Source organism: Ranitomeya variabilis, chromosome 3 (genome assembly GCF_051348905.1).
Source record: "Ranitomeya variabilis isolate aRanVar5 chromosome 3, aRanVar5.hap1, whole genome shotgun sequence".
Classification (NCBI taxonomy): Eukaryota; Metazoa; Chordata; class Amphibia; order Anura; family Dendrobatidae; genus Ranitomeya; species Ranitomeya variabilis.
The window spans coordinates 373,549,707-373,621,795 of NC_135234.1; the positions used below are offsets into that span (position 1 = coordinate 373,549,707).

General features: G+C 47.1%; 1 protein-coding gene across 1 annotated transcript; it reads right to left on the reverse strand.

The window, feature by feature from the left end:
- Positions 1–20,446: 20,446 nt before the first annotated feature.
- On the reverse strand, positions 20,447–36,060 carry AZIN2 (antizyme inhibitor 2). The gene is made up of 11 exons (XM_077295977.1): positions 35,882–36,060; positions 35,702–35,779; positions 34,372–34,534; positions 33,795–33,968; positions 33,530–33,702; positions 33,285–33,419; positions 32,872–33,037; positions 32,620–32,782; positions 30,950–31,062; positions 21,714–21,928; positions 20,447–20,807 (listed from the first exon to the last, which is right to left on the reverse strand). Exons 3-11 carry the CDS (start codon positions 34,468–34,470, stop codon positions 20,669–20,671), a joined length of 1,377 nt encoding a protein of 458 aa, XP_077152092.1. The 5' UTR covers positions 34,471–34,534; positions 35,702–35,779; positions 35,882–36,060; the 3' UTR covers positions 20,447–20,668.
- Positions 36,061–72,089: the final 36,029 nt, after the last annotated feature.

Sequence of the window (72,089 nt, forward strand, 5' to 3'; positions counted from 1 at the left end):
ACAGACCAGTGCTGTCAGGCTACAGACCAATGCTGTGAGGCTACAGACCAGTGCTGTGAGGCTACAGACCAGTGCTGTGAGGCTATAGACCAGTGCTGTCAGGCTACAGACCAGCGCTGTCAGGCTACAGACCAATGCTGTGAGGCTACAGACCAGTGCTGTCAGGCTACAGACCAATGCTGTGAGGCAACAGACCAGTGCTGTCAGGCTAAAGACCAGTGCTGTCAGGCTAAAGACCACTGCTGTCAGGCTACAGACCAGTGCTGTCAGGCTACAGACCAGTGCTGTGAGGCTACAGACCAGTGATGTCAGGCTACAGACCAATGCTGTGAGGCTGCAGACCAGTGCTGTGAGGCTATAGACCAGTGCTGTCAGGCTACAGACCAGTGCTGTCAGGCTACAGACCAGTGCTGTGAGGCTACAGACCAGTGATGTCAGGCTACAGACCAATGCTGTGAGGCTACAGACCATCGCTGTGAGGCTACAGACCAGTGCTGTCAGGCTACAGACCAGTGCTGTCAGGCTACAGGCCAGTGCTGTGAGGCTACAGACCAGTGCTGTGAGGCTACAGACCAGTGATGTCAGGCTACAGGCCAATGCTGTGAGGCTACAGACCAGTGCTGTCAGGCTACAGACCAGTGCTGTCAGGCTACAGACCAGTGCTGTGTGGCTACAGACCAGTGCTGTCAGGCTACAGACCAGTACTGTCAGGCTACAGACCAGCGCTGTGTGGCTACAGACCAGTGTTGTCAGGCTACAGACCAATGCTGTGAGGCTACAGACCAGTGCTGTCAGGCTACAGACCAATGCTGTGAGGCTACAGACCAGTGCTGTGAGGCTACAGACCAGTGCTGTCAGGCTACAGACCAGTGCTGTGAGGCTACAGACCAGTGATGTCAGGCTACAGACCAGTGCTGTCAAGCTACAGACCAGTGCTGTGTGGCTACAGACCAATGCTGTGAGGCTACAGATTAGTGCTGTCAGGCTACAGACCAGTGCTGTCAGGCTACAGACCAGTGTTGTGAGGCTACAGACCAGTGATGTCAGGCTACAGGCCAATGCTGTGAGGCTACAGACCAGTGCTGTCAGGCTACAGACCAGTGCTGTCAGGCTACAGACCAGTGCTGTCAGGCTACAGACCAGTGCTGTGTGGCTACAGACCAGTGCTGTCAGGCTACAGACCAGTGCTGTCAGGCTACAGACCAGCGCTGTGTGGCTACAGACCAGTGTTGTCAGGCTACAGACCAATGCTGTGAGGCTACAGACCAGTGCTGTCAGGCTACAGACCAATGCTGTGAGGCTCCAGACCTGTGCTGTCAGGCTACAGACCAGTACTGTCAGGCTAAACACCAATGCTGTCAGGCTACATACCAGTGCTGTCAGGCTACAGATCAGTGCTGTCAGGCTACAGACCAGTGCTGTCAGGCTACAGACCAGTGCTGTCAAGCTACAGACCAATGCTGTGAGGCTACAGACCATCGCTGTGAGGCTACAGACCAGTGCTGTCAGGCTACAGACCAGTGCTGTCAGGCTACAGACCAGTGCTGTGAGGCTGCAGACCAGTGATATCAGGCTACAGGCCAATGCTGTGAGGCTACAGACCAGTGCTGTCAGGCTGCAGACCAGTGCTGTCAGGCTGCAGACCAGTGCTGTCAGGCTACAGACCAGTGCTGTCAGGCTACATACCAGTGCTGTCAGGCTAAAGACCAATGCTGTCAGGCTACAGACCAGTGCTGTCAGGCTACAGATCAGTGCTGTCAGGCTACAGACCAGTGCTGTCAGGCTACAGACCAGTGCTGTCAAGCTACAGACCAGTGCTGTGTGGCTACAGACCTGTGCTGTCAGGCTAAAGACCAATGCTGTGAGGCTACAGACCAGTGCTGTGAGGCTACAGACCAGTACTGTGAGGCTACAGACCAGTGCTGTCAGACTACAGACCAGTGCTGTCAGGCTAAAGACCAATGCTGTCAGGCTACAGACCAGTGCTGTCAGGCTACAGACCAGTGCTGTGTGGCTACAGACCAATGCTGTGATGCTACAGACCAGTGCTGTCAGGCTACAGACCAATGCTGTGAGGCTACAGACCAGTGCTGTCAGGCTACAGACCAGTGCTGTGAGGCTACAGACCAGTGCTGTGTGGCTACAGACCAGTGCTGTCAGGCTATAGACCAATGCTGTGAGGCTCCAGACCAGTGCTGTCAGGCTACAGACCAGTGCTGTCAGGCTACAGACCAATGCTGTGAGGCTACAGACCAGTGCTGTCAGGCTACAGACCAATGCTGTGATGCTACAGACCAGTGCTGTCAGGCTACAGACCAATGCTGTGAGGCTACAGACCAGTGCTGTCAGGCTACAGACCAGTGCTGTGAGGCTACAGACCAGTGCTGTGTGGCTACAGACCAGTGCTGTCAGGCTACAGACCAGTGCTGTCAGGCTACAGACCAGTGCTGTCAGGCTACAGACCAATGCTGTGAGGCTACAGACCAGTGCTGTGAGGCTACAGACCAGTGCTGTGAGGCTACAGACCAGTGCTGTGAGGCTACAGACCAGTGCTGTCAGGCTACAGACCAGCGCTGTCAGGCTACAGACCAGCCCTGTCAGGCTACAGACCAATGCTGTGAGGCTACAGACCAGTGCTGTCAGGCTACAGACTAATGCTGTGAGGCAACAGACCAGTGCTGTCAGGCTAAAGACCAGTGCTGTCAGGCTAAAGACCACTGCTGTCAGGCTACAGACCAGTGCTGTCAGGCTACAGACCAATGCTGTGAGGCTACAGACCAGTGCTGTCAGGCTACAGACCAGTGCTGTGAGGCTACAGACCAGTGCTGTGTGGCTACAGACCAGTGCTGTCAGGCTACAGACCAGTGCTGTCAGGCTACAGACCAATGCTGTGAGGCTACAGACCAGTGCTGTGAGGCTACAGACCAGTGCTGTGAGGCTACAGACCAGGGCTGTGAGGCTACAGACCAGCGCTGTCAGGCTACAGACCAGCGCTGTCAGGCTACAGACCAATGCTGTGAGGCTACAGACCAGTGCTGTCAGGCTACAGACCAATGCTGTGAGGCAACAGACCAGTGCTGTCAGGCTAAAGACCAGTGCTGTCAGGCTAAAGACCACTGCTGTCAGGCTACAGACCAGTGCTGTCAGGCTACAGACCAGTGCTGTCAGGCTACAGACCAGTGCTGTGAGGCTACAGACCAGTGATGTCAGGCTACAGACCAATGCTGTGAGGCTGCAGACCAGTGCTGTGAGGCTACAGACCAGTGCTGTCAGGCTACAGACCAGTGCTGTCAGGCTACAGACCAGTGCTGTCAGGCTACAGACCAGTGCTGTGAGGCTACAGACCAGTGATGTCAGGCTACAGACCAATGCTGTGAGGCTACATACCATCGCTGTGAGGCTACAGACCAGTGCTGTCAGGCTACAGACCAGTGCTGTCAGGCTACAGACCAGTGCTGTGAGGCTACAGACCAGTGCTGTGAGGCTACAGACCAGTGATGTCAGGCTACAGGCCAATGCTGTGAGGCTACAGACCAGTGCTGTCAGGCTACAGACCAGTGCTGTCAGGCTACAGACCAGTGCTGTGTGGCTACAGACCAGTGCTGTCAGGCTACAGACCAATGCTGTGAGGCTACAGACCAGTGCTGTCAGGCTGCAGACCAGCGCTGTGAGGCTACATACCAGTGCTGTCAGGCTAAAGACCAATGCTGTCAGGCTACAGACCAGTGCTGTCAGGCTACAGATCAGTGCTGTCAGGCTACAGACCAGTGCTGTCAGGCTACAGACCAGTGCTGTCAAGCTACAGACCAGTGCTGTGTGGCTACAGACCAGTGCTGTCAGGCTACAGACCAGTGCTGTCAGGCTACAGACCAATGCTGTGAGGCTGCAGACCAGTGCTGTGAGGCTACAGACCAGTGCTGTCAGGCTACAGACCAGTGCTGTCAGGCTACAGACCAGTGCTGTCAGGCTACAGACCAGTGCTGTGAGGCTACAGACCAGTGATGTCAGGCTACAGACCAATGCTGTGAGGCTACATACCATCGCTGTGAGGCTACAGACCAGTGCTGTCAGGCTACAGACCAGTGCTGTCAGGCTACAGACCAGTGCTGTGAGGCTACAGACCAGTGCTGTGAGGCTACAGACCAGTGATGTCAGGCTACAGGCCAATGCTGTGAGGCTACAGACCAGTGCTGTCAGGCTACAGACCAGTGCTGTCAGGCTACAGACCAGTGCTGTGTGGCTACAGACCAGTGCTGTCAGGCTACAGACCAATGCTGTGAGGCTACAGACCAGTGCTGTCAGGCTGCAGACCAGCGCTGTGAGGCTACATACCAGTGCTGTCAGGCTAAAGACCAATGCTGTCAGGCTACAGACCAGTGCTGTCAGGCTACAGATCAGTGCTGTCAGGCTACAGACCAGTGCTGTCAGGCTACAGACCAGTGCTGTCAAGCTACAGACCAGTGCTGTGTGGCTACAGACCTGTGCTGTCAGGCTAAAGACCAATGCTGTGAGGCTACAGACCAGTGCTGTGAGGCTACAGACCATTACTGTGAGGCTACAGACCAGTGCTGTCAGACTACAGACCAGTGCTGTCAGGCTAAAGACCAATGCTGTCAGGCTACAGACCAGTGCTGTCAGGCTACAGACCAGTGCTGTGTGGCTACAGACCAATGCTGTGATGCTACAGACCAGTGCTGTCAGGCTACAGATCAATGCTGTGAGGCTACAGACCAGTGCTGTCAGGCTACAGACCAGTGCTGTGAGGCTACAGACCAGTTCTGTGTGGCTACAGACCAGTGCTGTCAGGCTACAGACCAGTGCTGTCAGGCTACAGACCAATGCTGTGAGGCTACAGACCAGTGCTGTGAGGCTACAGACCAGTGCTGTGAGGCTACAGACCAGTGCTGTCAGGCTACAGACCAGTGCTGTCAGGCTACAGACCAGCGCTGTCAGGCTACAGACCAGCGCTGTCAGGCTACAGACCAATGCTGTGAGGCTACAGACCAGTACTGTCAGGCTACAGACCAATGCTGTGAGGCAACAGAGCAGTGCTGTCAGGCTACAGACCAATGCTGTGAGACTACAGACCAGTGCTGTCAGGCTACAGACCAGTGCTGTCAGGCTACAGACCAGTGCTTTCAGGCTGCAGACCAGCGCTGTGAGGCTACATACCAGTGCTGTCAGGCTAAAGACCAATGCTGTCAGGCTACAGACCAGTGCTGTCAGGCTACAGATCAGTGCTGTCAGGCTACAGACCAGTGCTGTCAGGCTACAGACCAGTGCTGTCAGGCTACAGACCAGTGCTGTCAAGCTACAGACCAGTGCTGTGTGGCTACAGACCTGTGCTGTCAGGCTATAGACCAATGCTGTGAGGCTACAGACCAGTGCTGTGAGGCTACAGACCAGTGCTGTGAGGCTACAGACCAATGCTGTGAGGCTCCAGACCAGTGCTGTCAGGCTTCAGACCAGTGCTATCAGGCTAAACACCAATGCTGTCAGGCTACAGACCAGTGCTGTCAGGCTACAGACCAGTGCTGTCAAGCTACAGACCAGTGCTGTGTGGCTACAGACCAGTGCTGTCAGGCTACAGACCAGTGCTGTCAGGCTACAGATCAGTGCTGTCAAGCTACAGACCAGTGCTGTGTGGCTACAGACCAGTGCTGTCAGGCTACAGACTAATGCTGTGAGGCTACAGACCAGTGCTGTGAGGCTACAGACCAGTGCTGTGAGGCTACAGACCAGTGCTGTGTGGCTACAGACCAGTGCTGTGAGGCTACAGACCAGTGCTGTGAGGCTACAGACAAGTGCTGTCAGGCTACAGTCCAGTGCTGTCAGGCTACAGACCAATGCTGTGAGGCTACAGACCAGTGCTGTCAGGCTACAGACCAATGCTGTGAGGTTACAGACCAGTGCTGTCAGGCTACAGACCAGCGCTGTCAGGCTACAGACCAGCGCTGTGAGGCTACAGAACATCGCTGTGAGGCTACAGACCAGCGCTGTCAGGCTACAGACCAGCGCTGTCAGGCTACAGAACATCGCTGTCAGGCTACAGACCAGCGCTGTGAGGCTACAGACCAGCGCTGTCAGGCTACAGACCAGTGCTGTCAGGCTACAGACCAGCGCTGTCAAGCTACAGACCAGCGCTGTCAGGCTACAGACCAGCGCTGTCAAGCTACAGACCAGCGCTGTATGCCACATTACTGACAGACCAAGGAAACTGTGCAGGCCTGAAGAATCCTACTGCCCCCTAGTGGAGTGATCGCGGTAATGCAGATCCTACTCATAAGACTTCAAGTCATCATAACTGCAACATGCAGTAAACCAGTCAACCAGCCATAACATTAAAAGCCCTGACAGGAATAACATTGATAATTATCTCATGGTGCCTTCCAAGGAGATAGGATAGATTAGCAGTAAGTGAACTGTAAGGGTATGTGCGCACGTAGAGTGGTCCATTGCGGATTTTTCCGCAGCGGATTTGATAAATCCACAGGGCAAAAACACTGCGTTTTTCCTGCAGATTTATCTCAGATTTACCGCGGTTTTTGTAAGGATTCCACTGCGGTTTTGCACCTGCAGTTTTCTATTATGGAGCAGGTGTAAAACCGCTGCGGATTCCGCAGAAAGAATTGACATGCTGCGGAATGTAAACCGCTGCGTTTCTGCGCATTTTTTTCCGCAGCATGGGCACTGCGTTTTCGGTTTCCCATAGGTTTACATTGTACTGTAAACTCATGGGAAACTGCTGCGGACCTGCAGCTGCGGATCCGCAGCAAAATCCGCATCGTGTGCACAGAGCCTAAGGCTATGTGCCCACAATCCGGAGTTACTGCAGGTTGGACGCTGTGTATTTATGCAGCATCAATCCCGCAGCGGCCAGATGTAACAGCATAATGAATGGGATTTCTAGAAATCCTATGTCCACTATGTGTCCAGAGACACCTGCGGATCACCCGCAGACTGAATGGCGCACTTTCCAGACCGCAGCATGTCTATTTATCTTGCACTAGTCTCCGCAAGAGAAATTATATCTATAGAATGTATTGAATGCATTAAATCCGCACGATTCAGTGAACACATACGGAGTTACCTGCGTTCAATAGAAGGCAGCACTTTGGACACAGTGAACATAACAGTGCGTGCAAAATGCTGCTAGTTCCTGATCGTGTGCGCCCGGCTTTAGGAAAAAGGACCTAACCCTGACCAGGTACATGCAGTTATAAAAACCTGTAAAAAAATGTTCTTGTTTACATATTAACTTCATGCATAGATAGATAGATTCTCTTAAAATTTAATCATTTAACCCCCAAGGGTGGTTTGCACGTTAATGACCAGGCCAATTTTTACAATTCTGACCACTGTCCCTTTATGAAGTTATAACTCTGGAACGCTTCAACGGATCCTGATGATTTTGACATTGTTTTCTCATGACATATTTTACTTCATGATAGTGGTAAAATTTCTTTGATATTACTTGCGTTTATTTGTGAAAAAAACGGAAATTTGGCGAAAATTTAGAAAATTTCGCAAATTTCTAACTTTGAATTTTTATGCCCTTAAATCACAGAGATACAGTACAGACCAAAAGTTTTGACATATCTTCTCATTTAAAGATTTTTCTGTATTTTCATGACTATGAAAATTGTACATTCACATTGAAGGCCAAAAAATTATGAATTAACACATGTGGAATTATATACTTAACAAAAAAGTGTGAAACAACTGAAAATATGTCTTATATTCTAGGTTCTTCAAAGTAGCCACCTTTTGCTTTAATGACTTCTTTGCACACTCTTGGCATTCTTTTGGTGAGCTTCAAGAGGTAGTCACCGGGAATGGTTTTCACTTCACAGGTGTGCCCTGTCAGGTTTAATAAGTGGGATTTCTTGCCTTAGGCCGGCGTCACACTAGCGAGTTTTACGGACGTAAGAGCGCAGAAAATACGTCCGTAAAACTCACCAAACAAACGGCACAATTATTCTCAATGGGTCTGGTCCTATCAGCCGTATATTACGGATCTTTATTATATGGCTTTCCACGGCCGTAAAAAATCGCAGCATGCTGCGTTTGTCAGCGTATTGCGCAAAAAATTCGCCAATGAAAGTCTATGGGGGCGAGAAAAATACGGATTCCACACGAACCAGCAGTGTGACTTGCGAGAAATACGCAGCGGTGTTAGTGAAAAGCCGGTAATTCAATTGCCGGCTTTTCATTTCTCCTTCACAAACCCGACAGGATATGAGACATGGTTTACATACAGTAAACCATCTCATATCCCCTTTTTTTTAGCATATTCCACACTACTAATGTTAGTAGTGTGTATGTGCAAAATTTGGGCGCTGTAGCTGCTAAAATAAAGGGTTAAATGGCGGAAAAAATTGGCGTGGGCTCCCGCGCAATTTTCTCTGCCAGAGTGGTAAAGCCAGTGACTGAGGGCAGATAATAATAGCCAGGAGAGGGTCCATGGTTATTGGCCCCCCCCCTGGCTACAAACATCTGCCCCCAGCCACCCCAGAAAAGGCACATCTGTAAGATGCGCCTATTCTGGCACTTGGCCACTCTCTTCCCACTCCCGTGTAGTGGTGGGATATGGGGTAATGAAGGGTTAATGCCACCTTGCTATTGTAAGGTGACATTAAGCCAGGTTAATAATGGAGAGGCGTCAATTATGTCACCTATCCATTATTAATCCAATTGTATGAAAGGGATAAAAAACACACACACACATTATTAAAAATTATTTTAATGAAATAAACACACCGGTTGTTTTAGTATTTTATTGCTCTCTCAATCCACCTGAAAACCCTCGCTTGGCAAAATAATAAACCCACAATATACATACCATCCGAGGCTCTGTCAGGTCCCACGATGTAAATCCTTCTGAAGGGGTTAAATCAATTTACAAGCAGGAGCTGCGCTAAAGCACTCGCTCATGCCTGTAATCCCCGGGTGCTGAAAGGAAAGCTGGGTGATCTGTACTTACATTGAGTCACGGTGAGGCGCCCTCTGGTGGATGTTCTCATGAACTGCAGCCTTGGAAAAGTTCCCACGCTCGAGTTCATATGAGTTCATCCAGCAGATGGCGCCTCACCGCGACTCAATGTAAGTAGAGATCACCCTGCTTTCCTTTCAGCACCCGGGGATTACAGGCACGAGCGAGTGCTTTAGCGCAGCTCCTGCCTGTAAATTGATTTAACCCCTTCAGAAGGATTTACATCGTGGGACCTGACAGAGCCTCGGATGGTATGTATATTGTGGGTTTATTATTTTGCCAAGCGAGGGTCTTCAGGTGGATTGAGAGAGCAATAAAATACTAAAACAACCGGTGTTTATTTCATTAAAATAATTTTTAATAATGTGTGTGTGTGTGTGTGTGTTTTAACCCTTTCATACAATTGGATTAATAATGGATAGGTGTCATAATTGACGCCTCTCCATTATTAACCTGGCTTAATGTCACCTTACAATAGCAAGGTGGCATTAACCCTTCATTACCCCATATCCCACCGCTACACGGGAGTGGGAAGAGAGTGGCCAAGTGCCAGAATAGGCGCATCTTCCAGATGTGCCTTTTCTGGGGTGGCTGGGGGCAGATGTTTGTAGCCAGGGGGGGCCAATAACCATGGACCCTCTCTAGGCTATTAATATCTGCCCTCAGTCACTGGCTTTACCACTCTGGCGGAGAAAATTGCGCGGGAGCCCACGCCAATTTTTTCCGCCATTTAACCCTTTATTTTAGCAGCTACAGCGCCCAAATTTTGCACATACACACTACTAACATTAGTAGTGTGGAATATGCAAAAAAAGGGGGATATGAGATGGTTTACTGTATGTAAACCATGTCTCATATCCTGTCGGGTTTGGGAAGGAGAAATGAGAAGCCGGCAATTGAATTACCGGCTTATCACATATATCGCGCTGAATTAAATATAAATACAGAATATATATATGTGTCTCAATGACATATATATATATATACTGAATATATTTTTTAACGAACATTTGAGCACATAAATCCATTAGATGTCGGTTTTGCAAGCCTGCGAGAAAATATCGCAGTACGGATGCCATACGGATTACATACGGAGGATGCCATGCGCAAAATACGCTGACACACCCTGCCTACGGATCACTATTTTGGGAACATTTCTCCATATTACGGCCGTAAAAAACGGACCGTATTGTCTTACGCTGAGTGTGATGCCGGCCTTATAAATGGGGTTGGGACCATCAGTTGTGTTGTGTTGAAGTCTGGGGAATACACAGCTGATAGTCCTACTGAATAGACTGTTAGAATTTGTATTACGGGAAAAAAAAATAGCTAAGTAAAGAAAAACGAGTGGCCACCATTACTTTAAGAAATGAAGTTCAGAAAGTCCGAAAAATTGGGAAAACTTTGAAAGTTTCTCCAAGTGCAGTTGGACCCAGCGTGCACGCACAGCCGACGAGAGGGAGAAGCCGGGAGCGAGCGCAGAGGAGAAGACGCCAGATGGGGATCCGCAGCAGTGGAGGCGCGCCGGGACGCCGAGGACACGTGAGTATGACAGGGCGCGGAGAGCGGCGGCGGCAGCAATGAAGTGACACCATTTTGGAAAGTAGACCCCCTAAGGAACTTATCTAGATGTGTGGTGAGCACTTTGACCCACCAAGTGCTTCACAGAAGTTTACAATGCAGAGCCGTAAAAATAAAGAAATCATATTTTTTCACGAAAATGAAATTTTCGCCTCCAATTTTTTATTTTCCCAAGGGTACCAGAAGAAATTGGACCCCAAAAGTTGTTGTGCAATTTGTCCTGAGTACGCTGATACCCCATATGTGGGGGGGAATCACTATTTGGACGCATGGCAGAGCTCAGAAGGGAAGGGGCGCCGTTTTTTTCTCAACAAAAATTATTTTTTAGCCCCCAGGTTTTGTATTTTCCTAAGGGTAACAGGAGAAATTGGACCCCAAAAGTTGTTGCCCAATTTGTACTGAGTACGCTGATACCCCATATGTTGGGGTAAACCCCTGTTTGGCGCACGGGAGAGCTCGGAAGGGAAGAGCACTGTTTTACTTTTTCAACGCAGAATTGGCTGGAATTGAGATCGAACGCCATGTTGTGTTTGGAGAGCCCCTGATGCACCTAAACAGTGGAACCCCCCCGAATTCTAACTGAAACCCTAACCCAAACACACCCCTAACCCTAATCCCAACCATAACCCTAACCATACCCCTAACCCGAACATGCCCATAGCCCTAATTCCAACCACACCCCTAACCACAACACACCCCTAACCCTAATCCCAACCCTAACCACACCCCTAACTCCAACACACCCCTAACCTTAATCCCAACCATGATCCTAACCACACCCCTAATCCCAACCCTAATTCCAACCGTAAATGTAATCCAAACCCTAACTTTAGCCCCAACCCTAACCCTAGCCCCAACCCTAACTTTAGCCCCAACTCTAACTTTAGCCTTACCCTAACTTTAGTCCCAACCCTAACACTAACTGTAGCCCCAACCCTAACTGTAGCCCCAATCCTAACCCTAACTTTAGCCCCAACCCTAACTTTATTCCCAACCTTAACCCTAACTGTAGCCCCAACCCTAACTGTAGCCCTAATCCTAACTTTAGCCCCAACCCTAACCCTAACTTTAGCCCCAACCCTAACCCTAATGGGAAAATGGAAATAAATGCATTTTTTTAAAATTTAAAAAAAAAACAACTAACTAAGGGGGTGATGAAGGGGGTTTGATTTACTTTTATAGCGGATTTTTATGATTGGCAGCTGTCACACACTAAAAGACGCTTTTTATTGCAAAAAATAGTTTTTGCGTCTCCACATTTTGAGAGCTATAATTTTTCCATATTTTGGTCCACATGTGTCATGTGAGGTCTTGTTTTTTGCGGGACAAGTTGACGTTTTTATTGGTACCATTTTCGGGCATGTGACATTTTTTGATCACTTTTTATTCCGATTTTTGTGAGGCAGAATGACCAAAAACCAGCTATTCATGATTTTCTTTTGAGGCGGGGGAGCGTTTATACCGTTCTACGTTTGATCAGATTGATAAAGCAGTTTTATTCTTCGGGTCAGTATGATTACAGCGATACCTCATTTATTTAATTTTTTTATGTTTTGGCGCTTTTATACGATAAAAACTATTTTATATAACAAATAATTATTTTTGCATCGCTTTATTCTGAGGCCTATAACTTGTTTATTTTTTCGCTGATGATGCTGTATGGCAGCTCGTTTTTTGCGGGACAAGATGACGTTTTCAGCGGTACCATGGTTATTTATATCCGTCTTTTTGATCGCGTGTTATTCCACTTTTTGTTCGGCAGTATGATAATAAAGCGTTGTTTTTTGCCTCGTTTTTTTTTTTGTTTTTTTACGGTGTTCACTGAAGGGTTTTAACTAGCGGGACAGTTTTATAGGTCGGGTCGTTATGGACGCGGCAATACTAAATATGTGTACTTTTATTGTTTTTTTTATTTAGATGAAGAAATGTATTTATTGGAACAATTTTTTTTTCTTTATTTAGGAATATTTTTTTTTACACATGTGAATATTTTTTTTACTTTTTTACATTGTCCTGGGGGGGACATCATACCATCTGACACTTTGCAGTGCACTGTGTCAGATCAGCGATCTGACAGGCACTGCAGGGAGGCTTCCCGGTGCCTGATCTGAGCAGGCGGTTGAAAGCCATCTCCCTGCAGGACCCAGAAGGCCCCCCCGCGGCCATTTTGGATCTGGGCCTACAGGGAGGAGGAGGTAGGAGACCCTCACATCGCGTTGTTCCGAGGGTCTCAGGGAAGCATGCAGGGAGCCCACTCCCTGCGCGATGCTTCCCTGTGCCGCCGGAACGCTGCGATCATGTGTTGATCGCAGTGTTCCGGGGGTTACGGTGCCAGGAGTGGTCCGTGACCGCTCCTGGCACATAGTGCCGGATGTCAGCTGTAATAATCAGCTGACACCCGGCAGCGATCGGCCGCACTTCCCCCGTGAGCGCGGCTGATTTCGCTGGATGTACTATCCCGTCACTGGGAATTAAGTCCCAGGTCACCTCGACGGGATAGTACGTCCACTGGGATTAAGGTTGCCGTCACACTAGCAGTATTTGGTCAGTATTTTACATCAGTATTTGTAAGACAAAACCAGGAGTGGAACAATTAGAGGAAAAGTATAACAGAAACATATGCGCCACTTCTGCATTTATCACCCACTCCTGGTTTTGGCTTACAGATACTGATGTAAAATACTGACCAAATACTGCTAGTGTGACGGCAGCCTAAGGGGTTAAAATCATGGAGATAATCCCCAAAACACACAGGTGAACACCAAATATGGACTAATTAAATAAGAACTCTGTATGAATATACAGGTGCTTCTCACACAATTAGAATATCATCAACCCCAATGACTTTTGGGGTTTCATTGGCTGTAAGCCATAATCATGAACATTAACAGAAATAAACACTTGAAATAGATCACTCTGTTTGTAATCACTCTATATAATACGCATGAGTTTCACTTTTTGTATTGGAAGAACTGAAATAAATTAACTTGTTGATGATATTCTAATTTTGTGAGAAGCACCTGTATAACACTTATCACATGGATGCTATGTAATAAAGTGCCAAATAAATAATAGTTTAGCTCTCACCCAACTCAGATGTGGAAGTCCATGGAGGACAAAGATGCCATTGTGTACCTTGGATGTATTTCTAACATATTTTATTTCATTTTGGCACTTTGTGCTTAACCCTCTGAGGTAGAAATGCGTCAGGAGGGAACACTCTTTTTTGGGATAACAGAGTTATGACACTTGGGTACTGCCCTAGTCAGGGCAGGAACCACTACATGGGCCACGACATGGTTAGATAGCTTCTCTACCCGTTTACCAGCTACCTATAGGGCTCCATGGACTACTATGGCTCCACGTCTAAATTGGAGACTGCATCACCTAGGATCCAGCAGCTCTTTTTCCCTCGCTATACACAGCAATCACACAAACGCTGGGTAGAGGAAGCAACAGCACATCATAGTTACATAGTTTTATAGGTTGGAAAAAGACCTAGGTCCATCAAGGTCAACCTTTCTCCACCAATTGTAAATTTTTTCACTATATTATCTATAACCCACAATGTTCTGTGTACTGAGGAAATCGTCCAGCACTTTTTTAACCCCTTCACGACATGCCCCGTACTTGCACGGCTCATGTCGTGTCTCCCCCTTTGATGTGGGCTCCGGCGCTGAGCCCACATCAAAGTCGCGACATGTCAGCTGTTATGTACAGCTGACATGTGCGTGCAATAGCAGCAGGTGGAATCGCGATCCACCTGCCGCTATTAACCAGTTAAATGCCGCTGTCAAACACTGACAGCGGCATTTAACTACCGCTTCCGGCCATGCGGACGGAAATGCGCACATCGCCGACACTGTCACATGATCGGGGGTCGGCGATGCATCTGCATAGTAACCAGAGGTCTCCTTGAGACCTCTATGGTTACTGATGCCGGCTTGCTGTGAGCGCCACCTCATAGCAAACCTGCAATTCAGCTACATAGGAGCGATCTGATGATCACTGCTATGCAGCAGAGCCGATCAGGCTATGCCAGCTTCTAGCCTCCCATGGAGGCTATTGAAGCATGGCAAAAGTAAAAAAAAAAAATGTTTTAAAAAATATGAAAAAATTTAAAAAATATAAAATCACCCCCCCTTTTGCCCCATCCAAAATAAAACAATTAAAAAAATCAAACATACACATATTTGGTATCGCCGGGTTCAGAATAGTCCGATCTAGCAATAAAAAAAAAGCATTAACCTGATCGCTAAACAGAACAGCATAGCGAGAAAAAAATTTGAAACGCCAGAATTACGTTTTTTTGGTCGCCGCGACATTGCATTAAAATGCAATAACGGGCGATCAAAAGAACATATCTGCACAAAAGTGGTATCATTAAAAATGTCAGCTCGGCGCGCAAAAAATAAGCCCTCACCCGACCCGTGATCCAGAAAAATGGAGACGCTACGGGTATCAAAAAACAGCGCCATTTTTTTTTAGCCATGCTTTGAATTTTTTTTCACCACTTAGATAAAAAATAACCTAGACATGTTTGGTGTTTATGAACTTATAATGACCTGGAGAATCATATTGGCAGGTCAGTTTTAGCATTTATTGAACCTAGCAAAAAAAGCCAAACAAAAAACAAGTATGGGATTGCACTTTTTTTGCAATTTCACCACACTTGGAATTTTTTTCCCGTTTTCTAGTACAAGACCTGGTAAAACCAATGGTGTCGTTCAAAAGTACAACTCATCCCGCAAAAAATAAGCCCTCACATGGCCATATTGATGGAAAAATAAAAAAGTTATGGCTCTGGAAAGGAGGGGAGCGAAAAACGAAAACGCAATAAAGAAAAAGGGCTGCGTCTTGAAGGGGTTAAAAGCTGTTATAGTGTCTGCTATTACTGCTTCTTGTGGTCGGGCTTTCCACAGTCTAAGGGTATGTTTCCACGGTAAGTAAACGCTGCTTGTTTGACGCTGCAGCGTCAAACAAGCAGCGTCCAGATGTTCCAGCATAGTGGAGGGGATTTTTTGAAATCCCGTGTCCACTATGCGTGGAAACCCGCACGCGGCGGCCCTGCGACTCCGGACATGCTGCGCGTCTTTTCAGATCGCAGCATGTCCGTACACCTTGCGGGGACGCAGCGTCCCCGCAAGGCATATCACAGGGCCCTATGGCGAGGGGTGCGATGATCCCGGATGTGTACTGTACACATCCGGCACCATCGCGTCCCAGAAAGGGGGCGGGGCTTAGCGCCGAGCGGCTTCGCCGCTGCGGCGATACCGCCGCCCCTCCGGACCGTCGAGCCATACCCTTACTGCTCAACGGATAGTAGCGAATCTGAGATTTTTTTTCGTGACATATTGGGCTTCATGTTAGTGGTAAATTTAGGTCGATAATTTTTGCGTTCATTTGTGAAAAAAAACGGAAATTTGGCGAAAATTTTAAAAATTTTGCAATTTTTAAAATTTTGCAATTTTTAAAATTTTAATTTTTATTCTGGTAAATCAGAGAGTTATGTGACACAAAATAGTTAATAAATAACATTTCCCACATGTCTACTTTACATCAGCACAATTTTGAAAACAATTTTTTTTGCTAGGAAGTTATAAGGGTTAAAATTTGACCAGCGATTTCTCATTTTTACAGCAAAATTTACAAAACCATTTTTTAGGGACCACCTCACATTTGAAGTCAGTTTGAGGGGTCTATATGGCTGAAAATACCCCAAAGTGACACCATTCTAAAAACTGCACCCCTCAAGGTGCCCAAAACCACATTCAAGAAGTTTATTAACCCTACAGGTGTTTCACAGCAGCAGAAGCAACATGGAAGGAAAAAAATGAACATTTAACTTTTTAGTCACAAAAATGATCTTTTAACAACAATTTTTTTATTTTACCAAGGGTGTTGTCCAATTTGTCCTGAGTACGCCGATACCCCATATGTGGGGGTAAACCACTATTTGGGCACAAGTCGGGGCTCGGAAGGGAAGTAGTGACGTTTTGAAATGCAGACTTTGATGGAATGGTCTGCGGGCGTCACGTTGCGTTTGCAGAGTCCCTGATGTGCCTAAACAGTAGAAACCCCCTACAAGTGATCCCATTTTTGAAACTAGACCCCCCAAGGAACTTATGTAGATGTGTGGTGAGCACTTTGAACCCCCCAGTGCTTCACAGAAGTTTATAACGCAGAGCCGTGAATAAAAAATCATTTTCTTTCCTCAAAAATGATTTTTTAGCCCGCAATTTATTTTCACAAGGGTGACAGGAGAAATTGGAACCCAAAAGTTGTTGTCCAGTTTGTCATGAGTATGCTGGTACCCCATGTGTGTGGGTAAACCACTGTTTGGACACACGTCGGGGTTCGGCAAGGAGGGAGCACCATTTGACTTTTTAAACGCAAGATTGGCTGGAATCAATAGTGGCGCCATGTCACGTTTGGAGACCCCCTGATGTGCCTTAACAGTGGAAACCCCTCAATTCTAACTCCAACACTAACCCCAACACATCCCTAACCCTAATCCCAACTCTAACCATGACCCTAATCACAACCCTAACACACCCCTAACCCCAACACACCCCTAATCACAACCCTAACCCCAACACACCACTAACCCTAATCCCACACAACCCTAACCACAAGCCTAACCCTAACCCACCCCTAACCCTAATTCCAACCCTAACCCTATGTGCCCATGTTGCGGATTTGTGTGCGGATTTTTCTGCACCGTTTTTGAAAAATCCGCAGGTCAAATGCACTGAGTTTTGCCTGCGGATTTACCGCAGATTTCCAGTGTTTTTTGTGCGGATTTCACCAGCGGATTCCTATACAGGAACAGGTGTAAAACACTGCGGAATCCGCACAAAGAATTGACATGCTGCGGGAAATGCTGAGCAGTATCTTCTGCACCATGGGCACAGCGGATTTGGTTTTCCATTATTTTATTAATTTTATATGTTCCCTACCTATGGGGGTGATACTATTTTTTTTATTTTGATCACTGTGATATGATCACAGTGATCAAAATGAATGAACGAATCTGCCGGCCGTTTCAGCGGGCGCACTGTGTATGCGCCCGCCACTTTGAAAGATGGCGGCGCCCATCCTAGAAGCCGGACGGACACCGGGACTCTGGAGGTACGGGGGGGGGGGGTTTGTGGGATCGGACAGCGGGTGGGTGCCAGACAGGACGGAGGGGAGAGGAGGGCAGCGGAGGATATAACGGAGGGTAGGAAACAATGGCCGCGGGTGCAGATCACCGCTGTCAGTCAGTGGCGGGGTCAGATCGGGGTCTCCAGCCGTGGCTGATGATATTGCAGCATCGGCCATGGCTGGGTTGTAATATTTCACCAATTTTCGTTGGTGAAATATTACGATTGGCTGTTGAAAGTGAAACAGTGAATCAGAGCAATCAGAGTGATCGTAGCCACGGGGGGGGGGGGGGGCGAAGCCACCCCCCTTGGGCTCAAGTACCACTCCCCCTGTCCCTACGGGTCGGGTGAAATTTCAGTTAACCCTTTCACCTAATCTGCAGGAACGCGATCCTGCCATGACGCCACATAGGCGTCAGAGGTCGGATTGGCACCGACTTTCATGACGCCTACGTGGCGTCACAGGTCGGGAAGGGGTTAATATGATACCTTGGTTGATGAAATCCGTCTTGTGGCTGTTTAATCTGTATTTTCAGTTTTGAGTTAATAATATACTCGTGATGCAGGGCAGCCTGTGGGGGTGGGGGAGTTCTTCAAGTGGTGCTCTGGTTAGGTATTCATGTGTATGGCTTCTGACAGGTTACTGATCCCTCAGCGACCAGCCCCCTAGTTTACATTGATCGGCGATCTGATGGCTGCGCCATCTTCGTGGAGACTTTTTTTTTCTCAAGCAAGAGGTGTATACCATTAATCAGTATAACGGCCCAGAACCGACACTGTCAGTAGGTTACTGTGCACAATCCTGCTGACCTGTTCCCCTTTAAAAGCTCCTCCATCCTGTTAAACATTTTTTCCTCTCAAGCACAGCTGCACCCATCCCATTGAGGTGCAGTCTGTCCCGCCTGTTCCTGACAGAGTAGTAGGCCCAGTTTTCCATGAAACCAACCCTTCCTGCACCAATTTCTAAGCCACTTATCTCTCTAGCTCCTGCTGTCTTTCTAGTGATGCTCGTGGCTCTGGCAGTATTTCTAAAAACACCACCTTGGAGGTCCTGGCCTTCAGCTTCTCTCCTAGTTCCCTGTAATCATTTTTAAAGGACCTCCTACTTCCCTCCAACTTTGCAATTGGTACCGATGTGTGCCATAACCGCTGGGTTTTTACCAGCCCCACCTTTCAATCTGTGTGATTCGCAATATGTTGAACCAGAGCACCTGGCAAATAAAACACTGTTCGGCATTTACGGCCTCGGCGGCAGATGACCCTGCCCGTCTGCCTAATTATAATCCCCTACCACCAATGTCTGTTTGGCCTTTGCTGCACTTCTGTTTCCCTTCTTCTTGCAGCAGTCTTTTTCCTGGTTGCTCGGATAGCTGATGCTACTGTGCAGGCGCCACCGAGACAGATTTTTTTTTTCCATTATACATGCATTACTAAATACAATAACTTAATGCATATAATAAATGCAATCATGCTACAGAGCAGACATCTACCTGCTGAATGTGATTTTTTTTCCCCCATTACATCTTATATTTAGTATGTAAAATAGGGGGCAGGTCAGTGGGGTGGGGGGGAAATCAGTAACCTCTCTTAAGCCATCAGTATGAATACCTAATCAGAGCACCACATAAACCCCCCCACAGGCCACCCCAGGGCACGGGCCTATCATTAACTGAAAACTGCAACTAAAAGATTAAACAACCACGAGACGGATTTCGTCACAGGTATCATTTTACCAGTATAACAGCGCCGACCTGACACTGTAGGTTACCGAGACAAATTCTGCCGACAGGGTCCCTTTAATGCAGCTAATCAGTGGTGTGCCTTTAAAACTCAGTTTGTCAATATGCGGTTCACTAATTTTTCCCCTCAGATTTGCATTAGATGCAAAAAAAGCCACATAAAATGTCTTACAAATGGGGTTTCAGATGTTCCTTAGTTTGCAAAAACCACATCTAAAACTTTTTTTTTTTTTTAAATCATTTTCCTATGCCCGTTACCTCACGTCAGAATCTTTACTTCTGACACAGAAACCTGGTTATACTTCCAAAGCCCTCTCAATAACAATCTATCACACTAAAACATTCCTGCATTGGGTCCCATAAATCTGACAGTGGCCTTCATACAAACACAGAATGTTAGAGTTGGAAGGGACCTCCAGGGTCATAGTGTCCAACCCCCTGCTCAATGCAGGATTCACTAAACCTTCTCAGACAGATGTCTGTCCAGCCTCTGTTTTAAGACCTTGAATCAATGTATCATGAATCCACCAAGCTGAAGAGCTTCTTGAATAGTATACACTTGTATTGTGCTGGTTTCACACTTGCCTTGGGCCGAGCTGCGGAGAGCTGCGTAGTTCCTCCGTTAAGCACCGCCTCACCTCTTCCATTCAGCTCCGCCTACATCAGCATGCGTCCCTATCTTTAACATTGGGTACACAGGCCATGTGAATGTATGTGGATGCTTCTGCATGTGTCGTTTTGACACTGCGCCAAACGCAACATGTTGAATTTTGTTGCGGTTGGCGCAGCATCAAAACAAGGCATGCGGAGGCATCCACATACATTCACATGGCCTGTGTACCCAATGTTAAAGATAGGGACGCATGCTGCTGTAGGCGGAGCTGAATGGAAGAGGTGTGGCAGTGGGCGGGGCTTAATAGGAACTATGCAGCTCTGCCCAACCCAAGTGTGAAACCAGCCTTAGAAAATATGGAAAAAACCCATGCAGATAATAGAAAACATAAATATTTATTTAAAATTAAATACAATTTCAACTTACATTTCTACTTCAGTAACAAAACTCAGGCAAACATATTTATGATACTTGTAAAGAGCGTTTATGTTGCATACTTAAAAACAACAAAGCCAAGATTGGTCCCACATGCTATGCAGAAAACAAAAATTTTACAGATTTTACGTATTGCTACAGGACATATTGGGAATGCCGAAGCTCAGATGATTCTGGCTGGTGCAAATGCAGGAGGTAAGCAAAGAGTATCGGAGATCTCCCAGCCACAGGGCATTGGTGCACAAATGGTTTCCTTCTCTTCAACTTGGAATAATCCCTTCTGTAGCAGCTGAACAGCCTCCCTGGAAAAGACCAATCACAATCATATTTTAGGTTTGTATGAGGATTTGTTATAGATTAATAATCTATCATGTTCATGAGTACATTTAAAGGGAACCTGTCACCCCCCTCAGGCGTTTGTAACTAAAAGCCACCTTGTGCAGCACAAATGCTGCATTCTGACCAGGTGGCTCTTTTAGTTATGATGCCTGCACACGCTGAAATAAACGTTTATAAAATGTGCCCCCTCATACTGTGAAACCGCCCGGGAGGCGGGACTTTCCTTCCTTATCAGACGCAGCACAGCCGTCACTCTGGGCCTGTGCGCCGCCTCCTCTTGCATCATTATCGTCCCCGGCGCATTAAGTGTTTTTTTTTTTTTTTTTCGGGCATGCGCAGTTGTGCTGCCCTTCGTACTTACAGCGCAGGCCTCGGGGACGATGAAGATGCAAGAGGAGGCGGCGCGCACAGGCCCAGAGTGACGGCTGTGCTGCGTCTGATAAGGAAGGAAAGTCCCGCCTCCCGGACGGTTTCCCGGTATGAGGGGGCACATTTTATAAGCGTTTATTTCAGCGTGAGCAGGGAGCATAACTAAAAGAGCCACCTGGTCAGAATGCAGCATTTGTGCTGCACAAGGTGTCTCTTTTAGTTACAAATGCCTGAGGGGGTGACAGGTTCCCTTTAATTATACTACTAACATTTTGCTGGCTTAAAGAGAATCTATTGCTAGGTTTTATTCTCTACTCTGAGAGCAGCATAATTTAGGGGGAAAAAAAACCCTGACTCCAGCGATGTATCACTGACTAGCTGCAGTTTTGATCAAATAACTACTAAGACATTAGACTTTAGGAAAGGTGCAAAATGAAAAACAGGCGAAAAGGCACAAATGCAATTCTGAATCAGGCCCTATGTCTGGAAATATATCTTACCAGGCTGCCCGTGGCATTGCATAGTGAATGCGGGATTGTTGAAAGCCATTGAATGTAGAGGAGGCTGCCACTGTGTAAGCCCCCATGTTATCAAACAGGAGCCAGTCACCAAGTTGAAGCTCTGGTAGCTGAAGATGTTCTGCAATCCGATCTAAGCCATCACATGTTGGTCCCCACAAGCTGCTATTGTAGAATGGCTGATCTGGAGAGGGTTTCTGACGGGAAAACAGAAAGGACTTATTTGTCAAGAGAGTAAAAGTATTCATATTAATGCAAACTTTCAAAAATGTAAAGTTTTCCCAAAATTACAAGTTATATATGTTCTATTCATAAGATAGGGAACAACTTTCTGACAATCCTGAAAATAGGGCTTTGTAGAACTCAGTCTTTGATCCATTCATTGACAATGAGACTGCAAGAAATAGAGTGCTGTTCTTGGCTTTCTGCACCAGTCCCATATACAGGGTGGGCATTTATATGGATACACCCAAATGAAATGGGAATGGTTGGTGATACCAACTTCCTGTTTATGGCACATTAGTAAATGGGAGAGGGAAACTTTTCAAGATGGGTGGTGACCATGGTGGCCATTTTGAAGTCGGCCATTTTGGTTCCAACTTTATTTTGTTTCCAGTGGGAAGAGGGTCATGTGACAAACTTATTGAGAATTTCACAAGAAAAACAATGGTGTGCTTGGTTTTAAAGTAACTTTATTCTTTCATGAGTTAATTTAAAAGTTTCTTTGTTTACAGCCATTGACATGTCGCAGAGGTTAACATGTGAGGAGTGGATAGAAATTGTGTTGATGTCTGGTGAACGCAGTACCCGGTCATTGCAGCAGATTTCAATGCAAGACACCCTACGAGACCACCCATCTCCCATGCTACAGTTAGCAAACTGCTTGCCAAATTTGGTGAAACAGGTTCAGTGTTTGATTTGCCAAAATGTGGACGCAAGAAAACAGTCACTAATGAAGAAACATCAGTGGCTGTCCTAGCTTCATTTAGCAGGAGGCCACAGCGTAGCACTTGCCACATGTCCCTGGAGAGTGGCATCAGTCGAACATCCCTTTGGTAGATATTAGCTACTCACAAATGGCACCCTTACAAAATCCAGCATCTCAACGAGGATGACCCGGATCGGCGTGCTGAATTTAGATTGGGCAAAACAAAATTTGGAACAGGACCCTCAGTTTACAGAGAACATTATGTTCAGTGATGTGGCAAACTTTTGTGAATGGTTAAGTTAACAAGCAAAAAGGAGATTTTTGTTTAATTACCGTAAAATCTTTTTCTCCGAGCCAATCATTGGGGGACACAGACCGTGGGTGTATGCTGCTTGCCACTAGGAGGACACTAAGTGATACAAAGAAAGTTAGCTCCTCCCCTGCAGTATACACCCTCCTGCTGGCCCTCAGCTAACCAGTTCGGTGCAAAAAGCAGTAGGAGATCAGTAACAACATATTAGCTTACAGCATGTCATATTATATATGAGAGTATAGCATGTCGGATTGTAAAAACAAGCATAAGCCAATACTAGGGTGGGAGCTGTGTCCCCCAATGATTGGCTCGGAGAAAAAGATTTTACGGTAAGTAAACAAAAATCTCCTTTTCTCCTACGCCTCATTGGGGGACACAGACCGTGGGACGTACCAAAGCAGTCCCTGGGTGGGGACAACATCAGATCAGGCTCTGTGTAACCGCTACTTACAAGTGCGCCACCGCGGCCTGCAGAGTCCGCCTGCCCAGAGTCACATCTGTGGAAGTCTGGGAATTATAATGCTTCAAGAATGCATGCGGACTGGACGAATCCACAAACGTGCAGGCGTGTCTTGTTGACGCCTGGTGCCTGGAACCCACGATAGACGGGGAGATAGGCTGTCATCTAACACGGAAGGACTACTGGATGGTGAAAGAATACACCAGGCTAAATGGCCGATGGAGACGGCCAAACCCTTCCTGTAAAAGTCAGGAAGCCTTCCTCTTACCGGTAGGAAACCCAAGATACAGTGTCCAACCTTCGGAAGGACGCCGTCCTCAAGACATACCTACTCAGAGCACTTGCTCTGTCCGGAATATGGGGACCTCATTCCATTTTGTGGAGTGGTGCCAAAAGAGATGAGGGAGGAACTATGCCCTCATGACAGTAGTAATACAATACCACCTTGGTAACCAGGGACAGGGAAGGCTTGAGGACAACCTTGCCTTGAAGGAAATAAGAGAAAAAAGTCTGAAAAGACCCGTTAGCACCGAAGACTCGTCAGGATGAGGATATAGCCGAGAGAAAAGGGGGCAACCTTCCCTAATAGAATAGATCCCAATAATCTAACGGTATGCAATAGGGAAGAATTACATGTGAAAAACATCCTGCGAGGTGGTCCCTACTTGCAGTTTTGTTGCAGAAATACAGAAAGCTACCAGCTCCGCAAGTGAACTGACGTGGTCAGTACGGATGTCCGAGGATCACTGGGGCCCTTTCTGCTTCTGAAAAGTTTTCGGAAGTGGAAACTGGTACCACGGAATAACCGGAGCATGCAGTGCGAAGGCTCCTGGATCTCGAGGCCGAACAACCAACTCCAGTACGCCGGCGATCAGTCAGGACGCTATCCGAGCTACAACTGTAGAGCTCCAGTGAAGGCGGGTCTGATGGAATACTTCCGGTGAAGTTCCCACTCACTTGAGGTGAAACCCTGACGACTAAATATGTTCGCAGCCCAGAGTTCTACTTCTGGGATATGAACTGCCAATATCACCGAGTGATAGATCTCGGCCCATGTGAGGTACTTTGGCCATGGTGCTTGAACGTGGGTACTCGCTAGATGATTGACGTATGACACAGCCGTGGCGTTGTCCAATTGAATTCGGATGGGTTGACCCGCCATAAGGAGTGGACCTACTATAGGACTACCCTTGAGATCTCCAGAGCAATGATCGGGAGAAGAGGACTGGCATTGGAAGTTACTAGTAACCATGGAACCGGGAGAAAAAACTCCGGATGAAGAAGGAACTCAGAGGCTATCGTCTGAAAGGCTGCTTGACTTGCTGAAAACTAACGGAGCAAAGGAAACTGTTTCCATTGTCGTCTCCGTTTTTTTTTTTTTTTTTTTTGGAACCCTCCCAGCAAATCGAATGAAATGAGGGGATGAGTGAGCAAGAGCGCGAGCTCCCGTTGAAAAACCATGACCTTGTCCGGAGGGAGATTTACCACCCTTCTGGAGGAATACTGGATCATCCTCAAAAAGGATATCTGCTGGGCTGGAAATGAGGAGTTGTCTAAGTCTAGCCACCAGCCCAGGTGAGAGGGTATCGCAAGAGATATAGACGACTTAGCGTAGTCCTGCAAGGGTGGGTAAACAGTCGGTCAAACAGGATAGGACGACCACGCCTCTAGGTGCAAGATGACAGCCACCATGACCCTTGCGAACACCCTGGATGCGGTAGCAAGGCCGAAGAACAAAGTCGTGACTTAAATGCTATTCACGAATGGAAAAAGCAAAGGAATTTTTGAAGAGGTTAGGCATCCCGAATGTCGATGGATGCCCGAAACTGCACCTTTTTTGTTGAAGTAATGGCTGAGCGGATGAGACTCCATTCGAAGAAGAAGAAGAACCTTGTGAAAAGATTGTTAGAAGTTTGAGGTCCGGAATCGGTCCTACTTATCGTTCCACCTTTTAGTAACCAAGATCCCTTAGATCTAGACTGTCCTGGACAACCCTTTCACTGTTGGTCGGGGCTGCGGAAACGTACGATTGTTCGTTAGTCTCCCGCTCAAGAATATGATTGACCAGCTGAACTGTCTTCAGGAAAGGGATACTGGTGTGAATCAAAGTAGTTAAGGGCTCTAAGCAGGAGACCGTTGCTCTAGCATCCATGCGGCGGATAGGGAGGTTAAAGGGCTGGACCCGTAGTTGCCAAACGGAACAAACCAGATGTGCTATTTGACAGATCGTGGCATTTTTAATTAAGGACATATCGGGCAGGGATACTGGTAGGTAACCCACAGGAGATTGTACCCGGTTAATCTGCCGAGTGGCAGAATGCGCCGCTGCTTCCAGCAGGTCATTGCAGAGTTAAAAATTAGGAGCCTCGATCCACCATCCTCTTAACAAGGAAGTGGAGAGGGAAATTCGCCTACTTGCATCTTCTGTTAAATAGTGGTGATGCAGAGGGGGGTGCTCAGACGCCCGAAAAAAAAAGGATGCCTCTGTACATCCACAGAGTTCAGGTCTCCGGGTGGACAGGACAGGCTGTCTGGCGTTAGGCCTGGACCTTCGAGTGCCCGTCTGTTGATGGTGTGGGGAGACCGGCGCCCATTAAAGTGCCTGTCGCCCTTAAAAATCAGACCAGGCATAGCGTCCCGCGTAGAGGCTTCTGTCCAGTGAATCGCATATCCGGACTGGATGGCAAAAGCTCTACGAGGGAGTTTAGGCTGAGGGAACTAGTTACACTGGGATAAACTGGGATCAGCGGCAGAGGGCTCCTCAATTATGACCAGTTTCGGATTGGTCATGGTGCCCTCAAGACCAGGGAAAACTGGTCGTGTGCCTTTAAGACCAGGGAAAACTGGTCGTGTGCCTTTAAGACCAGGGAAAACTGGTCGTGTGCCTTTAAGACCAGGGAAAACTGGTCGTGTGCCTTTAAGACCAGGGAATACTGGTCGTGTGCCTTTAAGACCAGGGAATACTGGTCGTGTGCCTTTAAGACCAGGGAATACTGGTCGTGTGCCTTTAAGACCAGAGAATGCTGGTCGTGTGCCTTTAAGACCAGAGAATGCTGGTCGTGTGCCTTTAAGACCAGGGAATACTGGTAGTGCGCCATTAAGACCAGGGAATACTGGTCGCGTGCCTTTAAGACCAGGGAAAACTGGACGTGTGCCTTTAAAACCCGGGAATTCTGGTCACGCGCCCTTAAGACCAGGGAATACTGGTCACGCGCCTTTAAGACCAGGGAATACTGGTCACGTGCCTTTAAGACCAGGGAATACTGGTCACGTACCCTTAAGACCAGGGAATACTGGTCACGTGCCTTTAAGACCAGGGAATACTGGTCACGTACCCTTAAGACCAGGGAATACTGGTCACGTGCCTTTAAGACCAGAGAATACTGGTCGTGTGACTTTAAGACCGGGAATACTGGTCATGCGGGTTTAGGTAAAATCTCGCAGCGAGCGAGAAGCGCCAATTTAGGGGACGGAGCTACAGGCACGACGTGGGCGGAGCCTCGAAACTTCCATGATAGGCCCCAGCCGGGGCGTAAATTTCTGCAGCCGGCGTCAGCGTAAGAGTCAGGGGTGGTCACCCGTTGCTCGAGAAAATTGAGCGCTTCCGCGTCAGGCGCTAAGCGCCAGGAAAAAAGGCTAAGCCGCCTTGAGGCGACAGTGCGCTTCTGGAGGTGCGGACTACACATCGGCCGAAGCCGGGAGCTAAATTTGTTAGCCGGCTGGAGCGATACCTCAGGGAGGTGGTCACAGGGAAGTCTGAGACTGCCTGTCAATATCCCGCTGCAGAAGCCCATTGCTGGCAGGATCCACTTACCAACGGTGCGCGTCCCGGCATGGAGCCGCCGCGGATGTCGGGTATTGCAGCGTGGACGGTGCAGGGGTAGAGAGATAAACCTCAATCCATCATCCCTTTGTTAGGGAGGTGGAGAGGAACCGTCCGCCTCCTTGTCCGCTTTCACAGTGGTGGAGGCTGCCCGGACCATGGAGGGGGGCTTCTTCCATGAAGTTCAGCCCATCGGGTCCATGAAAGCACCTCCGCTCCTGAAAGGTATTTCACTGCGGCCTAGTCCGGCTGCAAAAGCCGGGGGCTAAATTTGTGGAGCCTGCCGGTGGAGCGCGTCGGCGGGCCGCGCGCCGGATGATTGCCGCTGGCGTACCGGCCAGTGGCACCCCCAAGACCGCATCTTCCAGGCAGGCAGCGTGAGGAAGCATGGAACCCGAGATCTGCAGGGCGCCTCTCGTCCCAGACGAGAAGCGCCGATATAGGGGGCGGAGTTACGGCCGTGGGAGGGATCTGCCCACTGCGGCCTACTCCAGCTGAAAAGCCGGGTACTAAATTTCCAGCCTGCCTGGGGATGCGCGGCGGCCGCAACGGAGCGACGCTAACCGCCGCAGTTCCCGACCGCCGGCGCCTGTCCCCAGGGGCTCTGTGGGAGGGATCTGCCGAAAGTACCGCCGGCGCCAACCCCATAGAGGCCACTGCGGCCTACTCCGGCTAAAAAGCCGGGGACTAAATTTCCGGCCTGCCCGGCGGTGTGAGGTGGCGCGGCCGCAAAGCGATCCGGAGCGCAGGAGGGGAACTCCTGATGTACTCACAGTCCGGTAATGCAGGTCCCCCTGTCCCTGCGCGCTCCATCCTCATCTGCAATCCCTTTGGGCTCTGCCGCAAGTATGCAACGCCATGTGATGTGGGCCTTGTATGTCGGGCCACCGGAGAGGAACATTAGAGCAGGCTCTATGTGCTCGCCGTCTTGCAGGGGGAAGGGAAATCGGGACCAAAGATGGAAACCCGTTGCCCGAGTAAAATTTGGCGTGCTCCCGCGTCGCAGGAGAGGGACGGGGAGGTATACTCGCCGTGCTCGCCTGTTGCTGGTTCGGGGGAGAGCGGGTCCCATAAAAAAGGATCCGTCGCCCCCTTCACTCCGTTGAATAAAAAATAAAAATTTACAGAAAAATAAAAATTAAAATAAGTTGGGGTCTGAAAACAGACCCAAGTGCCTCCTACAGACACTAAGCAAGAACTGGTTAGCTGAGGGCCAGCAGGAGGGTGTATACTGCAGGGGAGGAGCTAACTTTCTTTGTATCACTTAGTGTCCTCCTAGTGGCAAGCAGCATACACCCACGGTCTGTGTCCCCCAATGAGGCGTAGGAGAAACCACCGCTATTGATCAATGCCACTGGATATGTGAAATTGCTACATGATGATGTGCCCGTTTTTCCAGCAAGATTGTGCACCAACAAATTATGGGTGTCAGATCCAAGAATTTCTACATGAACAGTTTCCTGGAAAGTAGATTGGTAGTTATGGGCCAGTTTAATGGCCACCAAGGTCTCCCGATCTGACCCCCTTAGACTTTTATCTTTGGGGGTCATCTGAAGGCAATTGTCTATGCTGTGAAGTTGCGAGATGTGCAGCATCTGAAACAATGGATACTGGAAGCCTGTGCTAACATTTCTTCTGTGGTGTTGCTATCAGTGTGTCAAGAGTGGGAGAAGAGGGTTGCATTGACAATCCAACACAATGGGCAGCACTTTGAACACATTTTATAAGTGGTCATAAACTTGTAAATAACTCATGAAAGAATAAAGTTATGTTAAAACCAAGCACACCATTGTTTTTCTTGTGAAATTCTCAATAAGTTTGATGTCACATGACCCTCTTCCCATTTTAAAAAATAAATTTGGATCCAAAATGGCCACATTCAAAATGGCCATCATGGTCACCACCCATCTTGAAAAGTTTTCCCCCCTCCCATATACTAATGTGCCACAAACAGGAAGTTGATATCACCAACCATTCCCATTTTATTTAGGTGTATCCATATAAATGGCCCACCCTGTACAATGAATGGAGCAGAGGCCAAGCATGTGCAATCAATATGGAGCCCTTTTACAAGGTGCAAATTATTCCCTATTGCATGGATAGGAGATAACCAGCGATGTTAAAAAAAACCCCTTTAATTAAAAGCTAGCAGAACTGGCACCAACTTGTAGAAAGATTTTTTCTATTCTTAACCATTTCTGTTATTGATATCAACTTTAAAAAGGGCATTGGTCAGAGTTGCACATCTAATGAGACATGTTTAACCCCTTCCCGACATGTGACGGAATAGTACGTCACATGTCGGGACCCCCGCTTTGATGTGCGCTCCGGCGGTGAGCGCACATCAAAGTCGCGACATGTCAGCTGTTTTTTTACAGCTGACATGTGCGCGCAATAGCGGTGGGTGAAATCGCGATCACCCGCCGCTATTAACTAGTTAAATGCCGCTGTCAAACTCAGACAGCGGCATTTAACTACCGCATCCGGCCGTGCGGCCGGATATGAGCGCATCGCCGACCCCCGTCACATGATCGGAGGTCGGCGATGCTTGTACATTGTAACCATAGAGGTCCTGGAGACCTCTATGGTTACTGATCGCCGGTGGCTGTGAGCGCCCCCCTGTGGTCGGCGCTCACAGCACACCTGCATTTTAGCTACATAACAGCGATCTGATGATCGCTGTTATGTAGCAGAGCCGATCGGGCTGTGCCTGCTTCTAGCCTCCCATGGAGGCTATAGAAGCATGGTAAAAGTTAAAAAAAAAAAGTTAAAAAAAAATGTGAAAAAAATAAAATATAAAAAGTTTAAATCACCCCCCTTTCGCCCCAATCAACATAAATCAATTAAAAAAAACCCCAACCTACACATATTTGGTATCGCCGCGTTCAGAATCGCCCGATCTATCAATAAAAAAAAAGCATTAACCTGATCGCTAAACGGCGTAATGAAAAAAAAAAAATCGAAACGCCAGATTTACGTTTTTTTGGTCGCCACGACATTGCATTAAAATGCAATAACGGGCGATCAAAAGAACGTATCTGCACCAAAATGCTATCATTAAAAATGCCAGCTCGGCACGCAAAAAATAAGCCCTCACCCGACCCCAGATCACGAAAAATGGAGACGCTACGGGTATCGGAAAATGGCGCAATTTTATTTATTTATTTTTTTGCAAAGTTTGGAATTTTTTTTCACCACTTAGGTAAAAAAGAACCTAGTCATGTTAGGTGTCTATGAACTCGTACTGACCTGGAAAATCATAATGGCAGGTCAGTTTTAGCATTTAGTGAACCTAGCAAAATAGGCAAGCAAAAAACAAGTGTGGGATTGCACTTTTTTTTGCAATTTCACTGCACTTGGAATTTTTTTCCCGTTTTCTAGTACACGACATGGTAAAACCAATGATGTCGTTCAAAAGTACAACTCGTCCCGCAAAAAATAAGCCCTCACATGGCCAAATTGACAGAAAAATAAAAAAGTTATGGCTCTGGGAAGGAGGGGAGCGAAAAACGAAAACGGAAAAAGCTCCGGGGGTGAAGGGGTTAATATCAGTGTAATTAAAGTATTCTTGATTGATTTAAATATTAGCAGTGCACATGGGAAAGTTGGGGTTTCTCAAGTTAAAGGCTGATCACCAGCTTTAAATATAGGCATCACCCATGCAAAATATCCATAGAAATGTATCAGACAATACCTTGTGAAGAACAGGTTTAGGGTGAGCATGGTCAAAGAAGATGCAGTTGAACGACCCATAAACGCCATCATTGACATAATACATGATGTTCTTGTTAGGACAAGTTTCTTCATCTAAAAATAAATAATTACATAGTGAACCATATATCTAGACTAAATATCACATTAAAAAAAGCAAATGTTATGGTCAATCAGAAATCAAGCAATAAGAGAACATCGTAAGAAAATCTGATCTAAGTATCCCATTTTCAACTTTGCCTGAAGAATAGGTTTTCCACTTTAAGACTTAGCCAAACTGATTTTCCCCTTTAATTGTGCATTTTTTATTAAACCAAATATTACGTTACATTAGAAGTATAGCACTTGAGGTAGATTTTGTAAAATTATGGCATAGGATATAAATATCAGATTGGTGAAGGTTTGACATCTTCAGCTGAAAATCACATATTACAGCTCAGTCCCATTCACTTTAATAGGACACAGCAGCAGAGAGTTGGCGTACCGGCTCTTTGACCTATCCTAAAGACATATCAATATTGAAGTCCCAAAAACCGTATCAAAAGGGAACCTGTGTTTGGACTTGTGCTCCTCGAATAGCAATGAGTGAACGTGCTCTGGTCTTATCCAAGCATGCTCGGGTGTTATCAGAGTATCTTGGGCATGTTCGGATAATATGTTAGAGTCCCTGTGGCTGCATGTTTTGCAGCGTCTAGACTCAAACTTATTATCTGAGCACGTTCGCTCATCACTATCCCAAAACCATGGGCAGAATAAATCAGGGAAAACATACTTTGAGCATGTTGTCAGGTACTGTGAGTTTTAGATGACAAGCCCAAAGACAGTCCACAGTGGCTTCCCCCTGGCCGGATCCCCTTGACTGACAGCTCTCTCCCTATGTCTGTACATCAGAAGAGACCTGTCAGTCAAGAGGATTTGGGCAGGAAGAAGCCACTGGAGACCGGCAATAATACAGCCAGTGTCTGATTCATCCTGTCCATGGTTCAGGCAGCATGAACCTTCTGCTGTATACCAGCTAAAACACAAAAAATAAAAAAAATTAACAGTAGTAAAAAGGGAACCTGACAGGTCCCCGATGCCCCCAGAACCAGCAGAAGTTGTCTGCATATATAAATTACCTAAACCCATAATCCTATTGAGGTAGGCAGTAAGCACTTTAGTATGTAATAAAACACATATTCAACCAAGCCAATGGTACAAAGTGACTAGAAAAAGGTTTAGGAATAAAATTATTATTTTTATTAAATACAAAATATTTAAAACTAAATTTTAAGAAGACAGGGGAGAAGATACCTCAAAAAATATTCAGGGAATGGTACAGTGCCTGTACCACACAGTGTCAGAATGTTAATCTGCAGGTTCACCCCATATAGCTGCAGGTAAATAGCGGTTACATGACATAACGGTCAGTGAGAAATTTCTATACCTTATATAACCAATACTGTAAGCATTGGTGCAAAATTTTAGAGTATTTTACCATATAAAGACACGCTTCTAAAAATAGTTAGTATGAAGTGCATGTTCTCCTTAGATCTTAAATAGACAAATAAAATGCTTAGCCATTTCCAGTTCATGTCCTAGAAAAAGATTGCATCAGTAATGAACGCTACTGAAAGCTTTTGTGCCATGGCAATACTGACGTGTAGGACGTACCATCTGATCCCGAGTTGTCCAAGTGCACTTCCTTCTTAGCAATGATGTTTACAGCCAGAGAGAAGGCGGATGCTACATAGTATCTTCCGGGTTCCGCAATGATTTTCACAGCGGAGCCTTCGGGGAAGTACAGGTCCAGTGCTGGGTTTATCACTGCTGAAATCTGTTTCCAAAATACATGTTAAGTTAGTTTTTCATACACGGGCCGACATTCACAGAATGTGCTCACATTCTAACAGTATGTTTTCTTACCTCTTCAAATCGAATTCTTGAATCATCAGTCCCAGGGAAGCCCCCTCCAATATCCAGCAACCACATCTTGTACCCAAACTCTGATGCCATCTCAAACACCAGCCTGGCATCGGAGATGGATTGCACGTATGCCTTGGGATCGCTGCAGCCGCTCCCCACATGGAAACTGAAATGAAAGCTTTGTATTTTAGCTACAGGCAAACAAAAAAGAAAACATTTGCTACAAATTGTTTGCACTACAAGTAAACAGATCTGCTATGGAAATTAGCAACAGAACAGTATACGCTGACTTTACAGGTCATTCTTCCAAATGACCAAATCATCTGAAATATAATGAAGGTCTAGCTAGAAGAGTCTAGGTGGCAGTAGCTGTCCTAAACCCCAAAAATGATATTTATAGCTATAAAACTTACCTAACACCAATAACATCGACATTTAGATTCTTAGCCAATTCGAGAAGCTGCCTGCAGGATTTTAAGGGTGCCCCAAATTTCACACTAAGTCGGGAAGAAGACTTGGAGTCATCGGTAGCAATGCGAAGTACCATCCTATGAACAGAATATCTCAGTTTAGGTGTTAAACGCTCTAGGCAGTTTTCAGATGAGAGTGATGTAGCCTCCTATCTGTAAACTATGGCTTTTCAGCAGCAGGTACATACTTTGCATTCGGGTGGCTTCGTGACACTTTGGATAACTCGACTTCGTTGTCAAACGTCATCATTTGGACTCCATTCTTGGCAGCAAATTTAATCTGGGATATCTGCTTACATGGGTTGGCATAAATGATATTTTCTGGGCTTACACCTGTGCTTTGGACCAATTCAATTTCTGCCTGTGTAGAAGAATAAATAGAATCGAGTGTTACACATACAATATTCCACATTGCAGCATGCAGGCGGAGATTAGGTGAAAGTCCGCCATTACCTTGCTGGCACAGTCAAAGCCTGCTCCAAGTTCTGCTAGGATCTGGACTACGCCTCTGCTGCTATTGCACTTCACAGCGTAGAAAGGCTTCACACGTGGCAGAGCTTTAAGAAAACGCAGATGCTTCCTCACAACATCCCCCAAATCCGCAACAAAGAAAGCATCCTTGTCATCCTGGAAACACAAAACAAGAGTTAGAAAATGGAAATCGGCACACATTTTCTAAATAATTTTCTTTTCTCATGAAGAATTTTACTTATGTGCAACCCCCATTCCAAAAAAAAAAACAAAACACAACTTTAGAAATGTCAGAAGGTTTGATTGTTGATGGTCCTTGTTCTGAGCCCCCAATGACCTCTGAAATTGAGTGGTAGAATCAGATGAGAGCTGCTCCCCTTGGGTAGGTAGGTTTAGCCTAAGATAGGATTAGAGACTATCTATAGGGTAACCTGAGCCCTCTAAGCGGCAGGTGGGTCTTACTAGACCCCATGATTAAAATTTCTGACATGTCGCTATGAAGTCACAGGAATTTTTCTGGGTCAGGGATTAAACATTAGTGGTGCTACAAAATACTCACAGTCTCTGAGACGTCATTAATGATTTCCTCCATCAAGTCTCTGGCCACAAAGCCTTCCTCCACCATGATGAAGTCAGACTCCTGGATGTACCTTGGCATTTTTGTGTTCTAATGGGGTCCAACGGACTGGCCAAAACTTTGTTGTTTAGAAGTATGCAACAAGCTGAAGAGGACAATAGAAAAAGGATTGGAAATATAGACATGAAATAATACCAATAAATCACATGTCAGGGATATTACACTTACAATGCTAATGAATACAGCCACATTAAAGGGCACCGGCCACAGAGTGGGTGCAGCCACAGGCGAGGGCACCGGTCGGGGGGGGGGGGGGATTATGCAGCCACAGGCGAGGGCAAGGACCAAGCGGGCCAGCCACAGGCGAGGGCAAGGACCAAGGTGGGGCAGCCACAGGCGACAGCAAGGACCAAGGTGGGGCAGCCACAGGCGACAGCAAGGACCAAGGTGGGGCAGCCACAGGCGACAGCAAGGACCAAGGTGGGGCAGCCACAGGCGAGGGCAAGGACCAAGGTAGGGCAGCCACAGGCGAGGGCAAGGACCACAGAGGGGGGGGGAATGCAGCCACAGGCGAGGGCAAGGACCAAGGTGGGGCAGCCACAGGCGAGGGCAAGGACCAAGGTGGGGCAGCCACAGGCGACGGCAAGGACCAAGGTGGGGCAGCCACAGGCGACGGCAAGGACCAAGGTGGGGCAGCCACAGGCGACGGCAAGGACCAAGGTGGGGCAGCCACAGGCGACGGCAAGGACCAAGGTGGGGCAGCCACAGGCGACGGCAAGGACCAAGGTGGGGCAGCCACAGGCGACGGCAAGGACCAAGGTGGGGCAGCCACAGGCGAGGGCAAGGACCAAGGTGGGGCAGCCACAGGCGAGGGCAAGGACCAAGGTGGGGCAGCCACAGGCGAGGGCAAGGACCAAGGTGGGGCAGCCACAGGCGAGGGCAAGGACCAAGGTAGGGCAGCCACAGGCGAGGACCAAGGTAGGGCAGCCACAGGCGAGGGCAAGGACCAAGGTAGGGCAGCCACAGGCGAGGGCAAGGACCACAGAGGGGGGGGGAATGCAGCCACAGGCGAGGGCAAGGACCAAGGTGGGGCAGCCACAGGCGAGGGCAAGGACCAAGGTGGGGCAGCCACAGGCGAGGGCAAGGACCAAGGGGGGAGAATGCAGGGCGGGGGGGGGGAATGCAGCCACAGGCGAGGGCAAGGACCACATTGTGGGACTGAGGGGCATAAAGTACAGATGGCATCACACTACATGCAGTGAGCCATAATGATGCTGCAGTAGTGTCCCGTGCCCAGGCCAGAAGTCCTCACCTGTTATCAGAAGGCCCAGGGAGGCGCTCCTCTCAGCCCAGGACGTGTGCGGTCGCCGCTGCTGGCGTCTTGTAATCTCTGCAGGAAGAGCATACAGTAATGAGGATGAGCATTGCGGCAGCTGGCGGACATGGCAGCAGTGGCAGGCGATGCCACCCGGCCTCAGTAGTGGCTCCTCACCTTAAAACACATTTACACGGCCGCTTCCCATGTGGTGGCAGTAAAAGAATGACCGTAATCCCGTCCTCACCGCAGCGCGCTTCTGGCTCTCTTGTCTTCACTAATGGCGCATCTCCCTTTATAGTGACAGAGCCTGCAGTGATGTCATGGGTTTCCAGGCAACAGTGTTCTTCGAATTCAGTCTTTGCTCCGCCCATGACCACGCCCACCCCATACATCAAGGTAGTATGAAGTGCTGGTGCCTGGGAGTTCCCGGCTGTCGTAGCACGTGACGGTGACTAATAACGGCGGAATCCGTACAGTGTCACGTGATCAATTTAGTGAGGTCATCTCGTTTCTCAGGACACTAAGGTGGTCCTTTCCAGTAACATGTTAGGGAATTGCTTAACTAATAGTTACCCAATGCACTCAACAACACAACTGCTATGGAGGAGACAATGGGTGGGAGTTCATGTTACACTGAATCCCATCTGCAGACCATTGTCTACAGAACCAGCTTTCTGGTGTCTCACTATATGGTGGAGGAGCGTTTATGTGCTATTCAACACTGGGGAGCAAGAATGACTGCTGCCCCCTTACCCCTAATACGCCCCTCATTCTGCTGCCCCTTACCCCTAATACGCCCCTCATTCTACTAACGCTTACCCCTAATACGCCCCTCATTCTGCTGCCCCTTACCCCTAATACGCCCCTCATTCTACTAACGCTTACCCCTAATACGCCCCTCATTATGCGGCCCCTTACCCCTAATACGCCCCTCATTCTGCTGCCCCTTACCGCTAATACGCCCCTCATTCTGCTGCCCCTTACCCCTAATACGCCCCTCATTCTACTACCGCTTACCCCTAATACGCCCCTCATTCTGCTGCCGCCTACCCCTAATACGCCCCTCATTCTACTGCCGCTTACCCCTAATACGCCCCTCATTCTGCTGCCGTTTACCCCTAATACGTCCCTCATTCTACTGCCGCTTACCCCTAAGCCCCTCATTCTGCTGCCGCTTACCCCTAATACGCTCCTCATTCTGCTGCTGCTTACCCCTAATACGCCCCTCATTATGCGGCCCCTTACCCCTAATACGCCCCTCATTCTGCTGCCGCTTACCCCTATTACGCCCCTCATTCTGCTGCCGCTTACCCCTAATACGCCCCTCATTCTGCTGCTTACCCCTAATACGCCCCTCATTCTGCTGCCGCTTACCCCTATTACGCCCCTCAGTCTGCTGCCGCTTACCCCTAATACGCCCCACATTCTGCTGCTGTTTACCCCTAATACGCCCCTCATTCTGCTGCCGCTTACCCCTAATACGCCCCTCATTCTGCTGCTTAACCCTAATACGCCCCTCATTCTGCTCCCGCTTACCCCTAATACGCCCCTCATTCTGCTGCCGCTTACCCCTAATACGCCCCTCATTCTGCTCCCGCTTACCCCTAATACGCCCCTCATTCTGCTGCCGCTTACCCCTAATACGCCCCTCATTCTACTCCCGCTTACCCCTAATACGCCCCTCATTCTGCTGCCGCTTACCCCTAATACGCCCCTCATTCTGCTGCCGCTTACCCCTAATACGCCCCACATTCTGCTGCCATTTACCCCTAATACGCCCCTCATTCTGCTGCCGCTTACCCCTAATACGCCCCTCGTTCTGCTGCTTACCCCTAATACGCCCCTCATTCTGCTCCCGCTTACCCCTAATACACCCCTCATTCTGCTGCCGCTTACCCCTAATACGCCCCTCATTCTGCTGCCGCTTACCCCTAATACGCCCCTCATTCTGCAGCCGCTTATCCCTAATACGCCCCTCATTCTGCTGCCGCTTACCCCTAATACGCCCCTCATTCTGCTGCCGCTTACCCCTAATACGCCCCTCATTCTGCTCCCGCTTACCCCTAATACGCCCCTCATTCTGCTGCCGCTTACCTCTAATACGCCCTTCATTCCGCTGCCACTGTACCCCTAATACACCCCTCATTCTGCTGCCGCTTACCCCTAATACGCCCCTCATTCTGCTGCCGCTTACCCCTAATACACCCCTCATTCTGCTGCCACTTACCCCTAATACGCCCCTCATTCTGCTGCCACTGTGCCCCTAATACGCCCCTCATTCTGCTGCCGCTTACCCCTAATACGCCCCTCATTCTGCTGCCACTGTGCCTCTAATACGCCCCTCATTCTGCTGCCGCTTACCCCTAATACGCCCCTCATTCTCCTGGCGCTTACCCCTAATACGCCCCTCATTCTGCTGCCACTGTACCCCTAATACGCCCCTCATTCTGCTGCCGCTTACCCCTAATACACCCCTCATTCTGCTGCCGCTTACCCCTAATACGCCCCTCATTCTGCTGCCGCTTACCCCTAATACGCCCCTCATTCTGCTGCCAGTTTTATTAGAAATGTGTCAAGGGAACATTGGATGCTATTCTTCCACACCACCCAATGGGTGCGAATTTGTTAAAAAATAATATATTATTACAGTATTACCCAGAAAGTAGTGTTCTGGCTGCCATTTTCTTACTCCAGGTACTCGGCTACAACCGCCTCTACTGGTGGATCTCTCTAGAAGTATGCAGATCCAATATCACCACCTGCATCCACTGTTGTTGCATCAGCATTTAGACTGAGCAAAGGAAACATAAAAAATGTAGTCCCTGCCAGAAAAATCGGAGGCTGAAAAAGGCGCCACGAGCCCTTTATGTCCTATTGGCACCATGCTCCGGATCGGCACTGAATCTGCAGAGTAAAGGGGTCTCCAACTTTTAACATCAGTCTTCTAAATACTTTGTCCTCCCTTTCTCCCATCACTTACCACGGCCCAATGTGAAAGGGCAGCATGTTAGGGTTATTAGGACCCTATTCTTGGGGTAGATTCTGTGGATTATTATTATTATTATTTATTTATATAGCACCATTAATTCCATGGTGCTGTACATGAGAAAGGGGTTACATACAGGGTTATAGATATCATTTACAGTAAACAGGTTTACAGTGACACACTGGTACAGAGGGGAGAGAGCCTTGTCCTTGCGGACTTACATTCTATGGGATAGTGGGGACGAGACAGAAGGTCGGGGTGAGGCGGCGGCGGCTCTGGCGGTGGTGAGGCGGCAGCACGGTTACTGTAGGCTGTAGGCTTTCCTGAAGAGATGGGTTTTCAGGTTCCGTCTGAAGGATCCGAGGGTGGTGGATAGTCGGACGTGTTGAGGCATGGAATTCCAGAGGATGGGGGATATTCGGGAGAAATCTTGGAGGCGATTGTGTGAGGAACGAATAAGTGTGGAGGAGAGTAGGAGGTCTTGGGATGAACGAAGATTACATGAGGGAAGATATTGGGAGATTAGTTCAGAGATATAGGGAGGGGACAGGTTGTGGATGGCTTTGTAGATCAGTGTTAGTAGTTTGAACTGGATTCGTTGGGGGATTGGGAGCCAGTGGAGGGATTTGCAGAGGGGAGAAGCAGGGGAGTAGCGGGGAGAGAGGTGGATTAGGCGGGCACCAGAGTTGAGGACAGACTGGAGTGGTGCAAGAGAGTTAGCGGGGAGGCCACAGAGGAGGGTGTTGCAGTAATCGAGGCGGGAGATGATGAGAGCATGTACAAGAGTTTTGGTAGATTGTGGGCTGAGGAAGGAACGGATTCTGGCAATATTTTTGAGTTGGAGGCGACAGGAGGTGGCAAGAGCTTGGACGTGAGGTTTGAAGGACAGGGCAGAGTCAAGAGTTACCCCGAGGCAGCGGATTTCAGGAGTGGGAGAGAGCGTGATGCCGTTTACCATAATAGATAGATTGGGTAGGGGTGATACGTGAGGTGGGGGAAAGATGATGAATTCAGTTTTGTCTACATTGAGTTTGAGGAAGCGAGAGGTGAAGAAGGAGGATATGGCTGACAGACACTTCGGGATTCTGGACAGCAGGGAGGTGACATCTGGGCCAGAGAGGTAGATCTGAGTGTCGTCTGCATACAGGTGGTACTGGAAGCCATGGGACTTTATGAGTTGTCCTAGGCCAAGGGTATAGATGGAAAAAAGTAGGGGTCCTAGGACAGAGCCTTGAGGGACTCCAACAGAGGGCGGGATGAAGAGGTAGTGTGGGAGTGGGAAACACTAAATGTGCGGTTGGAAAGGTATGAGGCAATCCAGGACAGGGCAAGGTCTTTGATGCCAAGGGAAGAAAGAATCTGTAGCAGTAGGCAGTGATCGACTGTGTCGAAAGCAGAGGACAGGTCAAGAAGGAGGAGGATGGAGAACTGTCTGTTAGCTTTGGCTGTGACTAAGTCATTAGTAATTTTTGTCAGGGCAGTTTCGGTGGAGTGATTGGGGCGGAAGCCAGATTGGAGGTTGTCAAGGAGAGAGATGAGAGGTGGGAGGAAAGTTGACAATGGACATGCTGCTCAAGGAGTTTTGAAGCAAACGGGAGCAGTGATATGGGGCGATAGCTGGGCATAGCAGTTGGGTCAAGGTTAGTTTTTTTGAGGATGGGTGTGATGGTGGCATGTTTGAAGGCAGAGGGGAAGGTACCAGAAGAGAGCGATAGGTTGAAGAGATGGGTTAGGGCTGGAATAAGCGTGTTAGTGAGGTTGGGGAGCAGGTGGGAAGGCATGGGGTCAAGTGCACAGGTGGTGAGATGCGATTTGGAAAAGAGGCGAGTAAGCTCTCCTTCAGTGATGTTGGAGAGGGAGGTTATTAGGGAAGGGCAGAGGTCTGGTATATGGAGTGGTTGGGGTGGTGGACAAGTAAAGGTTTGCATTGTTTGGTCGATCTTGTTTTTGAAGTAGGTGGCAAAGTCCTCGGAAGAGATGTAGGGAGTTGGAGGTGGCAATGGTGGGCGGAGGAGAGAGTTAAATGTGCTGAACAGTTGTTTTGGGTTGTAGGATAGTGAAGATACAAGGTTAGTGAAATAGGTCTGTTTAGCAGAGGTAAGGGCTGATTTGAAGTCAAATCAGCTTGTTTGAAGGCAGTGAAGTCGTCTGGCAGGCGTGTTTTCTTCCAACGCCGCTCCGCAACCCTGGATGCTTGTCGAAGTTTTTTTGTGACATTGTTATGCCAAGGTTGCCTATTGGTTTGTCGCACTGTGCCATGCATGAGAGGGGCGACTGAGTCTATGGCTGATGTGAGGGTCGAGTTATAGAAAGTGGTGGCACTGTCAGTGTCGTGCAGTGAAGATATGGAGGACAGGGGTAGGAGAGAGTCTGAGAGTCTGTGAGTGTCTATATGTGCGAGGTTTCTGCGAGGATGTGGTAATGGCTGGACATGGGGGCAGGTGAGGAGGACAAGGATGAGAATGTGAGTAGGAGGTGGTCAGATAGGGGGAAGGGAGAGGTTGTGAGATTAGATAAGGAACAAAGGCGGGTGAAGATGAGATCTAGTGTATGTCCGTCTGTGTGGGTGGCTGTGGTGGACCAATGGGTGAGTCCAAAGGATGAAGTAAGGGCTAGTAGTTTGGAGGCTGCTGGCTGGTGGGTGTCAGTAGGGATATTAAAGTCGCCCATAATGATGGTGGGGATGTCGGCAGAGAGAAAGTGAAGGAGCCAGGTGGAGAATTGGTCGATGAAGGCAGTGGCTGAGCCAGGTGGTCGGTATATGATGGCCATTTGGAGATTGGAGGGAGCATAAATACGGACAAAGTGAACCTCGAAAGAAGGGAGGATAAGGGAGGGTGCGGGTTGGATAGGGTTGAAGGAGCAGTTTTTACAGTAGAAAGAAGGATACCCACTCCTCCACCATGTCTGTTGCCAGAGCGAGGAGTGTGGGTAAATTGGAGGCCACCGTAACTCAGTGCTGCAGGCGAGGCCGTGTCAGGGGGCGTCAGCCAGGTCTCAGTGAGGGCCAGGAAGAAAAGGTTGCAAGAAGTGAAGAGATCATGGACCATGTGGAGCTTGTTGCAGACAGAGCGGGCATTCCAAAGTGCCCCAGAGAGGGGAAGCAGGGTGGTGGGGGTCAGTGGCACAGGTTTTAAGTGTGAGGGGTTGCGGTGGTTTCTCATAGTGTGAGAAGGATAGGGTAAGGGGTAGTAATGTATGAGGCGGGGGGCAGGATTGGGGGATGTGTCACCAGCAGTGAGACTAAGTGGAGAAAGGGAAACAGGTGGGTGAAGGAAAGTGAGGATTAGTGGAGCAAAAACGGTGGTGAAAATGTGAGCATGGTTAAAGAGCAGGGGAGGAAAAGAAAGGCAAGTAAATTTAGAAGATGGTGATTAGTGGATGTGCCATAAACAGCAACAAAAGATCTCATATATACTGTATGTATCCTATTTCTACAATATACAGTTATCCAATGGAACACAGTAACTCCAGGTTCCAAGACCTGCTCCAGAAATAAATGTCCTGTGAAATCACCTTACCCATGGCAGCAATGGGGCTGCGCCCTACAATCTCATTGGATTAGAGCGTACATGTATTTTAAATCATGTTTTTTTATAATTATTGATTTAATAATTTTTTAACGGAGACAAGTGTCTTCTCTGTGGGCTTTGGGCAAGGTGCTGCTGCCTCCAACAGCAGTCTATCTCTTCCAGGGACAATGGATCCTGCACCTGATTCATGCTACCCAAACCAAGGGGAACATGGGCACAACTGCAGCCAGGATATATTTCTCGGAAACACTTCAGCATTTCGGAGTAAAAATACTTTAGAGATCCAGCTTCAGACCATAGGCAAAGATGAGACTAATTCGGTACCGCCCCTGGCCGGCTCCTCCCAGCACTGGTAGAAATGATTGACATTACTGTCCCATAGCAAGAGACCTGTGATCGGCACTGGAAAGAACCAGCCTGAGACGAGGCCGACCTGAGGTCCCCGGCTGGATCTGCTGTGACACCGGACACATCTCTGAGACACCGGCATGTTTCAGTGAAACATATACTTGTGTGGCCAGGCTCTGATTTGTGCTGCCCATGGTTTGGGAGTGCGGCGCCCCAGGGTCCTGGTCGTCGCAGTGGTATTGCTTTCCTCTCGGGGAGAGCGATGTTACGTTTGGAGGCAATGAAGGCTAACTGCATCCAGGTATCACAAACATGCAACACATTTCACACTCCAAGCCACCAGGGGGAGCTCTGCTCCTATTTATTAGGTCACGCCCCACATAGGTAAAACTGGTCGCCTGTAGGGAAAGTTAGTTAGTTGCTGGCTGAACTCAGCTCAGGTAGTTGGTCCCTGATGGGTGGGATCCTGTCAGAGAATGAAGAAGAAAGGACACGGAGCTGTGCATGCCCTCACAGCTGCAGACCCCAGAAAGAGACACCCAGAAGGCAGATCTGTATTGCAACGAGCGTGAAGGAAGTCATAGCAAAGGAGAGGATACCAGAAGGGGACCTGCCCTACACAGGCTGCCTCCTTCTGAGGCGCAGAAGCCCGGTAGCTGGAACACTGAGGGAGTAAAGACCTTTATGCTTTGCTCCAGAGACCGGCAGGACAGCTAATTGCAAGTTACCTGTCCGCACTACATCCAGGAGGCACGGGGGCAACCCATGGAGGCCGGGGCGTGCAGGAGTCCCTATAAACAGCCTCAAGCCACCAGTCACACGGGTTTTGTCCTATCTTATATGGGGGACAGAGAGAGAGACATTACATCTGTGAGACCCTTATGTGAAGCCATAGGCAGTAAGGGACTACAACACTGCAGTGCAAGGGAAGGCTACTGACAAGGGGACTCAGGACTTGCCTCCAAAACGTCCGGACTCTGCCTGCCCTGTGATCTGGTGTCCTGGACTGTGGATGCTGAAGTCTTCAGTAAAGGTAAAGAGACTATTTCATTACAAAACCCACAGCTGCAGTACGGTTCTGAACAAGGGTCCATCCATTTCAGTAAGGGGATGTCTACCCAAGGAAATAAATGTATGGGCAAATATGGAGAACGATCTCTAATGCGGAAACTGAAACAATTACACTCAGTACCCGATAAATTGGTTTCAGCAGTATATCTCAATGAAGTGTGCGGTGCCATAGAAGTGTTTGGCCAGTAACACCAACGGCTGTATGGCAACTGAGACAAAAATGTGGCTTAAAAATCCTAAATTCTGCAAAAAAAAATCCCAAATTATTCAATAAAAATCCCAAATTATTCAATACCAAATGTAAACAAACAAAGTCCTCTATAGTACAGCTGCTGTCACAGAGGTGACATGCTCCATGCCACACAATACATGTCACTGGCGGTAACTGGAGAAGATGTCGCGGCTTTGTTATGGTAACAGTGGGATCTAGATTAGGTGCAGCTTGTTCCAAATTCCAAGCACACAGCAGGCTAAATCTGGACATGAAAGGCTATTGTGTGCCCCTGTCAAGCCCGTACCTACCATTACTGGTCACATCCAGTTTCTCTGACAAGTGTAATCATCTTGGTCGTTAACTGTAAAGATATGTCTATTACCAAGTGCATGAAAACACTAAATACGGTATATTTACTGACATGCCTTTGTGTAATTATGGTACTTCCTAAAAAAGAAGTATTCATATAACAAAAAAGACATTTTCCAGCATCACAAACGATTGCCATACTTAATTATCCAGACTCAGACCGCGTGATGCACATTATCATGATTTACTGACAGAGTGTCAGATTATTTACTGAAAACAGGGCTTCTAGAGGAAAATTTGGTCACGGATCCACAACCCCATTACCCCAAACTTTGGGGCTCATGCTGAGGTTTGCAATACAAATTCCATACTGTGCACCGAGTATGGGCCGCGCTGCAGATGGTCAAGTCCTCGAAGACTTAACTGTGCCTTCACTTATTCCATTAAAAATGGTTCCTCACACAGTCCTTTTGCCATGTTCCTACTTAGCATAAACATAAATGCTTCAGGACTGTGCACTCTTTGGTACCTCTTTTCCCCACAGACTCCTCAGGAACCTGAGAAAAAATGCAATGAAAATGCTGCATTAAATTCACACAAACGGGCGTAAGAAAAGGAAAATGCATTAAAAAAAGCAACCAAAGCATAATGAACCCAGGCGAAGGCTGAGGTTATGAATCAAGTGTATGGGGTCTCATTCTGACGCTCCATAGTCTTACAATGTAATAGCCACTTCCAGGTCACGCAGAGCGCGTGTGACCCAGGGTGGCAGCATCAGGGGTGCGCGTGGATTTTCACATGTTATTTAGCTCAGTATTATGAGCAACTGACAGGTCTTCTGTAAGGCCGGCGTCACACTCGGCGTAAGACAATACGGTCCGTATTTTACGGCCGTAATACGGCCGAAATACGGTGAAATGTTCCCAAAATAGTGATCCGTAGGCAGGGTGTGTCAGCGTATTTTGCGCATGGCATCCTCCGTATGTAATCCGTATGGCATCCGTACTGCGAGATTTTCGCGCAGGCTTGCAAAACCGACATCTAATGGATTTATGTGCTCAAATGTTCATTAAAACATATATACAGTATATATATATATATATGTCATTGAGACACATATATATATATTCTGTATTTAGATTTCATTCAGCGCGATATCTGTGAACAGCCGGTAATTCAATTGCCGGCTTTTCATTTCTCCTGCACAAACCCGACATGATATGAGACATGGTTTACATATAGTAAACCATCTCATATCCCCTTTTTTTTTGCATATTCCACACTACTAATGTTAGTAGTGTGTATGTGCAAAATTTCAGCGCTGTAGCTGCTAAAATAAAGGGTTAAATGGCGGAAAAAATTGGCGTGGGCTCCCGCGCAATTTTCTCCGCCAGAGCGGTAAAGCCAGTGACTGAGGGCAGATATTAATAGCCAGGAGAGGGTCCATGGTTATTGGCCCCCCCGTGGCTACAAACATCTGCCCCCAGCCACCCCAGAAAAGGCACATCTGGAAGATGCGCCTATTCTGGCACTTGGCCACTCTCTTCCCACTCCCTGTAGCGGTGGGATATGGGGTAATGAAGGGTTAATGCCACCTTGCTATTGGAAGGTGACATTAAGCCAGATTAATGATGGAGAGGCGTCAATTATGTCACCTATCCATTATTAATCCAATTGTAGGAAAGGGTTAAAAAACACACACACACATGATTGAAAAGTATTTTAATGAAATAAACACAGCGGTTGTTGTAATAATTTATTGTTCTCTCAAAACCATTTGCAGTCCCTCGCTTGGCAACATAATAAACGCACAAGATACATACCTTCTGATGTCCTGTCAGGTCCAACGATGTAATCCATCTGAAGGGGTTAACTAATATTACAAGCAGGAGCCCTGCTATAATGCAGCTGTGCTCCGTGCTTGTAATTCCCCTGCGAATGAATGAAATGTAGGTCATTGACCTACATTTCCTTCAGTCGCGGTGATGCGCCCCCTGGTGGATGTCCTCATATGACCTGGAGCGTGGGAAAAAGTTCCCAGGCTGCAGTTCATGAGAACATCCACCAGAGGGCGCCTCACCGCGAATGAATGAAATGTAGGTCAATGACCTACATTTCATTCATTCGCAGGGGAATTACAAGCACGGAGCACAGCTGCATTATAGCAGGGCTCCTGCTTGTAATATTAGTTAACCCCTTCAGATGGATTACATCGTTGGACCTGACAGGACATCAGAAGGTATGTATCTTGTGCGTTTATTATGTTGCCAAGCGAGGGACTGCAAATGGATTTGAGAGAACAATAAATTATTACAACAACCGCTGTGTTTATTTCATTAAAATACTTTTCAATCATGTGTGTGTGTGTTTTTTAACCCTTTCCTACAATTGGATTAATAATGGATAGGTGACATAATTGACGCCTCTCCATCATTAATCTGGCTTAATGTCACCTTCCAATAGCAAGGTGGCATTAACCCTTCATTACCCCATATCCCACCGCTACAGGGAGTGGGAAGAGAGTGGCCAAGTGCCAGAATAGGCGCATCTTCCAGATGTGCCTTTTCTGGGGTGGCTGGGGGCAGATGTTTGTAGCCACGGGGGGCCAATAACCATGGACCCTCTCCTGGCTATTAATAGCTGCCCTCAGTCACTGGCTTTACCATTCTGGCGGAGAAAATTGCGCGGGAGCCCACGCCAATTTTTTCCGCCATTTAACCCTTTATTTTAGCAGCTACAGCGCTGAAATTTTGCACATACACACTACTAACATTAGTAGTGTGGAATATGCAAAAAAAAGGGGGATATGAGATGGTTTACTATATGTAAACCATGTCTCATATCCTGTCGGGTTTGTGCAGGAGAAATGAAAAGCCGGCAATTGAATTACCGACTTTTCACTAACAGCGCTGCGTATTTCTCGCAAGTGAGGCCGGTTTCACACGTCAGTGGCTCCGGTACGTGAGGTGACAGTTTCCTCCCGTACCGGAGACACTGACACACGTAGACCCATAAAAATCAATGCATCTGTTCAGATGTCATTGATTTTGTGCGGACCGTGTGCGGACCGTGTGCGGACCGTGTCTCCGTGTGCCAAACACGGAGACATGTCAGTGTTCGTGGGAGCGCACGTTTTACACGGACCCAATAGAGTCAATGGGTCCGCGTAAAACACGCACCTCACACGGACATTCTCCGTCTGGGGTCCGTGTGGCGTGCCGGAGACAGCGCTACAGTAAGCGCTGTCCCCCCCACATGGTGCTGAAGCCGCGATTTATATCTTCCCTGTAGCAGCGTTTGCTATAGAGAAAATATGAATGATAGTGTTTAAAATAAAGATCCATGTGTCCGCCGCCCCCCCACCCCCTGTGCGCCCCCCCCCCCCCCCCCCCCCCCGCTGGTCAGCAAATACTCACCCGGATCCCCCGTCGGCAGTCGCTCCTTCCTGGTCTGGCCGCGGCTTCTCTACTGTATGCGGCCGATTACACTCATGAATATGTGGCTCCACCTCCAATAGGGGCGGAGCCGCCTATTCATGAGTGTAAATGAGCGGCCCCACGTGACCGCATACAGTAGGAGGCGCGGCCAGACCAGGAAGGAGCGACAGCCGACGGGGGACCCGGATAAGTATTTTCTGACCAGCGGGGGGGCGCACAGGGGGTGGGGGGGCGGCGGACACATGGATCTTTATTTTAAACACTATTCTTCATATTTTCCCTGCAGCAAACGTTGCTGCAGGGATGATATGAATCGCAGCTTCAGCACCATGCAGAGTGGGTACCACACGCTCCGTGTGGTACCCACTCGCCATACGGGCGGCACACGTGTGCCGCAGGTATGGCCTCCGTGAGTTCCCAGGCACACGGACACGGATAACTCCGGTACCGATTTATTCCGGTACCGGAATTATCTGGACGTGTGGGACAGCCCTCACACTGCTGGTCCGTGTGGAATCCGTATTTTTCTCGCCCCCATAGACTTTCATTGGCGATTTTTTTGCGCAGTACGCTGACAAACGCAGCATGCTGCGATTTTGTACGGCCGTAGAAAGCCGTATAATACTGAACCGTAATATACGGCTAATAGGAGCAGCCCCATTGAGAATAATTGTGCCGTATGTTATGCGAGTTTTACGGACGTAGTTTCTGCGCTCTTACGTCCGTAAAACTCGCCAGTGTGACGCCGGCCTAAATGTGTTGTCCGGGCTAAGTACAATCTTGACTGGGAACTTGGAGTCTGTGAATAGAATAAAATACGATCATTTCGGTGTACCCAGCGCTGGGCTGTCAGCGGCGTGCGCTAGCTATAGAAGTGTTCCTCTGTCACAGGACTGCTGGGGCCCAATGAGCATCTGTAGTAGTTAAGTGACAAGAATAGCAGTTCATTATATGTCTTTCACAATCCCAAGATCCAAAGGCTCATCCTGTGACTACCTTCCACTCTGTTCTGTCTTTTTCCGGTCATATGCCGACTGGTCTTCTCAGCAAGTGAGATTACCGTCATTCATAGGAGGGTCCTTGTGCGCAGAACAGGGATTATTGTTGTTTTACAGAAAGCTATGTGCTATGATCTATGAAGCTAGCACTAGCTATTAAGGTTTTGGAGGACTAAGGCTACGTGCCCACAATCAGGAATAGCAGCGTTCTGGTCACAGTTCACCTGCGCTGCATCCACCCCGCTGCGTTCTACATTACAAGCACATTGGATGAGATTTCTATAAATCTCCTGCCCCCTGTGCTTCTACTTACCGCTGTGTAATCTCACCCACAGTGCGGGTTTACAAGATGCAGCGTGTCAATTATCTGCTGCATAGTCTCACCAATAGCCAGTCATTACATGCAGTAAATCCGCATGATTCACTGAACACAAATTTACCCCCGTGATTAGATCGTAGCATTTTGGATGCAGCGAAAATATGCTGCATCCAAAACGCTGGTATATCCTGATGGTGGGGACACACCCATAGGCAACCAGAATCGAGAAAAGCAGAAAGTGGTCAAAGTAAATTAACAAGCAATGATAACAGGAAAGGCAACATTAAAACTATCAAAGGCCATTTTTACTGTATGACATCATCGTTAACAGTGATCATAGAAAACAGAAAATCACTAAATCCCAAGGTGCCTTATTTATTAATAGCGATGCACACATGCAACGACATTTCTGAAATAAACAAAATAGGCAACCCTGATTGCATAAATATCAGCAGGTATCATAAGGAATGAAAAGAGGGGTGGGGTCAATTGGTAAGATAACAAGTGTATCACACATATATCAATATTGGAATGATCTCACCAATTGCCGAGGACCAGTTAGGCGGAGCTGAAGCTTGCTGAAGTGGAAAAGTCCATTAAACCACAGCGTCGGGAGACAATACCCTGTCAATCCCTAAGGGGCTATCAATTAAACTGAATCCCCAAGCTCCCGCCCTTACAAGGGCAGTCCACATCTACCCCTAAATAATAACATGCCCTGCACTCTCCCTATTTGGGTGTCCCAACGCGTTTCTCTCAAGCCGGATCATCAGGGGACTAGCTTGTATGGGAGATAAAGTGCATTAGTGCTATTGCTATGTGAAGGAACATAGAGACCTGCCACCCTCTATGCTACACTGCAGAGGGTGGGACAAACAATCAGTTCTCCTTAAGTAGTATGCTAAAGGGCATAGGTAGCCTATCACATCCTATACCAGGATCATGTGACAGGCTTAATTATACAGATGGTGCATGCCGCATTGTAATAACACAGGGTGTGCACTGCGGGATTTGCCAGAGATGGAAAAAACATACCGCAGTATCTAATACCCAATAGAGCAATGCATTTTACCTGTCAGATCTCTTCTAGCGGTATTACAAACGCCATAAATCCGCTGTGAAACCACGAGGACAGTAGCTTCCGGTAACAACTGGAAGTTGAAGAACAATGCTAGGATACCAGGGCGCTTGCATCACAGCACGTGAGCGAAGCGTCAGTGTCACCATAGAGACAAGCGCCGTAACTGCCGGAAGTTGACGAACAGTACTAAGATACCAGGACGCTCGCAACATGGCACGTAAACAAGGCGCTAGTGTCTCTATGGAGACGAACGCCAGTGGGCAGTAAAATATATCGAGTTACTATGATGTAACTCAGAATGGCCTAATTAGAAAAAAACTGGCGCTCACATATCAAAACAATAAGTTATGAAAAAAACGCCCACATCTATCTAGTGAGACGGCGCATGCGCACATGTGAAAAAGTGGACACTCAAACGAAACTCCGCGTCTCTAAGAGTACACCTGCCAATGGGCAGAAAAGGGTCACAGACTGCTCCAAAATGGCCAAAAATAGCCTGTAATAAGGTTGAGCGTGCTTATGCCAGCATAGAAGGAGTTAAATATATCCAACAAATTTGCGTAACCAGAACAAACACAAAACATGCTCACATGTAACAGAAATTTTTAGCCCTATGGTTCCCAGCATATAAGGAACTGAACCTCATTCCATTCCTTCACAGTGTTATCTAGGAATGCTCGAGGTAGAGAAACAACATAACCATCTAAGATTATTGTAACACATACATAGGCAAGACGATTAGAGAATTTAAAAGGAGAATTGGTGAGCACATTGGCGATGGCACACACAATAGGGACACACCTGTATCTCGACATGTCAATCACTTGCATAGTGGACAAACTAAAAATCTACGTTTTGTAGCGATAGAAAAAGTCTCTGCACCCACTCGGGGGGGCAACTGGGACCAGCTGCTGTTACAGAAGGAGGCAAAATGGATTTTTTATTTGAATACTGTTTCACCTTACGGTCTTAATGATCAAATTAATTATGGATGCTTTATTTGATGTGTCTGTCTGAATTCCCCCCTTTTTTTCTTTGGTTGATACCTAATTGTCAGCTCACACATAATGTGTGCCTTTCCAAAAATCCTTTTTTTGTCACCTTTTTTTGGGATTTGTATATTTATTGATTGATATCATTATGGCCTCAATTACATCAACATTATATGGGACATTTTTGTTACAATAATCTTAGATGGTTATGTTGTTTCTCTACCTCGAGCATTCCTAGATAACACTGTGAAGGAATGGAATGAGGTTCAGTTCCTTATATGCTGGGAACCATAGGTATAGGTATATTCCCTAAATAGGTTACACCACACAGTACTTCCTTTTTTATAAAAAGTCTTTTTGGTGACGTCATTTTGATTTTTATTTTTTAACATAATAAAAGTTAAGTTTTATAATTCCTGCTTATGCTATGTTTCCATGGGGCTTTGCAGTTCACATTGTTGTTGCAGTTTTGCTCTATTCAAATGAATGGCAGGCACAATGGGGGAAATAAGTATTTGATGATTTTGCAAGTTTGCCCACTGACAAAGACATGAACAGTCTATAATTTTGACCCCTTAGTGACGGAGCCAAATTTTTGAAATCTGTCCAGTGTCACTTTATGTAGTAATAACTCTGGAACGCTTCAACAAATCACAGTGATTTTGATATTGTTTTTTTCGTGACACATTATACTTTATGATAATGGTAAATTTAGGTCGATATGTTTTGTGGTTATTTATAAAAAATATCAGAAATTTGAGAAAAATGTTAAAAAATTAGCAATTTTCAAACTTTGAATGATTATCCCTTTAAGGGCTCATACTCACTTCCTAGAAAAAAAACGGTCCGTAATCTGGACCGACAAAATTGGATGCAAACTATGCGATTGTCATGCGAGTTCAATGTGATTTTTAATCGCACCATCCATTTTACATCCGTATGACATCCGTATGCAATACGTTTTTTTTCTCTGCAACAATTTTTATACAATCATTTACAGGACCATTTACAGTGTTCTATGCCACAGAATGGTAAGGTATCTGTAAAAAACGGACGCAAAACGGATGGTCTGTATTCTGTCCGTTTTTTTTCTCGCACGCATTGACTTGCATTGGCGAGACTCGCAGCAAATAGCAGCATGCTGCGATTTTTTTCTCAGTCCGATTTCGGCTGAGAAAAAAAAATCGCAAATGAGATGTCACCTATTGAATAACATTGGTCCGAGTGCAATCCGATTTTTTATCGGATTGCACTAGTCTGTTTTGCTCGCAAGTGAGCCCTAATTCAGATAGTCATACCACAGCAAAACATTAATAAATAACATTACCCTCATGTCTGCTTTACATCAGCACCATTTGTAAAATGTTCTTTTATTTTGTTAGCATTTTATGAGGTTTATAAATGTAGCAGTAATTTTTCATTTTTTCAAGGAAATTTACAAAATTTAATTTTTTAGGGACTTAGCCATGTTTGAAGTGCCTTTAGGGGTCCCATATATTTGGAAACCCCCAAAAGTGATACCATTTTAAAAACAGCACCCCCTGACATATTGAAAACTGCTGTCAGGTAGTTTATTAACCCTTCAGTTGCTTTTCAGGAATTAATGCAAAGTGACATGACAGAAATGAAAATGTGCATTTTTACCACCTAAATGCCTCTAACTTCTGAACAGGTTACAACAGCTGGCAGACTCTTAGGGTACCGTCACACAGTGGCATTTTTATCGCTACGACGGCACGATTCGTGACGGTCTAGCGATATCGTTACGATCTCGCAGTGTCTGACACGCTACTGCGATCAGGCACCCAGCTGAGAATCGTACGTCGTAGCACATCGTTTGAAACTTTCTTTCGTCGCTGGATCTCCCGCTGTCATCGCTGGATCGTTGTGTGTGACAGCGATCCAGCGATGCGTTCGCTGGTAACCAGGGTAAACATCGGGTTACTAAGCGCAGGGCCGCGCTTAGTAACCCGATGTTTACCGTGGTTACCAGCATAAAAGTAAAAAAAAACAAACCGTACATACTCACCATCTGATGTCCGTCAGGTCCCTTGCCGTCTGCTTTCCGCTCTGACTGTCTGCCGGCCGGAAAGTGAGAGCATATCACAGCGGTGACGTCGCCGCTGTGATCTGCTTTCACTTTACGGCGGCACTCAGTCACAGCGGGAAGCAGACGGCAAGGGACCGGACGGACATCAGATGGTGAGTATGTACGGTTTTTTTTTTTTTACTTTTACGCTGGTAACCACGGTAAACATCGGGTTACTAAGCGCGGCCCTGCGCTTAGTAACCCGATGTTTACCCTGGTTACCCGGGGACTTCGGCATCGCTCCAGCGCCGTGATTGCACAGTGACCGAAGTCTACGACGCTGGAGCGATAATCATACGACGCTGCGACGTCACGGATCGTGCCGTCGTAGCGATTAAAATGGCACTGTGTGACAGTACCCTTAGGCCAGAATTTGGTCATGAATTGCCAATCGCAAGCATCAGGACCACAAAATCATGATCTGAGGGCACCAATTGGGATTAGGAAGAAGCCATACAGTCTGTTAACCATTTATAATGATGTAGTCACTATTGAAAGCAGCATCTAAGGGGTTAAACAGATTTGGATGGTGCAAACGCTGATCGTGGCTGATGCAGCAAGTTGTCAGCTACAGTGTACAGCCGACAGCTGCGGGATTGTCACCTGTATGAGGATACTGTTCTCTTATATCCCAGGTCAGTTAAAAGACGTATTGGCTGTCATTAAGGGGTTAAGGGTAGATTGAGACATAGAATATCGAAAATAAAATCCAGAAAATCACATTGTATGAATTGTATAAATTTATTTGCATTTTGCAGTGAGAAATAAGTATTTCATCCCTCTGGCAAACGATACTTAGTTGCAAAACCCTTGTTGGCAAGCACAGCGGTCAGATGTTTTTTGTAGTTGATGATGAGGTTTGAGCACATGTCAGGAGGAATTTTTGTCCACTCCTCTTTGCAGATCATCTCTAAATCATTAAGATTTTGAGGCTGTCGCTTGGCAACTCGGAGCTTCAACTCCCTCCATAAGTTTTCTATGGGATTAAGGGCTGGAGACTGGCTAGGCCACTCCAAGACCGTAATATGCTTCTTTTTGAGCCACTCCTTTGTTGCCTTGGCTGTATGTTAAGGGTCATTGTCTTGCAGGAAGACCCAGCAAAGACCCATTTTTAATGTCCTGGCAGAAGGAAGGAGCTTGTCACTCAGGATTTTACAGTACATGGCTCCATCCATTCTCTCACTGATGTGGTGAAGTAGTCCTGTGTCATGAGAGAAACACCCCCAAAACATAACGTTTCCACCTCCATGCTTGACAGTGGGGATGGTGTTCTTTGGGTCATAAACAGCATTTCTCTTCCTCCAAACACGAAGAGTTGAGTTAATGTCAAAGACCTAAATTTTTGTCTCACCTGACTGCAGCACCTTCTCCCAATCACTCACAGAATCATCCAGGTGTTCACTGGCAAACTTCAGATGGGCCTGCACATGTGCCTTCTTGAGCAGGGGGACCTTCCAGGCACTGCAGGATTTTAAACCTTTACTGTCATGATCTCAATGGCAAGAGATCATAGCATCAGCATATATAGGAACTAGCTCTTGGAAGATGGAAACTGAGCTGACCATGAACTAAACCTAACACACAACTAGCAGTGGCCGGGTAGCATGCCTACGTTGATTCTAGATGCCCAGCACCAGCCGGAGGACTAAATAATGCTAGCAGAGGAAAATATTAGTCCTAGCTCACCTCTAGAGAAATACCCCGAAAGGAGACAGAGGCCCCCCACATGTATTGGCGGTGAAGTAAGATGAAATAACAAACGCAGCATGAAAATAGGTTTAGCAAATTTGAGGTCCACTTACTACATAGCAGAAGACAGAAAGGACACTTTCATGGTCAGCTGAAAACCCTATCAAAACACCATCCAGAAATTACTTTAAAACTCTGGCATTAACTCATAACACCAGAGTGGCAATTCCTGTTCACAAGAGCTTTCCAGACACAGTAACAAAACTACAGCTGTGAACTGGAACAAAAATGCAAAAACAAACATGGACAAGAGTCCAACTTATCTAGTAGTTGTCTAGGAGCAGGAACAAGCACAGAGAGGCTTCTGATAACATTGTTGACCGGCAAGCAACTAACAGAGCAGCAAGGTTATAAAGCGACTCCCACATCTTGATGGGAACAGGTGAACAGAGAAGATGAAGACACCAGTTCAATTCCACCAGTAGCCACCGGGGGAGCCCAGAATCCAAATTCACAACAGTACCCCCCCCTCAAGGAGGGGGCACCGAACCCTCACCAGAACCACCAGGGCGATCAGGATGGGCCCTATGAAAGGCACGAACCAGATCAGAGGCATGAACATCAGATGCATTCACCCAAGAATTATCCTCCTGGCCGTATCCCTTCCACTTGACCAGATACTGGAGTCTCCGTCTGGAAACACGAGAGTCTAAGATTTTCTCCACAACGTACTCCAACTCACCCTCAACCAACACCGGAGCAGGAGGCTCAACGGAAGGCACAACCGGTACCTCATACCTGCGCAATAATGACCGATGAAAAACGTTATGAATAGAAAAGGATGCAGGGAGGTCCAAACGGAAGGAAACAGGGTTAAGAATCTCCAATATCTTATACGGGCCGATGAACCGAGGCTTAAACTTAGGAGAAGAGACCCTCATAGGGACAAAACGAGAAGACAACCACACCAAATCCCCAACACAAAGCCGAGGACCAACACGACGGTGGCGGTTGGCAAAAAGCTGAGTCTTCTCCTGGGACAACCTCAAATTGTCCACCACCTGCCCCCAGATCTGATGCAATCTCTCCACCACAGCATCCACTCCAGGACAATCCGAAGATTCCACCTGACCAGAGGAAAATCGAGGATGAAACCCCGAATTACAGAAAAACGGGGATACCAAAGTGGCAGAGCTGGCCCGATTATTGAGAGCGAACTCCGCCAATGGCAAAAAAGCAACCCAATCATCCTGGTCAGCAGACACAAAACACCTCAGATATGTCTCCAGGGTCTGATTAATCCGCTCGGTCTGGCCATTCGTCTGAGGATGGAAAGCGGACGAGAAAGATAAATCTATGCCCATCCTAGCACAGAATGCCCGCCAAAATCTAGACACGAATTGGGTCCCTCTGTCAGAAACGATATTCTCAGGAATACCATGCAAACGAACAACATTTTGAAAAAACAGAGGAACCAACTCGGAAGAAGAAGGCAACTTGGGCAGAGGAACCAAATGGACCATCTTAGAGAAACGGTCACACACCACCCAGATGACAGACATCTTCTGAGAAACAGGCAGATCTGAAATAAAATCCATCGAGATGTGCGTCCAAGGCCTCTTAGGAATAGGCAAGGGCAACAACAATCCACTAGCCCGAGAACAACAAGGCTTGGCCCGAGCACAAACGTCACAAGACTGCACAAAGCCTCGCACATCTCGTGACAGGGAAGGCCACCAGAAGGACCTTGCCACCAAATCCCTGGTACCAAAAATGCCAGGATGACCTGCCAACGCAGAAGAATGAACCTCAGAGATGACTCTACTGGTCCAATCATCAGGAACAAACAGTTTATCAGGTGGGCAACGATCAGGTCTATCCGCCTGAAACTCCTGCAAGGCCCGCCGCAGGTCTGGAGAAACGGCTGACAATACCACTCCATCCTTAAGGATACCTGTGGGCTCAGAGTTACCAGGCGAGTCAGGCTCAAAACTCCTAGAAAGGGCATCCGCCTTAACATTCTTAGAACCCGGTAGGTATGACACCACAAAATTAAACCGAGAGAAAAATAATGACCAGCGCGCCTGTCTAGGATTCAGGCGCCTGGCGGTCTCAAGATAAATCAAATTTTTGTGGTCAGTCAATACCACCACCTGATGTCTGGCCCCCTCAAGCCAATGGCGCCACTCCTCAAAAGCCCACTTCATGGCCAAAAGCTCCCGATTCCCAACATCATAATTCCGCTCAGCGGGCGAAAATTTACGGGAAAAGAAGGCACAAGGCCTCATCACGGAGCAGTCAGAACTTTTCTGCGACAACACTGCCCCAGCTCCGATCTCAGAAGCGTCGACCTCAACCTGAAAAGGTAGAGCAACATCCGGCTGACGCAACACAGGGGCAGAGGAAAAACGGCGCTTAAGCTCCCGAAAGGCCTCCACAGCATCAGGGGACCAATCAGCAACATCAGCACCCTTCTTGGTCAAATCGGTCAATGGCTTAGCAATATCCGAAAAACCAGCAATAAATCGACGATAAAAGTTAGCAAAGCCCAAAAATTTCTGAAGACTCTTAAGAGAAGAGGGCTGCGTCCAATCACAAATAGCTTGAACCTTGACAGGATCCATTTCAATGGAAGAGGGGGAAAAAATATATCCCAAAAAGGAAATCCTCTGTACCCCAAAAACACACTTAGAACCCTTCACACACAAAGAATTAGACCGCAAAACCTGAAAAACCCTCCTGACTTGCTGGACATGAGAGTCCCAGTCATCCGAAAAAATCAGAATATCATCCAGATACACAATCATAAATTTGTCCAAATAATCGCGAAAAATATCATGCATAAAGGACTGGAAAACTGACGGAGCATTTGAAAGACCAAAAGGCATCACTAAATACTCAAAGTGGCCCTCGGGCGTATTAAATGCGGTTTTCCACTCATCCCCCTGCCTGATTCGCACCAAATTATACGCCCCACGAAGGTCAATCTTAGAGAACCACTTGGCCCCCTTTATGCGAGCAAACAAATCAGTCAGCAACGGCAATGGGTATTGATATTTAACAGTGATTTTATTCAAAAGCCGATAATCAATACATGGTCTCAAAGAGCCGTCTTTTTTTGACACAAAGAAAAAACCGGCTCCTAAGGGAGATGACGATGGACGAATATGTCCCTTTTCCAAGGACTCCTTTATATATTCTCGCATAGCAGCATGTTCAGGCACAGACAGATTAAATAAACGACCCTTTGGGTATTTACTACCCGGGATTAAATCTATGGCACAATCGCACTCTCGGTGCGGAGGTAACGAACCAAGCTTAGATTCTTCAAAGACGTCACGATAGTCAGACAGGAACTCAGGAATTTCAGAGGGAATAGATGATGAAATGGAAACCACAGGTACATCCCCATGAGCCCCCTTACATCCCCAGCTCAACACAGACATAGCTCTCCAGTCGAGGACTGGGTTGTGAGATTGCAGCCAAGGCAATCCTAGCACCAAATCATCATGTAGATTATACAGCACCAGAAAGCGAATAATCTCCTGGTGATCCGGATTAATACGCATAGTTACTTGTGTCCAGTATTGTGGTTTATTATTAGCCAATGGGGTGGAGTCAATCCCCTTCAGAGGAATAGGAGTCTCCAAAGGCTCTAAATCATACCCACAGCGTTTGGCAAAGGACCAATCCATAAGACTCAAAGCGGCGCCAGAGTCGACATAGGCGTCCGTGGTAATAGATGACAAAGAGCAAATCAGGGTCACAGATAGAATAAACTTAGACGGTAAGGTGCAAATGGAAACAGGTTTACCAAGCTTTTTAGTGCGCTTAGAGCATGCTGATATAACATGAGTAGAATCACCACAATAGAAACACAACCCATTTTTCCGTCTAAAATTCTGCCGCTCGCTTCGGGACAGAATTCTATCACATTGCATACTCTCTGGCGATTTCTCATAGGACACCGCCAGATGGTGCACTGGTTTGCGCTCCCGCAAACGCCTATCGATCTGAATAGCCATTGTCATGGACTCATTCAGACCCGCAGGCACAGGGAACCCCACCATAACATCCTTAATGGCATCAGAGAGACCCTCTCTGAAAGTCGCCGCCAGGGCGCACTCATTCCACTGAGTAAGCACAGACCATTTACGGAATCTTTGGCAGTAAATTTCCGCTTCATCTTGCCCCTGAGATAGGGACATCAAAGTTTTTTCTGCCTGAAGCTCCAAATGAGGTTCGTCATAAAGCAACCCCAAGGCCAGAAAAAACGCATCCACATTGAGCAACGCAGGATCCCCTGGTGTCAATGAAAAAGCCCAGTCTTGAGGGTCGCCCCGGAGCAAGGAAATCACAATCCTGACCTGCTGTGCAGGGTCTCCGGCAGAGCGAGATTTCAGGGACAAAAATAATTTGCAATTATTTCGAAAATTCTGAAACCCAGATCTATTCCCCGAGAAAAATTCCGGCAAAGGAATTCTCGGCTCAGATACAGGTGCATGACAAACAAAATCTTGCAAATTTTGTACCTTCGTGGCGAGATTAATCAAACCTGCAGTTACACTCTGAAGATCCATTACAAACAGGTGGACACAGAGCCATTCAAAGGAGAGAAAAAAAAAAAAAAAAAAAAAAATTTCAGCAGACTACTTATTTCTCTCCTTTCTCAGCCAAGGATTTTAACCCTTTAGTGGGCCGGTCAAACTGTAATGATCTCAATGGCAAGAGATCATAGCATCAGCATATATAGGAACTAGCTCTTGGAAGATGGAAACTGAGCTGACCATGAACTAAACCTAACACACAACTAGCAGTGGCCGGGTAGCATGCCTACGTTGATTCTAGATGCCCAGCACCAGCCGGAGGACTAAATAATGCTAGCAGAGGAAAATATTAGTCCTAGCTCACCTCTAGAGAAATACCCCGAAAGGAGACAGAGGCCCCCCACATGTATTGGCGGTGAAGTAAGATGAAATAACAAACGCAGCATGAAAATAGGTTTAGCAAATTTGAGGTCCACTTACTACATAGCAGAAGACAGAAAGGACACTTTCATGGTCAGCTGAAAACCCTATCAAAACACCATCCAGAAATTACTTTAAAACTCTGGCATTAACTCATAACACCAGAGTGGCAATTCCTGTTCACAAGAGCTTTCCAGACACAGTAACAAAACTACAGCTGTGAACTGGAACAAAAATGCAAAAACAAACATGGACAAGAGTCCAACTTATCTAGTAGTTGTCTAGGAGCAGGAACAAGCACAGAGAGGCTTCTGATAACATTGTTGACCGGCAAGCAACTAACAGAGCAGCAAGGTTATAAAGCGACTCCCACATCTTGATGGGAACAGGTGAACAGAGAAGATGAAGACACCAGTTCAATTCCACCAGTAGCCACCGGGGGAGCCCAGAATCCAAATTCACAACACTTTACGGCGTAATGTGTTAGCAATGGTTTTCTTGGTGACTGTGGTCCCAGCTGCCTTGAGATCATTATCAAGTTTCCCCTTATAGTTTTAGGCTGATTTCTCACCTTCCTCATGATCAAGGATACCCCCACGAGGTGATAATTTGCCTGGTGCCCCAGATCGATGTCGATTGACAGTCATTTTGTAGTTCTTCCATTTTCTTACTATTACACCAACAGTTGTCTCCTTCTCGCCCAGCGTATTACTTATGGTTTTGTGGCCCATTCCAGCTTTGTGCAGGTCTATAATCTTGTCCCTGACATCCTTATAAAGCTCTTTGGTTTGCCCATGTTGTAGAGGTTAGAGTCTGACTGATTAATTGAGTCTGTGGACAGGAGTCTTTAATAAAGGTGACTATGTAAGACAGCTGTCTTTAATGCAGGTAACGAGCAGATTAGGAACAACTAACTGGTCTGTAGGAGCCAGAACTCTTAACCCCTTTACCCCCACGGGTGGTTTGCACGTTATGGACCAGGCCAATTTTTACAATTCTGACCACTGTCCCTTTATGAGGTTATAACTCTGGAACGCTTCAACGGATCCCGCTGATTCTGACAATGTTTTCTCGTGACATATTGTACTTCATGATAGTGGTAAAATTTCTTTGATATTACCTGCATTTATTTGTGAAAAAAATGGAAATTTGGCAAAAATTTTGAAAATTTCGCAATTTTCCAACTTTGAATTTTTATGCAATTAAATCACAGAGATATGTCACAAAAAATACTTAATAAGTAACATTTCCCACATGTCTACTTTACATCAGCACAATTTTGGAACCAAAATTTTTTTTTGTTAGGGAGTTATAAGGGTTAAAAGTTGACCAGCAATTTCTCATTTTTACAACACCATTTTTTTTTAGGGACCACATCTCATTTGAAGTCATTTTGAGGGGTCTATATGATAGAAAATACCTAAGTGTGACACCATTCTAAAAACTGCACCCCTCAAGGTGCTCAAAACCAGATTCAAGAAGTTTATTAACCCTTCAGGTATTTCACAGGAATTTTTGGAATGTTTAAATAAAAATGAACATTTAACTTTTTTTCACAAAAAATTTACTTCAGCTCCAATTTGTTTTATTTCACCAAGGGTAACAGGAGAAAATGGACCCCAAACGTTGTTTTACAATTTGTTCTGAGTATGCTGATACCCCATATGTGGGGGTAAACCACTGTTTGGGTGCATGGCAGAGCTCGGAATGGAAGGAGCGCCGTTTGACTTTTCAATGCAAAATTGACAGGAATTGAGATGGGACGCCATGTTGCGTTTGGAGAGCCACTGATGTGCCTAAACATTGAAACCCCCCACAAGTGACACAATTTTGGAAAGTAGACCCCCTAAGGAACTTATCTAGAGGTGTGGTGAGCACTTTGACCCACCAAGTGCTTCACAGAAGTTTATAATGCAGAACCGTAAAAATAAAAAAATCATTTTTTTTCACAAAAATTATCTTTTCGCCCCCAATTTTTTATTTTCCCAAGGGTAAGAGAAGAAATTGGACCCCAAAAGTTGTTGTACAATTTGTCCTGAGTACGGTGATACCCCATATGTGGGAGTAAACCACTGTTTGGGCGCATGGGAGAGCTCGGAAGGGAAGGAGCGCCGTTTGACTTTTCAATGCAAAATTGACAGGAATTGAGATGGGACGCCATGTTGCGTTTGGAGAGCCACTGATGTGCCTAAACATTGAAACCCCCCACAAGTGACACCATTTTGGAAAGTAGACCCCCTAAGGAACTTATTTAGATGTGTGGTGAGCACTTTGACCCACCAAGGGCTTCACAGAAGTTTATAATGCAGAGCCGTAAAAATAAAACAAAAATTTTTTCCCACAAAAATTATTTTTTAGCCCCGAGTTTTGTATTTTTCCGAGGGTAACAGGAGAAATTGGACCACCAAAGTTGTTGTCCAATTTGTTCTGAGTGCGCTGATACCCCATATATGGGGGGGAACCACCGTTTGGGTGCATGGGAGGGCTCGGAAGGGAAGGAGCGCCATTTGGAATGCAGACTTAGATGGAATGGTCTGCAGGCGTCACATTGCGTTTGCAGAGCCCCTAATGTACCTAAACAGTAGAAACCCCCCACAAGTGACACCATTTTGGAAAGTAGACCCCTTAAGGAACTCATCTAGATGTGTTGTGAGAGCTTTGAACCCCCAAGTGTTTCACTACAGTTTATAACGCAGAGCCATGCAAATAAAAAAATATTTTTTTTCCACAAAAATTATTTTTTAGCCCCCAGTTTTGTATTTTTCCAAGGGTAACAGGAGAAATTGGACCCTAAATATTGTTGTCCAATTTGTCCTGAGTACAATGATACCTGATATGTGGGGGGGAACTACCGTTTGAGCGAATGGCAGAGCTCGGAAGGAAAGGAGCATCATTTGGAATGCAGACTTAGATGGATTGGTCTGCAGGCGTCACATTGCGTTTGCAGAGCCCCTAATGTACCTAAACAGTAGAAACCCCCCACAAGTGACCCCATATTGGAAACTAGACCCCCCATGGAACTTATCTAGATGTGTTGTGAGAACTTTGAGCCCCCAAGTGTTTCACTATAGTTTATAACGCAGAGCCGTGAAAATAAAAAATCCTTTTTTTCCCACAAAAATTATTTTTTAGCCCCCAGTTTTGTATTTTCCCAAGGGTAACAGGAGAAATTGGACCCCAAAAGTTGTTGTCCAATTTGTCCTGAGTATGCTGATACCCCATATGTTGGGGTAAACCCCTGTGTGGGCACACGGGAGAGCTCGGAAGGGAAGGAGCACTGTTTTACTTTTTCAACGCAGAATTGACTGGAATTGAGATCGGACGCCATGTCGCGTTTGGAGAGCCCCTGATGTGCCTAAACAGTGGAAACCCCCCAATTATAACTGAAACCCTAATGCAAACACACCCCTAACCCTAATCCCAACGGTAACCCTAACCACACCTCTAACCCAGACACACCCCTAACCCTAATCCCAACCCTATTCCCAAGCGTAAATGTAATCCAAACCCTAACCCTAACTTTAGCCCCAACCCTAACTTTAGTCCCAACCCTAACTGTAGCCTTAACCCTAGCCTCAACCCTAACCCTAGCCCTAACCCTAACCCTAGCCCTAACCCTAGCCCTAGCCCTAGCCCTAGCCCTAACCCTAGCCCTAACCCTAACCTTAGCTCTAACCCTAATCCTAACCCTAACCCTAATGGGAAAATGGAAATAAATACGTTTTTTAAATTTTTAAAATTTTTCCCTAACTAAGGGGGTGATGAAGGGGGGTTTGATTTACTTTTATAGCGGGTTTTTTAGCGGATTTTTATGATTGGCAGCCGTCACACACTGAAAGACGCTTTTTATTGCAAAAAATATTTTTTGCGTTACCACATTTTGAGAGCTATAATTTTTCCATATTTGAGTTCACAGAGTCATGTGAGGTCTTGTTTTTTGCGGGGCAAGTTGACGTTTTTATTGGTAACATTTTCGGGCACGTGACATTTTTTGATCGCTTTTTATTCCGATTTTTGTGAGGCAGAATGACCAAAAACCAGCTATTCATGAATTTCTTTTGGGGGAGGCATTTATACCGTTCCGCGTTTGGTAAAATTGATAAAGCAGTTTTATTCTTCGGGTCAGTACGATTACAGCGATACCTCATTTATATAATTTTTTTATGTTTTGGCGCTTTTATACGATAAAAACTATTTTATAGAAAAAAATAATTATTTTTGCATTGCTTTATTCTGAGGACTATAACTTTTTTATTTTTTGCTGATGATGCTGTATGGCGGCTCGTTTTTTGCGGGACAAAATGACGCTTTCAGCGTTACCATGGTTATTTATATCTGTTTTTTTATCGCGTTTTATTCCACTTTTTATTCGGCGGTATGATAATAAAGCGTTGTTTTTTGCCTCGGTTTTTTTTTCGTTCTTACAGTGTTTACTGAAGGGGTTAACTAGTTTGACAGTTTTATAGGTTGGGTCGTTACGGACGCGGCGATACTAAATATGTGTACTTTTATTGTTTGTTTTGTTTTATTTAGATAAAGAAATGTATGTATGGGAATAATATATATTTATTTTTTTTCTTTATTTAGGAATTTTTTTTTTTTTTTTTACACATGTGGAATTTTTTTTTTAACTTTTTTACTTCGTCCCAGGGGGGACATCACAGATCGGTGATCTGACAGTTTGCACAGCACTCTGTCAGATCACCGATCTGCCTCACAGCACTGCAGGCTTACCAAGTGCCTGCTCTGAGCAGGCACTCGGTAAGCCACCTCCCTCCCTGCAGGACCCGGATGCCGCGGCCATCTTGGATCCGGGACCTGCAGCGAGGAAGGAGGTAGGAGACCCTCGGAGCAACGCAATCACATCGCGTTGCTGCGGGGGTCTCAGGGAAGCCCGCAGGGAGCCCCCTCCCTGCGCGATGCTTCCCTATACCGCCGGCACACCGCGATCATGTTTGATCGCGGTATGCCGGGGGTTAATGTGCCGGGGGCGGTCCGTGACCGCTCCTGGCACATAGCGCCGGATGTCAGCTGCGGTAGTTGACACTTGGCCGCGATCGGCCGCGCTCCCCCCGTGAGGGCGGCCGATCGCGCTGGACGTACTTTTCCGTCCTTGGGAAGTAGGGCCCACCCCACATGGACAGAATAGTACGTCCAATGACAGAAAGGGGTTAATTAAGGTTGAGCGAAACGGATCGGACAAATTCAAAAATCGCTGACTTTCGATAGTGTGGGATCGGCCATACGGTCGGCGATCAGCGCGCCAAAGTCGTGTTTCGTATGACGCGTTCAGCGCCATTTTTCAGCCAATGAAGGAAGATGCAGAGTGTGGGCAGCGTGATGACATAGGTCTCGGTCCCCACCATCTTAGAGAAGGGCATGACAGTGATTGGCTTGCTTTCTGCAGCGTCACAGGGGCTATAAAGGGGCATGCACGCCAACCGCCATCTTACTTCTGCTGATCGTAGCATAGGGAGTGATTGCTGCAGCTTCATCAGAAGAAGGGATATAGTTAGGGAGGGAAGATTAACCCCCAAACTGCTTGTGCTGCAGCGATTTCCACTGTCCAACACCACCTTTGTTTTGCAGGGACAGTGGAGGCTATATTTTTGTGCATCAGCTCTGTAGCTTATTAGGCTGCCTTATAAGACTCCCTGATAGCTGCATTGCTGTTTGCACGCTGCTGTGCAAACCAACTGCTTTTTTAAAAGCAAAAATCCTGTTGCTCCTTTCTGCACAGTTATCTTGTTTATTTGTCCACACTTTTGTGTGCAGCTGTCCTTTTTACTGCTGCCATACTTGTCCTGAGATCATTGTAGGGAGATTGAAATTGTACTACAGTCCTTGTATTTTTTCATATATCTTCCAGCCACTTGCTGCCACTTACATTGCGTTGTTTTATACACTGGTCCTGAGTTTGGGTTCAGTCACCCCCCCAAAAAAGGGAGATTCAAATTCTCACAAAGTGGATATATTTCAGTCCTTTTAGTTTGTCGTATATCAGCCAGCCACTTGCTGCCACTCACATTGCGTTGTTTTATACACTGGGCCTGAGTTTGGGTTCAGTCTCCCCCCAAAAAAGGGAGATTCAAATTCTCACACAGTGGATATATTTCTGTCCTGTTAGTTTGTCGTATATCAGCCAGCCACTTGCTGCCACTCACATTGCGTTGTTTTATACACCGGGCCTGAGTTTGGGTTCAGTCTTCCCCCCAAAAAAGGGAGATTCAAATTCTCACAAAGTGGATATATTTTTGTCCTGTTAGTTTGTCGTATATCAGCCAGCCACTTGCTGCCACTCACATTGCCTTGTTTTATACACTGGGCCTGAGTTTGGGTTCAGTCCCCCCCCCTAAAAAGGGAGATTCAGATTCTCACAAAGTGGATATATTTCAGTCCTGTTAGTTTGTTGTATATCAGCCAGCCACTTGCTGCCACTCACATTGCCTTGTTTTATACACAGGGCCTGAGTTTGGGTTCTGTCTCCCCCCCAAAAAAGGGAGATTTAAATTCTCAACAAGTTTATATACACCTTCTACTTTGTTTTACAGTACCATATAACGGTTGTTATTTTGGTTAGATTTTCCAAAAAATGAGGAAGTCTGGTGGAAGAGGCCGTGGGCGTAAGTTGCCAGCTGGTACTGATGGTGGTGGTGGTGGTGGTGCATCTGGTGGTAGTGGGAAAAGCACAATAGCACCTAAAGGCCCCGTCTCACACAGCGACGCTGCAGCGATACAGACAACGATGCTGATCGCTGCAGCGTCGCTGTGTGGTCGCTGTGTGGTCGCTGGGGAGCTGTCACACAGACAGCTCTCTCCAGCGACCAACGATCAGGGGAATGACTTCGGCATCGTTGAAACTGTCTTCAACGATGCCGAAGTCCCCCTGCAGCACCCGGGTAACCAGGGTAAACATCGGGTTACTAAGCGCAGGGCCGCGCTTAGTAACCCGATGTTTACCCTGGTTACCAGCGTAAATGTAAAAAAAAACAAAACAGTACATACTCACCATCTGTTGCCCGTCAGGTCCCTTGCCGTCTGCTTCCTGCTCTGAGTGCCGTACAGTGAGAGCAGAGCGCAGCGGTGACGTCACTGCTGTGCTCTCACTTTACGGCGGCTCAGTCAGAGCAGGAAGCAGACGCCAAGGGACCTGACGGGCAACAGATGGTGAGTATGTACTGTTTGTTTTTTTTTACATTTACGCTGGTAACCAGGGTAAACATCGGGTTACTAAGCGCGGCCCTGCGCTTAGTAACCCGATGTTTACCCTGGTTACCAGTGAAGACATCGCTGGATCGGTGTCACACACACCGATTCAGCGATGTCAGCGGGACCTCAACGATCAAAAAAAGGTCCAGGCCATTCTGACACGACCAGCGATCTCGCAGCAGGGGCCTGATCGCTGGTACGTGTCACACATAGCGAGATCGCTACTGAGGTCGCTGTTGCGTCACAAAACTTGTGACTCAGCAGCGATCTCGCTAGCGATCTCGCTATGTGAGACGGGGCCTTAAGGCTGGAGGTGTTGAGCCAGCGTCATCGTCTGGCTACACAAGGCATCGAAGGCTCCCTTATCTGGGAGTAGGAAAACAGCTTTTAAAGCCGGAGCAGCAGGAAAAAGTTTTGGCTTTCCTTGCTGACTCAGCCTCTAGCTCTTTTGCCTCCTCTTCAGAAAGTTCCAAATATAAAAGCAGCGAGTCATCAGTGGATGCTCCCGGTCAGGAAGAAGACCTTTCCTTGTGTCCTTCACCCAAACCAAAAGTGAAGGATGCGTCAGGCGACACTACAGGTTATTCCATGGAGCTCTTTACACATACCGTGCCTGGGTTAGAAAGGGAAATTGTTAACTGCCCATTACAAGATGAATCGGACATGGAGTGCACTGATGCACAGCCACAGCTAGATTATTATGCTGTTCCATTGACTCAGATCACTACATTGCCCTTGCAGTGTACTGAGCCAGAATCTGACCCTGATGAGACTATGGTGCCCCATCCCGAACGCTATAGCACCTTACACGGTGACACAGAGGAAGGTGCACATGACATTGAAGAGGAAGTGATAGATGACCCAGTTGTTGACCCAGATTGGCAGCCATTGGGGGAAGAGGGTGCCTCTGCCAGTAGCTCAGAAGCGGAGGAGGATGATCCGCAGCAGCCATTTACATCGCAACAGCTGTCATCTGGCAGGCCTGTATCAGGCCAAAAATGTTTGTCAAAAACAAAAACAGTTTTAGGACAGCGTGGCCATCCAGTGAAAGTAGCACAGCGTGCAATGCCTGAAAAGGTATTCCATAGTAGGAAGAGTGTAGTGTGCCAATTTTTCAACCAAGATCTGCATGATCATTGCAAAGTTATCTGTAAGAAATGCTCAAAGACCTTTAGCAGAGGGAAGAATCTTCAAAATTTAAATACAATGTGAATGCTTAGACATTTAACCAGCATGCACTAGCAAGTCTGGACTAACTACCAAACGTCCCGTACCGTTGGTGCACCTGCTCAGAATGAAGGTAGTCAGCAACGCTACATTGCTTCCCTCACTGTAAGCCCACTGGTTAGGACACCACCAGCAGCAAATGTGGAGGTATCGTCGCAAGGCCAAAGCAGTCAGGGAATCACAAGGTTCTTGGTAGGAAACACTGTATGTAGGCCAACATCAAGAATACCATCACCAACCCTCTCTCAATCCACCACCACTAGTTCTACCATATGCAGCTCGCCAGTCCAGCTCACCCTACAAGAGACTCTCGTTAGGAAAAGAAAGTACTCATCCTCTCATCCGCGTACACAGGGTTTGAACGCCCACATTGCTAGACTAATCTTGATGAGATGATGCCCTACCGGTTGGTTGAAAGCGATGGTTTCAAAGACCTGATGGCCTACGCAGTACCACGCAATGACCTACCCAGTCGGCACTTCTTTGCGAGAAAAGCTGTCCCAGCCCTCCACCAGCATGTCAAAGACAGCATTGTCCATGCATGGAGGCAATCAGTCAGTGGAAAGGTGCACCTCACAACAGATGCATGGACCAGTAGGCATGGCCAGGGATGTTACGTGTCCATCACGGCACACTGGGTTAATGTGGTGGATGCAGGGTCCACAGGGGACAGCCATAGTGGGACAGTTCTGCCTAGCTCACGTCTAGGAAACAGTTGGCTGTAGGCATTCGCCACCCCTCCTCCTCCTCCTACAGAAGCGAAAGCTTGTCCACAGAGCGCAGTAGCATGACCACTCCATCCGCAGCTGCCAGTGTTGCACACGAGGTGTCCCATTATCGAACAGCTAGTGGTAAGCGTCAGCAGGCTGTGTTACAAATGAAGTGTTTGGGCGACAACAGACACACCGCGGTAGTACTGGCTGAGTACTTGCAGCAACAAACTCAGTCATGGCTGGGCAGTGTACATCTTGAGGCAGGCAAGGTAGTCAGTGATAACGGAAGGAATTTTATGGCTGCCATAGCCCTTTCAGAACTGAAACACATACCTTGCCTGGCTCACACCTTGAACCTGGTGGTGCAGTGCTTCCTCAAAAATTATCCGGAGTTACCAGCCCTGCTACTGAAGGTGCGAAGACTTTGCTCGCACATCCGCCGCTTGCCCGCAGGGCCGGCCCGAACGTATAGGCGAACTAGACGGCTGCCTAGGGCGCCAACCCTAAGGGGGCGCCAGAGAAAAAATAGAAAAAATTATAAAAAATCTTTTCAAAAGGCAAAAGGTGTATGGAGCAGAGCAGAATGTGTATGAGGTGTATGGAGCAGAGCCATGTGTGTATGAGGTGTACGGAGCGGAGCCGTGTGTTTGAGGTGTACGGAGCGGAGTCGTGTGTGTATGAGGTGTATGGAGCGGAGCTAAATGTGTACGAGGTGTACGGAGCGGAGCCGCGTGTGTACGAGGTGTATGGAGCGGAGCGCATGTGTACGGAGCGCAGCCGCGTGTGTAGGAGTAGCTATGTGTGGCCATTATACGGTACGAAGTATCAAGTGCGGCCAATATACAGTATGGAGCATCATGTGTGGTCATTATACAGTATGGAGCGTCATGTGTGGCCATTATACAGTATGGAGCACTGTGTGGCCATATTTTTTTGTTTATAATTATTCTTTATGAAACAGTGTGATCAGCAGTGCTAAATGGGTGTGGTTGGGACGTGGATATGGGTGTGGCTAGTTATGAATGGGTGTGGTCAGAGGCGTGGCCTAAAATTTGCGCGCCAAAAACTTTGTCCCTCTTTCCCATCTTCAAAAGTTGGGAGGTATGTTAAAAGTAGTAGGGGCGCAACAAAATAGTTTCGCCTAGGGCGCCGTAATCTCTCGGGCCGGCCCTCGTCGCCCGTACACTCCAGCCGTATGCTGAACCATCAGCGTTCGCTGAATCTTCCCCAGCACCGCATAATAATCGACGTTGCAACAAGGTGGGACTCCACACTGCACATGCTTCAGAGGCTGTGCGAACAGAGGCGTGCTGTAATAATTTGTGGGAGGATACACATACACGGGCAGGCACTTGGATGGCAGACATGGAGTTGTCTGGTGTGCAGTAGGGTTGAGCGAAACGGGTCGATCATTTTCAAAAGTCGCCGACTTTTGGCTAAGTCGGCGTCTCATGAAACCCGATCCGACCCCTGTGCTTGTCGGCCATGCGGTACGCGACTTTCGCGCCAAAGTCGCGTTTCAATGACGCGAAAAGCGCCATTTCTCAGCCAATGAAGGTGAACGCAGAGTGTGGGCAGCGTGATGACATAGATCCTGGTCCCCACCATCTTAGAGAAGGGCATTGCAGTGATTGGCTTGCTGTCTGCGGCGTCACAGGGGCTATAAAGGGGCGTTCCCGCCGACCGCCATCTTACTGCTGCTGATCTGAGCTTAGGGAGAGGTTGCTGCCGCTTCGTCAGAAGCAGGGAGAGCGTTAGGCAGGGTCCACTAACCACCAAACCGCTTGTGCTGTAGCGATTTCCACTGTCCAACACCACCTTCGGTGTGCAGGAACAGTGGAAGCTATTTTTTTTTTTTTTCCTCAGCGCTGTAGCTCATTGGGCTGCCCTAGAAGGCTCCGTGATAGCTGTATTGCTGTGTGTACGCCACTGTGGAAACCAACTGCTTTTTTCAAAGCACATATCCTCTTGTTCCTTTCTGCACAGCTATCTTTTTTGTTTGTCCACACTTTTTATTTAATTTGTGCATCAGTCCACTCCTATTGCTGCCTGCCATACCTGGCTTAGATTACTGCAGGGAGATAGTAATTGTAGGACAGTCCCTGTTTTTTTTTTGTTTTTTTTTTGTGGGAGATTAAGATTGGCATTTCTGCTACAGTGCCATCCCTGTGTGTGCCATCTCTCACTGAGTGGGCCATAGAAAGCCTATTTATTTTTTCCGTGATTTGTGTTCTAAATTCTACCTCAACACAAAAACACTACATCAATCAGTGGTAGAAAAATATTGGCCTCAGTCAGGGCTTGTGTGCCACTGCTGTGTGTGCTATCTCTTATTCAGTGGGCTATAGAAAGCCTATTTATTTTTTATTTTTTTTCTTATTATTTGGTTTCTAAAGTCTCCCTGAAAAAAAATAAATAAATAAAAAAACAGTGGGAGAGTAATATTGCCCTTTCAGCTTGTGTGCCAGTCTTGACTCCTGGGTGTGCCACCTCTCTCTCTAATTGTGGGCCATAGAAAGCCTTTTTTTTTTTTTTTTTAAATATTATTGGGTTTCTAAAGTCTCCCTTAAAAAACAAAAAATACATAAAAAAACAGTGGGAGAGTAATATTGCCTTTTCAGCTTGTGTGCCAGTCTTGACTCCTGGGTGTGCCACCTCTCTCTCTCATTCAGTGGGCCATAGAAAGGCTATTTATTTTTTTGGTTTTTTTAATATTATTTGGTTTCTAAAGTCTCCCTGAAAAAAAAAAAAAAAACATAAAAAAACAGTGGGAGAGTAATATTGCCCTTTCAGCTTGTGTGCCAGTCTTGACTCCTGGGTGTGCCACCTCTCTCCCTCTCATTCAGTGGGCCATAGAAAGCCTATTTTTTTTTTTTTTAAATATTATTTGGTTTCTAAAGTCTCCCTTAAAAAACAAAAAATACATAAAAAAACAGTGGGAGAGTAATATTGCCCTTTCAGCTTGTGTGCCAGTCTTGACTCCTGGGTGTGCCACCTCTCTCTCTCATTCAGTGGGCCATAGAAAGGCTATTTATTTTTTTGGTTTTTTTAATATTATTTGGTTTCTAAAGTCTCCCTGAAAAAAAATAAAAATAAATAAAAAAACAGTGGGAGAGTAATATTGCCCTTTCAGCTTGTGTGCCAGTCTTGACTCCTGGGTGTGCCAACTCTCTCTCTCATTCAGTGGGCCATAGAAAGGC

Coding starts and splice junctions, on each gene's coding strand:
- AZIN2 (XM_077295977.1), bottom strand. CDS start 34,470: ATGCCAAGGTACATCCAGGAGTCTGACTTCATCATGGTGGAGGAAGGC. Junction 33,038..33,284: donor GTCGATGTTATTGGTGTTAG/GTAAGTTTTATA, acceptor CTTTCATTTCAG/TTTCCATGTGGGGAGCGGCT. Junction 32,783..32,871: donor CAAGAATTCGATTTGAAGAG/GTAAGAAAACAT, acceptor TTTTGGAAACAG/ATTTCAGCAGTGATAAACCC.